Raw genomic sequence first — 72,089 nt, 5'->3', positions numbered from 1 at the left:
ACTGTTTCTCTCATTTATTCATTGCCTCGAGCTAAACGATTTATTTTAATGAAACAGCCTGCACTTGTTAATTCAATCAGTCGAGCTTCTCTCATTCATTCAGTGCTAGACGTTTAGCGCATCCATTCTAAGAAACAAACGGCAACTTTTAAATTAAATGAAACACACTGCATGGATAGCTTCACTCATTCATTCCGTGGTACGAGTTTGACGTTTTAATTCAATGAAGCAAACCACACTCATTCATTCAATTAAACACACTGCTCGTCTGCTTTCAATGAGTAGAGGAAGTCTCATTTATTCAATGCCTCGAGCTGAACTCATTGACTCAATGAAACAAACTGCACACATTCATTGAATCAAACAGATTGCGCGTGTAAATTTAATGAGTAGTTCTTCTCTCATTTATTCAATGTCTCCAGCTTAAGGTTTTCATTTAATGAAACAAGGTGAAACAAGTGAATCAGTCATTGACTCAATCTTCAATTATTGATTCAATGAATCAAACGGTATTCTTAGATTCAACGAGACAGATGTAACTAACTTATTTAGTGAATCATACTGCACACATTCATTGAAAGAAACATTTCGAACATGTTAACTCAAAGAGTAGAGCTTCTCTACTTTACTCAAAATGACAAGCTTAACTCCTTCGTTAAATGAAACAAACTGCAATCATTCAATCACTTCAATCATTGTTTCAATGAATCAAACGATATTCATTGATTCAATCAACGGGATATAACTCATTTATTTAATGATTCCAACTGCATTCATCCATTCAATGATTCAAACAGCACTCAGTCATTCCATGAAAAAACCTGCACATGATAATCGAATGCTTTTCCCATTCATTCAATGAAACAAGTTGCATGCTTTCTGTCGAATGAAACCAAGAGTTTGCATTCATTTAATCAAGCACCCTGCACTTGTTAATTCAATGAGTAGAGCTTCTCTCATTCTTTCAGTGCCACCAGTTTAGCGTATTGAATCCAAGAAACAAACGGCACTTATTCATTCAATGAAACACACTGCATGTCCAAAAGCAATGAGTAGAGCTTCAGTCATTCATTCAGTGGTACGAATTTGACGTATTAATTCAATGAAACAAACTGCACTCATTCATTCAATGAAACACATTGCATTTGTTAATTCAATGACTAGAGCTTCCGCCATTCATTGAATGCCTCGAGCTAAACGAAATCTTTCGAGAAACAAATTGCACACATTCATTGAATGAAACAGACTGCTGGTTTGCTTTCAATGGGTACAGGTATTCTCATGTATTCAATGCCTCGAGCTGAACGCATTGACACAATGAAACAAACTGCACACATTCATTCAATCAAACAGATTGAGCGTGTAAATTCAATGAGTAGTGGTTCTCTCGTTTATTCAATGTCTCGAGCTTAAGGATTTCATTTAATGCAACAAGCTGAAACAAATGAATCAGTCGTTGATTCAAACCTCAATCATTGATTCAATGAATCAAACGGTATTCTTAGATTCAATGAGACAGATGTAACTAACTTGTTAGTTACTCAAACTGCATACTTTCCTTAAAAGAAAGCCTGCTCGTGTTAACTCAAATAGTACAGCTTCTCTACTTTATTCAATATGGCAAGCTTTACTCCTTCATTCAATGAATCAAACTGCAATCATTCAATCATTGGATCAAACTTCAATAATAGATTCAATGTATCAAACGTTATTCATTGATTCAATGAATGCAACTTAACTAATTTATTTAGAATTCCCACTGCACGCATCCATTCAATGAATCAAACAGCCCTCAATCATTCATTGAAAGAATCTGCACATGCTAATCGAATCACTATTAAATTTTCCATTCATTTAATGAAGCAAGTTGCATGCTCTCTCTTACAGTAACCAACTGCATGCATTCGTTTACTCCAACAGACTGCACGTGTTAATTTAATGGGTACAGCTTCTTTCATTCATTCAACGTTTCAAGCTTAACTAGTACATTCAGTGCAACAAACTGGAGGTATTCATTCAATGAGTAGAGCTTCTCACATTGATTCATTACCACGCGTTTAAATCATCCATTGAACGAAACAGACTGCACACATTCATGGAATGAAACAACCTGCATGTGCAATTTGAATGAGTAGTGTTTCTCTCATTTATTCAGTGCCTCGAGCTAAACGATTTATTTTAATGAAACAGCTTGCACTTGTTAATTCAATCAGTCGAGCTTCTCTCATTCATTCAGCGCATTGATTCTAAGAAACAAACAGCAACTTTTAAATTAAATGAAACACACTGCATGGATAGCTTCACTCATTCATTCCGTGGTACGAGTTTGACGTTTTAATTCAATGAAGCAAACCACACTCATTCATTCAATTAAACAGACTGCTCGTCTGCTTTCAATGAGTAGAGGAAGTCTCATTTATTCAATGCCTCGAGCTGAACGCATTGACTCAATGAAACAAACTGCACACATTCATTCAATCAAACAGATTGCGCGTGTAAATTTAATGAGTAGTGTTTCTCTCGTGTATTCAATGTCTCCAGCTTAAGGTTTTCATTTAATGAAACAAGGTGAAACAAGTGAATCAGTCATTGACACAATCTTCAATGATTGATTCAATGAATCAAATGGTATTCTTAGATTCAATGAGACAGATGTAACTAACTTATTTAGTGAATCAAACTGCACACATTCATTGAAAGAAACATGTCGCACATGTTAACTCAAAGAGTAGAGCTTCTCTACTTTATTCAAAAAGACAAGCTTAACTCCTTCGTTAAATGAAACAAACTGCAATCATTCATTCACTTTATCAAACTTCAATCATTGTTTCAATGAATCAAACGTTATTCATTGATTCAATCAACGTGATATAACTCATTTATTTAATGATTCCAACTGCATTCATCCATTCAATGATTCAAACAGCACTCAGTCATTCCATGAAACAATCTGCACATGCTAATCGAATGCTTTTCCCATTCATTCAATGAAACAAGTTGCATGCTTTCTGTCAATGAAACCAAGAGTTTGCATTCATTTAATCAAGCAACCTGCACTTGTTAATTCAATGAGTAGAGCTTCTCTCATTCTTTCAGTGCCACCAGTTTAGCGTATTGAATCCAAGAAACAAACGGCATTTATTCATTCAATGAAACACACTGCATGTCTAAAAGCAATGAGTAGAGCTTCAGTCATTCATTCAGTGGTACGAATTTGACGAATTAATTCAATGAAACACACTGCACTCATTCATTCAATGAAACACATTGCATTTGTTAATTCAATGACTAGAGCTTCCGCCATTCATTGAATGCCTCGAGCTAAACGAAATCTTTCGAGAAACAAATTGCACACATTCATTGAATGAAACAGACTGCTGGTTTGCTTTCAATGAGTACAGGTATTCTCATGTATTCAATGCCTCGAGCTGAAGTATTGACACAATGAAACAAACTGCACATATTCATTCAATCAAACAGATTGAGCGTGTAAATTCAATGAGTAGTGCTTCTCTCGTTTATTCAATGTGTAGAGCTTAAGGATTTCATTTAATGCAACAAGCTGAAACAAATGAATCAGTCGTTGATTCAAACCTCAATCATTGATTCAATGAATCAAACGGTATTCTTAGATTCAATGAGACAGATGTAACTAACTTGTTAGTTACTCAAACTGCACACTTTCATTCAAAGAAAGACTACACGTGTTAACTCAAAGAGTACAACTTCTCTACTTTATTCAATATGACAAGCTTAACTCCTTCATTGAAAGAAACAAACTGCAATCATTCAATCATTGTATCAAACTTCAATAATAGATTCAATGAATCAAACGTTATTCATTGATTCAATGAATGAAACTTAACTAATTCATTTTGAATTCCCACTGCATTCATTCATTCAATGAATCAAACAGCCCTCAATCATTCATTGAAAGAATCTGCACATGCTAATCGATTCAGTATTGAATTTCCAATTCATTAAATGAAGCAAGTTGCATGCTCTCTCTTAAAGTAACCAACTGCATTGCAACCGTTTACTCAAACAACCTGCACGTGTTAATTCAATGGGTACAGCTTATTTCATTCATTCAACGTTTCAAGCTTAACTAATTCATTCAGTACAACAAACTGGAGGTATTCATTCAATGAGTAGAGCCTCTCACATTGATTCATACCACGCGTTTAAATCATCCATTGAACGAAACAGACTGCACACATTTATTGAATGAAACAAACTGCTTGTGCTATTTCAATGAGTACTGTTTCTCTCATTTGTTCAGTGCCTCGAGCTAAACGATTTATTTTAATGAAACAGCCTGCACTTGTTAATTCAATCAGTCGAGCTTCTCTCATTCATTCAGTGCTAGACGTTTAGCGCATTGATTATAAGAAACAAATGGCAACATTTAAATCAAATGAAACACACTGCATGTAAATCTTCACCCTTTCATTCCATGGTACGAGTTTGACGTTTTAATTCAATGAAGCAAACCACACTCATTCATTCAATTAAACAGACTGCTCGTCTGATTTCAATTAGTAGAGGAAGACTCATTTATTCAATGCCTCGAGCTGAACTCATTGACTCAATGAAACAAACTGCACATATTCATTCAATCAAACAGATTGCGCGTGTAAAATTAATGAGTAGTGCTTCTCTCATTTATTCAATGTCTCCAGCTTCAGATTTTCATTTAATGAAACAAGGTGAAACAAGTGAATCAGTCATTGACTCAATCTTCAATTATTGATTAAATGAATCAAACGGTATTCATAGATTCAATGACACAGATATAACTAACTTGTTTTGTGACTCAAACTGCACACTTTCATTCAAAGAAAGACTACACGTGTTAACTCAAAGAGTACAGCTTCTCTACTTTATTCAATATGACAAGCTTAACTCCTTCATTCAATGAAACAAACTGCAATCATTCAATCATTGTATCAAACTTCAATAATAGATTCAATGAATCAAACGTTATTCATTGATTCAATGAATGAAACTTAACTAATTTATTTTTTAAATTCCCACTGCATTCATCTATTCAATGAATCAAACATCCCTCAATCATTCATTGAAAGAATCTGCACATGCTAATCGATTCAGTATTGAATTTCCCATTCATTTAATGAAGCAAGTTGCATGCTCTCTCTTAAAGTAACCAACTGCATGCATCCGTTTACTCAAACAACCTGCACGTGTTAATTCAATGGGTACAGCTTCTTTTATTCATTCATCGTTTCAAGCTTATCTAATTCATTCAGTACAACGAACTGGTGGTATTCATTCAATGAGTAGAGCCTCTTACATTGATTCAATACCACGCGTTTAAATTATCCTTTGAACGAAACAGACTGCACACATTCATTGAATGAAACAAACTGCATGTGCTATTTGAATGAGTAGTGTTTCTCTCATTTTTTCAGTGCCTCGAGCTAAACGAGTTATTTTAATCAAACAGCCTGCACTTGTTAATTCAATCAGTCGAGCTTCTCTCATTCATTCAGTGCTAGACGTTTAGCACATTGATTCTAAGAAACAAACTGCAACTTTTAAATCAAATGAAACACACTGCACGTAAAGCTTCGCTCATTCATTCCATGGTACGAGTTTGAATTTTTAATTCAATGAAGCAAACCACACTCATTCATTCAATTAAACAGACTGGTCGTCTGATTTCAAAGAGTAGAGGAAGTCTCATTTATTCAATGCCTCGAGCTGAACTCATTGACTCAATGAAACCAAGTGCACACCTTCATTCAATCAAACAGATTGCGCGTGTAAATTCATTGAGTAGTGCTTCTCTCATTTATTCAATGTCTCCAGCTTAAGGTTTTCGTTTAATGAAACAAGGTGAAACAAGTGAATCAGTCATTGATTCAATCTTCAATTATTGATTCAATGAATCAAACGGTATTCTTAGATTCAGTGAGACAGATGTAACTAACTTGTTTAGTGACTCAAACTGCACACTTTCATTCAAAGAAAGACTACACGTGTTAACACAAAGAGTACAGCTTCTCTACTTTATTCAATATGACAATCTTAACTCCTTCATTCAATGAAACAAACTGCAATCATTCAATCATTGTATCAAACTTCAATAATAGATTCAATGAATCAAACGTTATTCATTGATTCAATGAATGAAACTTAACTAATTTATTTTTTAAATTCCCACTGCATTCATCTATTCAATGAATCAAACATCCCTCAATCATTCATTGAAAGAATCTGCACATGCTAATCGATTCAGTATTGAATTTCCCATTCATTTAATGAAGCAAGTTGCATGCTCTCTCTTAAAGTAACCAACTGCATGCATCCGTTTACTCAAACAACCTGCACGTGTTAATTCAATGGGTACAGCTTCTTTTATTCATTCATCGTTTCAAGCTTATCTAATTCATTCAGTACAACGAACTGGTGGTATTCATTCAATGAGTAGAGCCTCTTACATTGATTCAATACCACGCGTTTAAATTATCCTTTGAACGAAACAGACTGCACACATTCATTGAATGAAACAAACTGCATGTGCTATTTGAATGAGTAGTGTTTCTCTCATTTTTTCAGTGCCTCGAGCTAAACGAGTTATTTTAATCAAACAGCCTGCACTTGTTAATTCAATCAGTCGAGCTTCTCTCATTCATTCAGTGCTAGACGTTTAGCACATTGATTCTAAGAAACAAACTGCAACTTTTAAATCAAATGAAACACACTGCACGTAAAGCTTCGCTCATTCATTCCATGGTACGAGTTTGAATTTTTAATTCAATGAAGCAAACCACACTCATTCATTCAATTAAACAGACTGGTCGTCTGATTTCAAAGAGTAGAGGAAGTCTCATTTATTCAATGCCTCGAGCTGAACTCATTGACTCAATGAAACCAAGTGCACACCTTCATTCAATCAAACAGATTGCGCGTGTAAATTCATTGAGTAGTGCTTCTCTCATTTATTCAATGTCTCCAGCTTAAGGTTTTCGTTTAATGAAACAAGGTGAAACAAGTGAATCAGTCATTGATTCAATCTTCAATTATTGATTCAATGAATCAAACGGTATTCTTAGATTCAGTGAGACAGATGTAACTAACTTGTTTAGTGACTCAAACTGCACACTTTCATTCAAAAAAAGACTACACGTGTTAACACAAAGAGTACAGCTTCTCTACTTTATTCAATATGACAATCTTAACTCCTTCATTCAATGAAACAAACTGCAATCATTCAATCATTGCATCAAACTTCAATTATAGATTGAATGAAGGGCGGCACGGTGGCACAGTGGTTAGCACTGCTGCCTCACAGCGCCGAAGACCTGGGTTCAATTCCCGACTCAGGCAACTGACTGTGTGGAGTTTGCACATTCTCCCCGTATCTGCGTGGGTTTTCTCCGGGTGCTCCGGTTTCCTCCCACATTCCAAAGATGTGCAGGTCAGGTGAATTGGCCATGCTAAATTGCCCATAGTGTTAGGTAAGGGGTACGGGTGGGTTGCTCTTCGGCGGGGCGGTGTGGACTTGTTGGGCCGAAGGGCCTGTTTCCACACTGTAAGTAATCTAATCTAATCTAAAAAACATTATTCATTGATTCAATGAATGAAACTTAACTAATTTATTTTGAATTCCCACTGCATTCATCCATTCAATGAATCAAACAGCTCTCAATCATTCATTGAAAGAATCTGCACATGCTAATCGAATCAGTATTGAATTTCCCATTCATTTAATGAAGCAAGTTGCATGCTCTCTCTTAAAGAAACCAACTGCATGCATCCGGTTACTCAAACAACCTGCACGTGTTAATACAATGTTTACAGCCTCTTTCATTCATTCAACGTTTCAAGCTTAACTAATTCATTCAGTACAACAAACTGGAGGTATTCATTCAATAAGTAAAGCCTCTCACATTGATTCAATACCAGGCGTTTAAATCATACTTTGAACGAAACAGACTGCACACATTCATTGAATGAAACAAACTGCATGTGCAATTTGAATGAGTACTGTTTCTCTCATTTATTCAGTGCTTCGAGCTAAACGATTTATTTTAATGAAACAGCTTGCACTTGTTAATTCAATCAGTCGAACTTCTCTCATTCATTCAGTGCTAGACGTTTAGCGCAATGATTCTAAGAAACAAACGGCAACTTTTAATTCAAATGAAACACACTGCATGTAAAGCTTCACTCATTCATTTCATGGTACAATTTTGACGTTTTAATTCAATGAAGCAAACCACACTCTTTCATTCAATTAAACAGACTGCTCGTCTGCTTTCAATGAGTAGAGGAGGTCTCATTTATTCAATGACTCGAGCTGAACTCATTGACTCAATGAAACAAACTGCACACATTCATTCAATTAAAAAGATTGCGCGTGTAAATTTAATGAGTAGTGCTTCTCTCATGTATTCAATGTCTCCAGCTTAAGGTTTTCATTTTATCAAACAAGGTGAAACAAGTGAATCAGTCATTGACTCAATCTTCAATTATTGATTCAATGAGACAGATGTAACTAAATTATTTAGTGAATCACACTGCACACATTCATTGAAAGAAACATTTCGAACATGTTAACTCAAAGAGTAGAGCTTCTCTACTTTATACAATACGACAAGCTTAACTCCTTCGTTAAATGAAACAAACTGCAATCATTCAATCACTGTATCAAACTTCAATCATTGTTTCAATGAATCAAACGTTATTCATTGATTGAATCAACGGGATATAACTCATTTATTTAATGATTCCAACTGCATTCATCCATTCAATGATTCAAATAGCACTCAGTCATTCCATGAAAAAATCTGCACATGCTAATCGAATGTTTTTCGCATTCATTCAATGAAACAAGTTGCATGCTTTCTGTCAATGAATCCAAGAGTTTGCATTCATTTAATCAAGCAGCCTGCACTTGTTAATTCAATGAGTAGAGCTTCTCTCATTCTTTCAGTGCCACCAGTTTAGCGTATTGAACCCAAGAAACAAACGGCACTTATTCATTCAATGAAACACACTGCATGTCAAAAAGCAATGAGTAGAGCTTCAATCATTCATTCAGTGGTACGAATTTGACGTATTAATTCAATGAAACAAACTGCACTCATTCATTCAATGAAACACATTGCATTTGTTAATTCAATGACTAGAGCTTCCGCCATTCATTGAATGCCTCGAGCTAAACGAAATCTTTCGAGAAACAAATTGCACACATTCATTAAATGAAACAGACTGCTGGTTTGCTTTCAATGAGTACAGGTATTCTCATGTATTCAATGCCTCGAGCTGAACGCATTGACACAATGAAACAAACTGCACACATTCATTCAATCAAACAGATTGCGCGTGTTAATTTAATGAGTAGTTCTTCTCTCATTTATCGAATGTCTCCAGCTTAAGGTTTTCTTTTAATGAAACAAGGTGGAACTAGTGAATCAGTCATTGACTCAATCTTCAATTATTGATTCAATGAATCAAACGGTATTCTTAGATTCAATGAGACAGATGTAACTAACTTATTTAGTGAATCAAACTGCACACATTCATTGAAAGAAACATTTCGAACATGTTAACTCAAAGAGTAGAGCTTCTCTAATTTATTCAATACGACAAGCTTAACTCCTTCGTTAAATGAAACAAACTCAATCATTCAATCACTTTATCAAACTTCAATCATTGTTTCAATGAATCAAACGTTATTCATTTATTCAATCAACGGGATATAACTCATTTATTTAATGATTCCAACTGCATTCATCCATTCAATGATTCAAACAGCACTCAGTCATTCCATGACAAAATCTGCACATGCTAATCGAATGCTTTTCGCATTCATTCAATGAAACAAGTTGCATGCTTTCTGTCAATGAAACCAAGAGTTTGCTTTCATTTAATCAAGCAGCCTGCACTTGTTCTTTCAATGAGTAGAGCTTCTCTCATTCTTTCAGTGCAACCAGTTTAGCGAATTGAACCCAAGAAACAAACGGCACTTATTCATTCAATGAAACACACTGCATGTCCTTAAGCAATTAGTACAGCTTCAGTCATTCATTCAGTGGTACGAATTTGACGTATTAATTCAATGAAACAAACTGAACTCATTCATTCAATGAAACACATTGCATTTGTTAATTCAATGACTAGAGCTTCCGCCATTCATTGAATGCCTCGAGCTAAACGAAATCTTTCGAGAAACAAATTGCACACATTCATTGAATGAAACAGACTGCTGGTTTGCTTTCAATGAGTACAGGTATTCTCATGTATTCAATGCCTCGAGCTGCACGCATTGACACAATGAAAGAAACTACACACATTCATTCAATCAATCAGATTGAGCGTCTAAATTCAATGAGTAGTGCTTCTCTCGTTTATTCAATGTGTAGAGCTTAAGGATTTCATTTAATGCAACAAGATGAAACAAATGAATCAGTCGTTGATTCAAACATCAATCATTGATTCAATGAATCCAACGGTTTTCATAGATTCAATGAGACAGATGTAACTAACTTGTTAGTTACTCAAACAGCACAATTTCCTTCAAAGAATGCCTGCTCGTGTTAACTCAAAGAGTACAGCTTCTCAACTTTATTCAATATGACAAGCTTAACACCTTCATTCAATGAAACAAACTGCAATCATTCAATCATTGTATCAAACTTCAATAATAGATGCAATGAATCAAACGTTATTCATTGATTCAATGAATGAAACTTAACTATTTTATTTTGAATTCCCACTGCATTCATCCATTCAATGAATCAAACAACCCTCAATCATTCATTGAAAGAATCTGCACATGCTAATCGATTCAGTATTGAATTTCCCATTCATTTAATGAAGCAACTTGCGTGCTCTCTCTTAAAGTAACCAACTGCATGCATCCGTTTACTCAAACAACCTGCTCGTGTTAATACAATGTTTACAGCTTCTTTCCTTCATTCAACGTTTCACGCTTAACTATTTCATTCAGTACAATAAACTGGAGGTATTCATTCAATGAGTAGAGCCTCTCACATTGATTCAATACCACGCGTTGAAATCATCCATTCAACGAAACAGACTGCACACATTCATTGAATGAAACAAACTGCATGTGCAATTTGAATGAGTTCTGTTTCTCTCATTTTTACAGTGCCTCGAGCTAAACGATTAAATTTAATGAAACAGCCTGCACTTGTTAATTCAATCATTCGAGCTTCTCTCATTCATTCAGTGCTAGACGTTTAGCGCTTTGATTCTAAGGAACAAACGGCAACTTTTAAATTAAATGAAACACACTGCATGGATAGCTTCACTCATTCATTTCGTGGTACGAGTTTGACGTTTTAATTCAATGAAGCAAACCACACTCATTCATTCAATTAAGCTGACTGCTCGTCTGCTTTCAATGAGTAGAGGAAGTCTCATTTATTCAATGCCTCGAGCTGAACGCATTGACTCAATGAAACAAACTGCACACATTCACTCAATCAAACAGATGCGCGTGTAAATTTAATGAGTAGTTCTTGTGTCATTTATTCAATGTCTCCAGCTTAAGGTTTTCTTTTAATGAAACAAGGTGAAACAAGTGAATCAGTCATTGACTCAATCTTCAATTATTGATTCAATGAATCAAACGGTATTCTTAGATTCAATGAGACAGATGTAATTAACTTATTTATTGAATCAACCTGCACACATTCATTGAAAGAAACATTTCGAACATGTTAACTCAAAGAGTAGAGCTTCTCTACTTTTCTCAAAATAACAAGCTTAACTCCTTCGTTAAATGAAACAAACTGCAATCATTCAATCACTGTATCAAACTTCAATCATTGTTTCAATGAATCAAACGTTATTCATTGATTCAATCAACGGGATATAACTCATTTATTTAATGATTCCAACTGCATTCATCCATTCAATGATTCAAACAGAACTCAGTCATTCCATTAAAAAATCTGCACATGCTAATCGAATGCTTTTCCCATTCATTCAATGAAACAAGTTGCATGCTTTCTGTCAATGAAACCAAGAGTTTGCATTCATTTAATCAAGCAACCTGCACTTGTTAATTCAATGAGTAGAGCTTCTCTCATTCTTTCAGTGCCACCAGTTTAGCGTATTGAATCCTAGAAACAAACGGCACTTATTCGTTCAATGAAACACACTGCATGTCTAAAAGCAATGAGTAGAGCTTCAGTCATTCATTCAGTGGTACGAATTTGACGTTTTAATTCAATGAAACAAACTGCACTCATTCATTCAATGAAACACATTGCATTTGTTAATTCAATGTCTAGAGCTTCCGCCAATCATTGAATGCCTCGAGCTAAACCAATTCTTTCGAGAAACAAATTGTACACATTCATTGAATGAAACAGACTGCTGGTTTGCTTTCAATGAGTACAGGTATTCTCATGTATTCAATGCCTCGAGCTGAACGCATTGACACAATGAAACAAACTGCACACATTCATTCAATCAAACAAACAGATTGAGCCTGTAAATTCAATGAGTAGTGCATCTCTCGTTTATTCAATGTGTAGAGCTTAAGGGTTTCATTTAATGCAACAAGCTGAAACAAATGAATCAGTCCTTGATTCAAACCTCAATCATTGATTCAATGAATCAAACGATATTCTTAGATTCAATGAGACAGATAACTTGTTAGTTACTCAATCCGCACACTTTCCTTCAAAGAAAGCCTGCTCGTGTTAACTCAAAGAGTACAGCTTCTCTACTTTTTTCAATATGGCAAGCTTAACTCCTTCATTCAATGAATCAAACTGCAATCATTCAATCATTGTATCAAACTTCAATAATAGATTCAATGTATCAAACGTTATTCATTGATTCAATGAATGAAACTTAACTAATATATTTTGAATTCCCACTGCATTCATCCATTCAATGAATCAAACAGCCCTCAATCATTCATTGAAAAAACCTGCACATGCTAATCGAATCACTTGAATTTCCCATTCATTTAATGAAGCAAGTTGCATGCTCTCTCTTAAAGTAACCAACTGCATGCATTCGTTTACTCCTACAGACTGCTTGTGTTAATTCAATGTGTACAGCTTTTTTCATTCATTTAAAGTTTAAAGCTTACCTAATTCATTGAGTGCAACAAACTGGAGGTATTCATTCAATGAGTAGAGCTTCTCACATTGATTCAATACCACGAGTTTAAATCATCCATTGAACCAAACAGACTGCACGCATTCATTGATTGAAACAAACTGCATGTGCTATTTCAATGAGTACTGTTTCTCTCATTTATTCAGTGCCTCGAGCTAAACGCATTATTTTAATGGAACAGCCTGCACTTGTTAATTCAATCAGTCGAGCTTCTCTCATTCATTCAGTGCTAGACGTTTAGCACATTGATTCTAAGAAACAAATGGCAACTTTTAAATCAAATGAAACACACTGCATGTTAAGCTTCACTCATTCATTTCATGGTACGAATTTGACGTTTTAATTCAATGAAGCAAACCACATTCTTTCATTCAATTAAACAGACTGCTCGTCTGCTTTCAATGAGTAGAGGAAGTCTCATTTATTCAATGCCTCGAGCTGAACGCATTGACTCAATGAAACAAACTGCACACATTCATTCAATCAAACAGATTGCGCGTGTAAATTTAATGAGTAGTTCTTCTCTCATTTATTCAATGTCTCCAGCTTAAGGTTTTCATTTAACGAAACAAGGTGAAACAAGTGAATCAGTCATTGACTCAATCTTCAATTATTGATTCAATGAATCAAACGTTATTCTTAGATTCAATGAGACAGATGTAACTAACTTATTTAGTGAATCAAACTGCACACATTCATTGAAAGAGTCATACTGCACATGGTAACTCAAAGAGTAGAGCTTCTCTAATTTATCCAAAAAGAAAAGCTTAACTCCTTCGTTAAATGAAACAAACTGCAATCATTCAATCACTTCAATCATTGTTTCAATGAATCAAACGTTATTCATTGATTCAATCAACGGGATATAACTCATTTATTTAATGATTCCAACTGCATTCATCCATTCAATGATTCAAACAGCACTCAGTCATTCCATGAAAAAACCTGCACATGCTAATCGAATGCTTTTCCCATTCATTCAATGAAACAAGTTGCATGCTTTCTGTCAATGAAACCAAGAGTTTGCTTTCATTTAATCAAGCAGCCTGCACTTGTTAATTCAATGAGTAGAGCTTCTCTCATTCTTTCAGTGCCACCAGTTTAGCGTATTGAATCCAAGAAACAAACGGTACTTATTCATTCAATGAAACACACTGCATGTCCAAAAGCAATGAGTAGAGCTTCAGTCATTCATTCAGTGGTACGAATTTGACTTATTAATTCAATGAAACAAACTGCACTCATTCATTCAATGAAACACATTGCATTTGTTAATTCAATGACTAGAGCTTCCGCCATTCATTGAATGCCTCGAGCTAAACGAAATCTTTCGAGAAACAAATTGCACACATTCATTGAATGAAACAGACTGCTGGTTTGCTTTCAATGAATACAGGTATTCTCATGTATTCAATGCCTCGAGCTGAACGCATTGACACAATGAAACAAACTGCACACATTCATTCAATCAAACAGATTGCGCGTGTAAATTCAATGAGTAGTGCTTCTCTCGTTTATTCAATGTCTCGAGCTGAAAGATTTCATTTAATGCAACAAGCTGAAACAAATGAATCAGTCGTTGATTCAAACCACAATCATTGATTCAATGAATCAAACGGTATTCTTAGATTCAATGAAACAGATGTAACTAACCTCTTAGTTACTCAAACTGCATACTTTCCTTCAAAGAAAGCCTGCTCGTGTTAACTCAAAGAGTACAGCTTCTCTACTTTATTCAATATGGCAAGCTTAACTCCTTCATTAAATGAATCAAACTGCAATCATTCAATCATTGGATCAAACTTCAATAATAGATTCAATGTATCAAACGTTATTCATTGATTCAATGAATGAAACTTAACTAATTCATTTTGAATTCCCACTGCATGCATCCATTCAATGAATCAAACAGCCCTCAATCATTCATTGAAAGAATCTGCACATGCTAATCGGATCACTATTAAATTTTCCATTCATTTAATGAAGCAAGATGCATGCTCTCTCTTAAAGTAACCAACTGCATGCATTCGTTTACTCCAACAGACTGCACGTGTTAATTCAATGGGTACAGCTTCTTTCAATCATTCAACGTTTCAAGCTGAACTAGTTCATTCAGTGCAACAAACTGGAGGTATTCATTCAATGAGTAGAGCTTCTCACATTGATTCAATACCACGAGTTTAAATCATCCATTGAAGCAAACAGACTGCACGCATTCATTGATTGAAACAAACTGCATGTGCTATTTCAATGAGTACTGTTTCTCTCATTTATTCAGTGCCTCGAGCTAAACGATTTATTTTAAAGAAACAGCCTGCACTTGTTAATTGAATCAGTCGAGCTTCTCTCATTCATTCAGTGCTAGACGTTTAGCACATTGATTCTAAGAAACAAACGGCAACTTTTAAATCAAAGGAAACAAACTGCATGTAAAGCTTCACTCATTCATTGCATGGTACGAGTTTGACGTTTTAATTCAATGAAGCAAACCACACTCTTTCATTCAATTAAACAGACTGCTCGTCTGATTACAATGAGTAGAGGAAGTCTCATTTATTCAATGCCTCGAGCTGAACTCATTGACTCAATGAAACCAACTGCACACCTGCATTCAATCAAACACGTTGCGCGTGTAAATTTAATGAGTAGTGCTTCTCTCATTTATTCAATGTCTCCAGCTTAAGGTTTTCATTTAATGAAACAAGGTGAAACAAGTGAATCAGTCATTGACTCAATCTTCAATTATTTATTCAATGAATCAAACGGTATTCTTAGATTCAATGATACAGATGTAACTAACTTGTTTAGTGACTCAAAATGCACACTTTCATTCAAAGAAAGACTACACGTGTTAACTCAAAGAGTACAGCTTCTCTACTTTATTCAATATGCCAAGCTTAACTCCTTCATTCAATGAAACAAACTGCAATCATTCAATCATTGTATCAAAATTCAATAATACATTCAATGAATCAAACGTTATTCATTGATTCAATGAATGAAACTTAACAAATTTATTTTGAATTCCCACTGCATGCATCCATTCAATGAATCAAACAGCCCTCAATCATTCATTGAAAGAATCTGCACATGCTAATCGAATCACTATTGAATTTCCCATTCATTTAATGAAGCAAGTTGCATGCTCTCTCTTAAAGTAACCAACTGCATGCATCCGTTTACTCAAACAACCTGCACGTGTTAATACAATGGTTACAGCTTCTTTCATTCATTCAACGTTTCAAGCTTAACTAATTCATTCAGTACAACAAACTGGAGGTAGTCATTCAATGAGTAGAGCGTCTCACATTGATTCAATACCACGCGTTTAAATCATCCATTGAACGAAACAGACTGCACACATTCATTGAATGAAACAAACTGCATGTGCAATTTGAATGAGTACTGTTTCTCTCATTTATTCATTGCCTCGAGCTAAACGATTTATTTTAATGAAACAGCCTGCACTTGTTAATTCAATCAGTCGAGCATCTCTCATTCATTCAGTGCTAGACGTTTAGCGCATTGATTCTAAGAAACAAACTGCAACTTTTAAATTAAATGAAACACACTGCATGGATAGCTTCACTCATTCATTCCGTGGTACGAGTTTGACGTTTTAATTCAATGAAGCAAACCACACTCATTCATTCAATTAAACAGACTGCTCGTCTGCTTTCAATGTGTAGAGGAAGTCTCATTTATTCAATGCCTCGAGCTGAACGCATTGACTCAATGAAACAAACTGCACACGTTTTAATTCAATCAAACAGATTGCGCGTGTAAATTTAATGAGTAGTTCTTCTCTCATTTATTCAATGTCTCCCGCTTAAGGTTTTCATTTAATGAAACACGGTGAAACAAGTGAATCAGTCATTGACTCAATCTTCAATTATTGATTCAATGAATCAAACGTTATTCTTAGATTCAATGAGACAGATGTAACTAACTTATTTAGTGAATCAAACTGCACACATTCATTGAAAGAATCATACTGCAAATGTTAACTCAAAGAGTAGAGCTTCTCTACTTTATTCAAAAAGACAAGCTTAACTCCTTCGTTAAATGAAACAAACTGCAATCATTCAATCACTGTATCAAACTTCAATCATTGTTTCAATGAATCAAACGTTATTCATTGATTCAGTCAACGGGATATAACTCATTTATGTAATGATTCCAACTGCATTCATCCATTCAATGATTCAAACAGCACTCAGTCATTCCATGAAAAAACCTGCACATGATAATCGAATGCTTTTCGCATTCATTCAATGAAACAAGTAGCATGCTTTCTGTCAATGAAACCAAGAGTTTGCTTTCATTTAATCAAGCAGCCTGCACTTGTTAATTCAATGAGTAGAACTTCTCGCATTCTTTCAGTGCCACCAGTTTAGCGTATTGAATCCAAGAAACAAACGGCACTTATTCATTCAATGAAACACACTGCATGTCCAAAAGCAATGAGTAGAGATTCAGTCATTCATTCAGTGGTACGAATTTGACTTATTAATTCAATGTAACAAACTGCACTCATTCCTTCAATGAAACACATTGCATTTGTTAATTCAATGACTAGAGCTTCCGCCATTCATTGAATGCCTCGAGCTAAACGAAATCTTTCGAGAAACAAATTGCACACATTCATTGAATGAAACAGACTGCTGGTTTGCTTTCAATGAGTACAGGTATTCTCATGTATTCAATGCCTCGAGCTGAACGCATTGACACAATGAAACAAACTGCACACATCCATTAAATCAAACAGATTGCACGTGTAAATTCAATGAGTAGTGCTTCTCTCGTTTATTCAATGTCTCGAGCTTAAAGATTTCATTTAATGCAACAAGCTGAAACAAATGAATCAGTCGTTGATTCGAACCTCAATCACTGATTCAATGAATCAAACGGTATTCTTAGATTCAATGTAACACATGTAACTAACTTGTTAGTTACTCAAACTGCATACTTTCCTTCAAAGAAAGCCTGCATGTGTTAACTCAAAGAGTACAGCTTCTCTACTTTATTCAATATGGCAAGCTTAACTCCTTCATTCAATGAATCAAACTGCAATCATTCAATCATTGAACCATCTTCAATAACAGATTCAATGTATCATACGTTATTCATTGATTCAATGAATGAAACTTAACTAATTTATTTAGAATTCCCACTGCATGCATCCATTCAATGAATCAAACAGCTCTCAATCATTCATTGAAAGAATCTGCAGATGCTAATCGGATCACTATTAAATTTTCCATTCATTTAATGAAGCAAGTTGCATGCTCTCTCTTAAAGTAACCAACTGCATGCATTCGTTTACTCCAACAGACTGCACGTGTTAATTCAATGGGTACAGCTTCTTTCAATCATTCAACTTTTCAAACTTCACTAGTTCATTCAGTGCAACAAACTGGAGGTATTCATTCAATGAGTTGAGCTTCTCACATTGATTCAATACCACGCGTTTAAATCATCCATTGAACCAAACAGACTGCACACATTCATTGAATGAAACAAACTGCATGTGCAATTTGAATGAGTACTGTTTCTCTCATTTATTCATTGCCTCGAGCTAAACGATTTATTTTAATGAAACAGCCTGCACTTGTTAATTCAATCAGTCGAGCTTCTCTCATTCATTCAGTGCTAGACGTTTAGCGCATCGATTCTAAGAACCAAACTGCAACTTTTAAATTAAATGAAACACACTGCATGGATAGCTTCACTCATTCATTCCGTGGTACGAGTTTGACGTTTTAATTCAATGAAGCAAACCACACTCTTTCATTCAATTAAACAGACTGCTCGTCTGCTTTCAATGAGTAGAGGAAGTCTCATTAATTCAATGCCTCGAGCTGAACGCATTGACTCAATGAAACAAACTGCACACATTCATTCAATCAAACAGATTGCGCGTGTAAATTTAATGAGTAGTTCTTCTCTCATTTATTCAATGTCTTCAGCTTAAGGTTTTCATTTAAAGAAACAAGGTGAAACAAGTGAATCAGTCATTGACTCAATCTTCAATTATTGATTCAATGAATCAAACGTTATTCTTAGATTCAATGAGACAGATGTAACTAACTTATTTAGTGAATCACACTGCACACATTCATTGAAAGAATCATACTGCACATGTTAACTCAAACAGTAAAGCTTATCTACTTTATTCAAAAAGACAAGCTTAACTCCTTCGTTAAATGAAACAAACTGCAATCATTCAATCACTGTATCAAACTTCAATCATTGTTTCAATGAATCAAACGTTATTCATTGATTCAATCAACGGGATATAACTTATTTATTTAATGATTCCAACTGCATTCATCCATTCAATGATTCAAACAGCACTCAGTCATTCCATGAAAAAACCTGCACATGATAACCGAATGCTTTTCGCATTCATTCAATGAAACAAGTTGTATGCTTTCTGTCAATGAAACCAAGAGTTTGCTTTCATTTAATCAAGCAGCCTGCACTTGTTAATTCAATGAGTAGAGCTTCTCTCATTCTTTCAGTGCCACCAGTTTAGAGTATTGAATCCAAGAAACAAACGGCACTTATTCATTCAATGAAACACACTGCATGTCCAAAAGCAATGAGTAGACCTTCAGTCATTCATTCAGTGGTACGAATTTGACTTATTAATTCAATGAAACAAACTGCACTCATTCATTCAATGAAACACATTGCATTTGTTAATTCAATGACTAGAGCTTCCGCCATTCATTGAATGCCTCGAGCTAAACGAAATCTTTCGAGAAACAAATTGCACACATTCATTGAATGAAACAGACTGCTGGTTTGCTTTCAATGAGTACAGGTATTCTCATGTATTCAATGCCTCGAGCTGAACGCATTGACACAATGAAACAAACTGCACACATTCATTAAATCAAACAGATTGCACGTGTAAATTTAATGAGTAGTGCTTCTCTCGTTTATTCAATGTGTAGAGCTTAAGGATTTCATTTAATGCAACAAGCTGAAACAAATGAATCAGTCGTTGATTCAAACCTCAATCATTGATTCAATGAATCAAACGGTATTCTTAGATTGAATGAGACAGATGTAACTAACTTGTTATTTACTCAAACTGCACACTTTCCTTCAAAGAAAGCCTGCTCGTGTTAACTCAAAGAGTACAGCTTCTCTACTTTATTCAATATGGCAAACTTAACTCCTTCATTCAATGAAACAAACTGCAATCATTCAATCATTGTATCAAACTTCAATAATGGATTCAATGTATCAAACGTTATTCATTGATCCAATGAATGAAACTTAACAAATTTATTTTGAATTCCCACTGCATTCATCCATTCAATGAATCAAACAGTCCTCAATCATTCATTGAAAGAATCTGCACATGCTAATCGAATCACTATTGAATTTCCCATTCATTTAATGAAGGAAGTTGCATGCTCTCTCTTAAAGTAACCAACTGCATGCATCCGTTTACTCTAACAGACTGCAAGTGTTAATTCAATGGGTACAGCTTCTTTCATTCATTCAACGTTTCAAGCTTAACTAATTCATTCAGTGCAACAAACTGGAGGTATTCATTGAATGAGTAGAGCTTCTTACATTGATTCAATACCACGCGTTTAAATCATCCATTGAACGAAACAGACTGCACACATTCATTGAATGAAACAAACTGCATGTGCAATTTGAATGAGTACTGTTTCTCTCATTTATTCATTGCCTCGAGCTAAACGATTTATTTTAATGAAACAGCCTGCACTTGTTAATTCAATCAGTCGAGCTTCTCTCATTCATTCAGTGCTAGACGTTTAGCGCATCGATTCTAAGAAACAAACGGCAACTTTTAAATTAAATGAAACACACTGCATGGATAGCTTCATTCAATCATTCCGTGGTACGAGTTTGACGTTTTAATTCAATGAAGCAAACCACACTCATTCATTCAATTAAACAGACTGCTCGTCTGCTTTCAATGAGTAGAGGAAGTCTCATTAATTCAATGCCTCGAGCTGAACGCATTGACTCAATGAAACAAACTGCACACATTCATTCAATCAAACAGATTGCGCGTGTAAATTTAATGAGTAGATCTTCTCTCATTTATTCAATGTCTCCAGCTTAAGGTTTTCATTTAATGAAACAAGGTGAAACAAGTGAATCAGTCATTGACTCAATCTTCAATTATTGATTCAATGAATCAAACGTTATTCTTAGATTCAATGAGACAGATGTAACTAACTTATTTAGTGAATCACACTGCACACATTCATTGAAAGCATCATAATGCACATGTTAACTCAAAGAGTAGAGCTTCTCTCATTCTTTCAATGCCACCAGTTTAGTGTATTGAATCCAAGAACCAAACGGCACTTATTCATTCAATGAGACACACTGCATGTCCAAATGCAATGAGTAGAGCTTCAGTCATTCATTCAGTGGTACGAATTTGACTTATTAATTCAATGAAACAAGCTGCACTCATTCATTCAATCAAACAGATTGAGCGTGTAAATTCAATGAGTAAAGCTTCTCTCGTTTATTCAATGTTTAGAGATTAAGGATTTCATTTAATGCAACAAGCTGAAACAAATGAATCAGTCGTTGATTCAAACCTCAATCATTGATTCAATGAATTCAACGGTATTCTTAGATTCAATGAGACAGATGTAACTAACTTGTTAATTACTCAAACTGCATACTTTCCTTCAAAGAAAGCCTGCTCGTGTTAACTCAAAGAGTACAGCTTCTCTACTTTATTCAATATGGCAAGCTTAACTCCTTCATTCAATGAATCAAACTGCAATCATTCAATCATTGGATCAAACTTCAATAATAGATTCAATGTATCAAACGTTATTCATTGATTCAATGAATGAAACTTAACTAATTCATTTTGAATTCCCACTGCATTCATCCATTCAATGAATCAAACAGCCCTCAATCATTCATTGAAAGAACCTGCACATGCTAATCGAATCACTATTAAATTTTCCATTCATTTAATGAAGCAAGTTGCATGCTGTCTCTTAAAGTAACCAACTGCATGCATTCGTTTACTCCAACAGACTGCACGTGTTAATTCAATGGGTACAGCTTCTTTCATTCATTCAACGTTTCAAGCGTAACTAGTTCATTCAGTGCAACAAACTGGAGGTATTCATTCAATGAGTAGAGCTTCTCACATTGATTCAATACCACGAGTTTAAATCATCCATTGAACCAAACAGACTGCACGCATTCATTGATTGAAACAAACTGCATGTGCTATTTCAATGAGTACTGTTTCTCTCATTTATTCAGTGCCTCGAGCTAAACGATTTATTTTAAAGAAACAGCCTGCACTTGTTAATTGAATCAGTCGAGCTTCTCTCATTCATTCAGTGCTAGACGTTTAGCACATTGATTCTAAGAAACAAACTGCAACTTTTAAATCAAATGAAACACACTGCATGTAAAGCTTCACTCATTCATTGCATGGTACGAGTTTGACGTTTTAATTCAATGAAGCAAAGCACACTCTTTCATTCAATTAAACAGACTGCTCGTCTGATTTCAATGAGTAGAGGAAGTCTCATTTATTCAATGCCTCGAGCTGAACTCATTGACTCAATGAAACCAACTGCACACCTTCATTCAATCAAACAGATTGCGCGTGTAAATTTAATGAGTAATGCTTTTCTCTCATTTATTCAATGTCTCCAGCTTAAGATTTTCATTTAATGAAACAAGGTGAAACAAGTGAATCAATCATTGATTCAATCTTCAATTATTGATTCATTGAATCAAACGGTATTCTTATATTCAATGATACAGATGTAACTAACTTGTTTAGTGACTCAAAATGCACACTTTCATTCAAAGAAAGTCTACACGTGTTTACTCAAAGAGTACAGCTTCTCTACATCATTCAATATGACAATCTTAACTCCTTCATTCAATGAAACAAACTGCAATCATTCAATTATTGTATCAAACTTCAATAATAGATTCAATGAACCAAACATTATTCATTGATTCAATGAATGAAACTTAACTAATTTATTTTGAATTCCCACTGCATTCATCCATTCAATGAATCGAACAGCCCTCAATCATTCATTGAAAGAATCTGCACATGCTAATCGAATCACTATTGAATTTCCCATTCATTTAATGAAGCAAGTTGCATGCTCTCTCTTAAAGTAACCAACTGCATGCATCCGTTTACTCAAACAACCTGCACGTGTTAATACAATGTTTACAGCTTCTTTCATTCATTCAACGTTTCAAGCTTAACTAATTCATTCAGTACAACAAACTGGAGGTATTCATTCAATGAGTAGAGCGTCTCACATTGATTCAATACCACGCGTTTAAATCATCCATTGAACGAAACAGACTGCACACATTCATTGAATGAAACAAACTGCATGTGCAATTTGAATGAGTACTGTTTCTCTCATTTATTCATTGCCTCGAGCTAAACGATTTATTTTAATGAAACAGCCTGCACTTGTTAATTCAATCAGTCGAGCTTCTCTCATTCATTCAGTGCTAGACGTTTAGCGCATCCATTCTAAGAAACAAACGGCAACTTTTAAATTAAATGAAACACACTGCATGGATAGCTTCACTCATTCATTCCGTGGTACGAGTTTGACGTTTTAATTCAATGAAGCAAACCACACTCATTCATTCAATTAAACACACTGCTCGTCTGCTTTCAATGAGTAGAGGAAGTCTCATTTATTCAATGCCTCGAGCTGAACTCATTGACTCAATGAAACAAACTGCACACATTCATTGAATCAAACAGATTGCGCGTGTAAATTTAATGAGTAGTTCTTCTATCATTTATTCAATGTCTCCAGCTTAAGGTTTTCATTTAATGAAACAAGGTGAAACAAGTGAATCAGTCATTGACTCAATCTTCAATTATTGATTCAATGAATCAAACGGTATTCTTAGATTCAACGAGACAGATGTAACTAACTTATTTAGTGAATCACACTGCACACATTCATTGAAAGAAACATTTCGAACATGTTAACTCAAAGAGTACAGCTTCTCTACTTTACTCAAAATGACAAGCTTAACTCCTTCGTTAAATGAAACAAACTGCAATCATTCAATCACTTCAATCATTGTTTCAATGAATCAAACGTTATTCATTGATTCAATCAACGGGATATAACTCATTTATTTAATGATTCCAACTGCATTCATCCATTCAATGATTCAAACAGCACTCAGTCATTCCATGAAAAAACCTGCACATGATAATCGAATGCTTTTCCCATTCATTCAATGAAACAAGTTGCATGCTTTCTGTCAATGAAACCAAGAGTTTGCTTTCATTTAATCAAGCAGCCTGCACTTGTTAATTCAATGAGTAGAGCTTCTCTCATTCTTTCAGTGCCACCAGTTTAGAGTATTGAATCCAAGAAACAAACGGCACTTATTCATTCAATGAAACACACTGCATGTCCAAAAGCAATGAGTAGAGCTTCAGTCATTCATTCAGTGGTACGAATTCGACTTATTAATTCAATGAAACAAACTGCACTCATTCATTCAATGAAACACATTGCATTTGTTAATTCAATGACTAGAGCTTCCGCCATTCATTGAATGCCTCGAGCTAAACGAAATCTTTCGAGAAACAAATTGCACACATTCATTGAATGAAACAGACTGCTGGTTTGCTTTCAAAGAGTACAGGTATTCTCATGTATTCAATGCCTCGAGCTGAACGCATTGACTCAATGAAACAAACTGCACACATTCATTCAAATCAAACAGATTGAGCGTGTAAATTCAATGAGTAGTGCTTCTCTCGTTTATTAAATGTGTAGAGCTTAAGGATTTCATTTAATGCAACAAGCTTAAACAAATGAATCAGTCGTTGATTCAAACCTCAATGAATCCAACGGTATTCTTAGATTCAATGAGACAGATGTAACTAACTTGTTAGTTACTCAAACTGCACACTTTCATTCAAAGATAGACTACACGTGTTAACACAAAGAGTACAGCTTCACTAATTTATTCAATATGACAAGATTAACTCCTTCATTCAATGAAACAAACTGCAATCATTTAATCATTGTATCAAACTTCAATAATAGAATCAATGAATCAAACGTTATTAATTGATTCAATGAATAAAACTCAACTAATTTGTTTTGAATTCCTACTGCATTCATCAATTCAATGAATCAAACAGCCCTCAATCATTCATTGAAAGAATCTGCACTTGCTAATCGAATCAGTATTGAATTTCCCGTTCATTTAATGAAGCAAGTTGCATGCTCTCTCTTAAAGTAACCAACTGCATTCAACCGTTTACTCAAACAACCTACACGTGTTAATTCAATGGGTACAGCTTCTTTCATTCATTCAACGTTTCAAGCTTAACTAATTCATTCAGTACAACAAACTGGAGGTATTCATTCAATGAGTAGAGCCTCTCACATTGATTCAATACCACGCGTTTAAATCATCCATTGAAGGAAACAGACTGCACACATTCATTGAATGAAACAAACTGCATGAGCTATTTCAATGAGTACTGTTTCTCTCAATTGTTCAGTGCCTCGAGCTAAATGATTTATTTTAATGAAACAGCCAGCACTTGTTAATTCAATCTATCGAGCATCTCTCATTCATTCAGTGCTAGACGTTTAGCGCATTGATTCTAAGAGACAAACGGCAACTTTCAAATCAAATGAAACACACTGCATGTAAAGCTTCACTCATTCATTTCATGGTACGAGTTTGACGTTTTAATTCAATGAAGCAAACCACACTCCTTCATTCAATTAAACAGACTGCTCGTCTGCTTTCAATGAGCAGAGGAAGTCTCATGTATTCAATGTCTCGAGCTGAACTCATTGACTCAATGAAACAAACTGCACACCTTCATTCAATCAAACAGATTGCGCGTGTAAATTTAATGAGTAGTGCTTTTCTCTCATTTATTCAATGTCTCCAGCTTAAGATTTTCATTTAATGAAACAAGGTGAAACAAGTGAATCAGTCATTGATTCAATATTCAATTATTGATTCAATGAATCAAACGGTATTCTTAGATTCAATGAGACAGATGTAACTAACTTGTTTAGTGACTCAAAATGCACACTTTCATTCAAAGAAAGTCTACACGTGTTAACTCAAAGAGTACAGCTTCTCTACTTTATTCAATATGACAATCTTAACTCCTTCATTCAATGAAACAAACTGCAATCATTCAATTATTGTATCAAACTTCAATAATAGATTCAATGAACCAAACATTATTCATTGATTCAATGAATGAAACTTAACTAATTTATTTTGAATTCCCACTGCATTCATCCATTCAATGAATCGAACAGCCCTCAATCATTCATTGAAAGAATCTGCACATGCTAATCGAATCACTATTGAATTTCCCATTCATTTAATGAAGCAAGTTGCATGCTCTCTCTTAAATTAACCAACTGCATGCATCCGTTTACTCAAACAACCTGCACGTGTTAATACAATGTTTACAGCTTCTTTCATTCATTCAACGTTTCAAGCTTAACTAATTCATTCAGTACAACAAACTGGAGGTATTCATTCAATGAGTAGAGCGTCTCACATTGATTCAATACCACGCGTTTAAATCATCCATTGAACGAAACAGACTGCACACATTCATTGAATGAAGCAAACTGCATGTGCAATTTGAATGAGTACTGTTTCTCTCATTTATTCATTGCCTCGAGCTAAACGATTTATTTTAATGAAACAGCCTGCACTTGTTAATTCAATCAGTCGAGCTTCTCTCATTCATTCAGTGCTAGACGTTTAGCGCATTGATTCCAAGAAACAAATGGCAAATTTTAAATTAAATGAAACACACTGCATGGATAGCTTCACTCATTCATTCCGTGGTACGAGTTTGACGTTTTAATTCAATGAAGCAAACCACACTCATTCATTCAATTAAACACACTGCTCGTCTGCTTTCAATGAGTAGAGGAAGTCTCATTAATTCAATGCCTCGAGCTGAACGCATTGACTCAATGAAACAAACTGCACACATTCATTCAATCAAACAGATTGCGCGTGTAAATTTAATGAGTAGTTCTTCTCTCATTTATTCAATGTCTCCAGCTTAAGGTTTTCTTTTAATGAAACAACGTGAAACAAGTGAATAAGTCATTGACTCAATCTTCAATTATTAATTCAATGAATCAAACGGTATTCTTAGATTCAACGAGACAGATGTAACTAACTTATTTAGTGAATCACACTGCACACATTCATTGAAAGAAACATTTCGAACATGTTAACTCAAAGAGTAGAGCTTCTCTACTTTACTCAAAATGTCAAGCTTAACTCCTTCGTTAAATGAAACAAACTGCAATCATTCAATCACTGTATCAAACTTCAATCATTGTTTCAATGAATCAAACGTTATTCATTGATTCAATCAACGGGATATTACTCATTTATTTAATGGTTCCAACTGCATTCATCCATTCAATGATTCAATCAGCACTAAGTCATTCCATGAAAAAATCTGCACATGATAATCGAATGCTTTTCCCATTCATTCAATGAAACAATTTTCATGCTTTCTGTCGAATGAAACCAAGAGTTTACTTTCATTTAATCAAGCAGCCTGCACTTGTTAATTCAATGAGTAGAGCTTCTCTCATTCTTTCAGTGCCACCAGTTTAGTGTATTGAATCCAAGAAACAAACGGCACTTATACATTCAATGAAACACACTGCATGTCCAAAAGCAATGAGTAAAGCTTCAGTCATTCATTCAGTGGTACGAATTTGACGTATTAATTCAATGAAACACACTGCAGTCATTCATTCAATGAAACACATTGCATTTGTTAATGCAATGCCTAGAGCTTCCACCATTCATTGAATGCCTCGAGCTAAACGAAATCTTTCGAGAAACAAATTGCACACATTCATTGAATGAAACAGACTGCTGGTTTGCTTTCAATGAGTACAGGTATTCTCATGTATTCAATGCCTCGAGCTGAACGCATTGACACAATGAAACAAACTGCACAAATTCATTCAAATCAAACAGATTGAGCGTGTAAATTCAATGAGTAGTGCTTCTCTCGTTTATTAAATGTGTAGAGCTTAAGGATTTCATTTAATGCAACAAGCTGAAACAAATGAATCAGTCGTTGATTCAAACCTCAATCATTGATTCAATGAATCAAACGGTATTCTTAGATTCAATGAGACAATTGTAACTAACTTGTTAGTTACTCAAACTGCACACTTTCATTCAAAGAAAGACTACACGTGTTAACACAAAGAGTACAGCTTCACTAATTTATACAATATGACAAGATTAACTCCTTCATTCAATGAAACAAACTGCAATCATTCAATCATTGTATCAAACTTCAATAATAGATTCAATGAATCAAACGTTATTCATTGATTCAATGAATGGAACTTAACTAATTTATTTTGAATTCCTACTGCATTCATCCATTCAATGAATCAAACAGCCCTCAATCATTCATTGAAAGAATCTGCACATGCTAATCGAATCAGTATTGAATTAACCGTTCATTTAATGAAGCAAGTTGCATGCTCTCTCTTAAAGTAACCAACTGCATGCATTCGTTTACTCCAACAGACTGCACGAATTAATTCAATGGGTACAGCTTCTTTCATTCATTCAACGTTTCAAGCTTAACTAATTCATTCAGTGCAACAAACTGGAGGTATTCATTCAATGAGTAGAGCTTCTCACATTGATTCATTACCACGAGTTTAAATCATCGATTGAACCTTTCAGACTGCACGCATTCATTGATTGAAACAAACTGCATGTGCTATTTCAATGAGTAGTGTTTCTATCATTTATTCAGTGCCTCGAGCTAAACGATTTATTTTAATGAAACAGCCTGCACTTGTTAATTCAATCAGTCGAGCTTCTCTCATTCATTCAGTGCTAGACGTTTAGCGCATTGATTCTAAGAAACAAACGGCAACTTTTAAATCAAATGAAACACACTGCATGTAAAGCTTCACTCATTCATTCCATGGTACGAGTTTGACGTTTTAAGTCAATGAAGCAAACCACACTCTTTCATTCAATTAAACAGACTGCTCGTCTGCTTTCAATGAGTAGAGGAAGTCTCATTTATTCAATGCTTCCAGCTGAACTCATTTACTCAATGAAACAAACTGCACACTTTCATTCAATCAAACAGATTGCGCGTGTAAATTTAATGAGTAGTGCTTCTCTCATATATTCAATGTCTCCAGCTTAAGGTTTTCATTTAATCAAACAAGGTGAAGCAAGTGAATCAGTCATTGACTCAATGTTCAATTATTGATTTAATGAATCAAACGGTATTCTTAGATTCAATGAGACAGATGTAACTAACTTATTTAGTGAATCAAACTGCACACATTCATTGAAAGAAACATACTGCACATGTTAACTCAAAGAGTAGGGCTTCTCTACTTTATTCAATACAACAAGCTTAACTGCTTCGTTAAATGAAACAAACTGCAATCATTCAATCACTGTATCAAACTTCAATCATTGTTTCAATGAATCAAACGTTATTCATTGATTCAATCAACGGGATATAACTCATTTATTTAATGATTCCAACTGCATTCATCCATTCAATGATTCAAACAGCACTCAGTCATTCCATGAAAAAATCTGCACATGATAATCGAATGCTTTTCCCATTCATTCAATGAAACAATTTGCATGCTTTCTGTCGAATGAAACCAAGAGTTTACTTTCATTTAATCAAGCAGCCTGCACTTATTAATTCAATGAGTAGAGCTTCTCTCATTCTTTCAGTGCCGCCAGTTTAGCGTATTGAATCCAAGAAACAAACGGCCCTTATTCATTCAATGAAACACACTGCATGTCCAAAAGCAATGAGTAGAGCTTCAGTCATTCATTCAGTGGTAGGAATTTGACGTATTAATTCAATGAAACACACTGCACTCAATCATTCAATGAAACACATTGCATTTGTTAATTCAATGACTAGAGCTTCCGCCATTCATTGAATGCCTCAAGCTAAACGAAATCTTTCGAGAAACAAATTGCACACATACATTGAATGAAACAGACTGCTAGTTTGCTTTCAAAGAGTACAGGTATTCTCATGTATTCAATGCCTCGAGCTGAACGCATTGACTCAACGAAACAAACTGCACACATTCATTCAAATCATACAGATTGAGCGTGTAAATTCAATGAGTAGTGCTTCTCTCGTTTATTAAATGTGTAGAGCTTAAGGATTTCATTTAATGCAACAAGCTGAAACAAACGAATCAGTCGCTGATTCAATCCTCAATCATTGATTCAATGAATCAAACGATATTCTTAGATTCAATGAGACAGATGTAACTAACTTGTTAGTTACTCAAACTACACACTTTCATTCAAAGAAAGACAACACGTGTTAACACAAAGAGTACAGCTTCACTAATTTATTCAATATGACAAGATTAACTCCTTCATTCATTGAAACAAACTGCAATCATTTAATCATTGTATCAAACTTCAATAATAGATTCAATGAATCAAACATTATTCATTGATTCAATGAATGAAACTTAACTAATTTATTTTGAATTCCTACTGCATTCATCCATTCAATGAATCAAACAGCCCTCAATTATTCAATGAAAGAATCTGCACATGTTAATCGAATCAGTATTGAATTTCCCGTTCATTTAATGAAGCAAGTTGCATGCTCTCTCTTAAAGTAACCAACTGCATGCAACTGTTTACTCGAACGACCTACACGTGTTAATTCAATGGGTACAGCTTCTTTCATTCATTCAACGTTTCAAGCTTAACTAATTCATTCAGTACATCAAAGTGGAGGTATTCATTCAATGAGTCGAGCCTCTCACATTGATTCAATACCACGCGTTTAAATCATCCATTGAAGGAAACAGACAACACACATTCATTGAATGAAACAAACTGCATGTGCTATTTCAATGAGTACTGTTTCTCTCATTTGTTCAGTGCCTCGAGCTAAACGATTTATTTTAATGAAACAGTCTGCACTTGTTAATTCAATCTGTCGAGCATCTCTCATTCATTCAGTGCTAGACGTTTAGCACGTTGATTCTAAGAGACAAACGGCAACGTTTAAATCAAATGAAACACACTGCATGTAGAGCTTCACTCATTCATTTCATGGTACGAGTTTGACGTTTTAATTCAATGAAGCAAACCACACTCTTTCATTCAATTAAACAGACTGCTCGTCTGCTTTCAATGAGTAGAGGAAGTCTCATTTATTCAATGCCTCGAGCTGAACTCATTTACTCAATGAAACAAACTGCACACATTCATTCAATCAAACAGATTGCGCGTGTAAATTTAATGAGTAGTGCTTCTCTCATGTATTCAATGTCTCCAGCTTAAGGTTTTCATTTAATCAAACAAGGTGAAACAAGTGAATCAGTCATTGACTCAATGTTCAATTATTGATTTAATGAATCAAACGGTATTGTTAGATTCAATGAGACAGATGTAACTAACTTAATTAGTGAATCAAACTGCACACATTCATTGAAAGAAACATACTGCACATGTTAACTCAAAGAGTAGAGCTTCTCTACTTTATTCAATACAACAAGCTTAACTGCTTCGTTAAATGAAACAAACTGCAATCATTCAATCACTGTATCAAACTTCAATCATTGTTTCAATGAATCAAACGTTATTCATTTATTCAATCAACGGGATATAACTCATTTATTTAATGATTCCAACTGCATTCATCCATTCAATGATTCAAACAGCACTCAGTCATTCCATGAAAAAATCTGCACATGATAATCGAATGCTTTTCCCATTCATTCAATGAAACAATTTGCATGCTTTCTGTCGAATGAAACCAAGAGTTTACTTTCATTTAATCAAGCAGCCTGCACTTGTTAATTCAGTGAGTAGAGCTTCTCTCATTCTTTCAGTGCCACCAGTTTAGCATATTGAATCCAAAAAAACAAACGGCACTTATTCATTCAATGAAACACACTGCATGTCCGAAAGCAATGAGTAGAGCTTCAGTCATTCATTCAGTGGTACGAATTTGACGTATTAATTCAATGAAACACACTGCACTCATTCATTCAATGAAACACATTGCATTTGTTAATTCAATGACTAGAGCTTCCGCCATTCATTGAATGCCTCGAGCTAAACGAAATCTTTCGAGAAACAAATTGCACACATTCATTGAATGAAACAGACTGCTGGTTTGCTTTCAATGAGTACAGGTATTCTCATGTATTCAATGCCTCGAGCTGAACGCATTGACTCAATGAAACAAACTGCACAATTCATTCAAATCAAACAGATTGAGCGTGTAAATTCAATGAGTAGTGCTTCTCTCGTTTATTGAATGTGTAGAGCTTAAGGATTTCATTTAATGCAACAAGCTGAAACAAATGAATCATTCGTTGATTCAAACCTCAATCATTGATTCAATGAATCAAACGGTAACTAACTTGTTAGTTACTCAAACTGCACACTTTCCTTCAAAGAAAGCCTGCTCGTGTTAACTCAAAGAGTACAGCTTCTCTACTTTATTCAATATGGCAAGCTTAACAACTTCATTCAATGAAACAAACTGCAATCATTCAATCATTGTATCGAACTTCAATAATAGATTCATTGTATCAAACGTTATTCATTGATTCAATGAATGAAACTTAACTAATTTATTTTGAATTCCCACTGCATGCATCCATTCAATGAAACAAACAGCCCTCAATCATTCATTGAAAGAATCTGCACATGCTTTTCGAATCAGTATTGAATTTGCCATTCATTTAATGAAGCAAGTTGCATGCTCTCTCTTAAAGTAACCAACTGCATGCATTCGTTTGCTCCAACAGACTGCACATGTTAATTTAATGGGTACAGCTTCTTTCATTCATTCAACGTTTCAAGCTTAACTAATTCATTCAGTGCAGCAAACTGGAGGTATTCATTCACTGAGTAGAGCTTCTCACATTGATTCAATACCACGAGTTTAAATCATCGATTGAACCTTTCAGACTGCACGCATTCATTGATTGAAACAAACTGCATGTGCTATTTCAATGAGTACAGTTTCTCTCATTTATTCAGTGCCTCGAGCTAAACAATTTATTTTAATGAAACAGCCTGCACTTGTTAATTCAATCAGTCGAGCTTCTCTCATTCATTCAGTGCTAGACGTTTAGCACATTGATTCAAAGAAACAAACGGCAAATTTTAAATCAAATGAAACACACTGCATGTAAAGCTTCACTCATTCATTCCATGGTACGAGTTTGACGTTTTAATTCAATGATGCAAACCACATTTTTTCATTCAATTAAACAGACTGCTCGTCTGCTTTCAATGAGTAGAGGAAGTCTCATTTATTCAATGCCTCGAGCTGAACTCATTGACTCAATGAAATCAACTGCACACCTTCATTCAATCAAACAGATTGCGCGTGTAAATTTAATGAGTAGCGCTTCTCTCATTTATTCAATGTCTCCAGCTTAAGATTTTCATTTAATGAAACAAGGTGAAACAAGTGAATCAGTCATTGATTCAATCTTCAATTATTGATTCAATGAATCACACGGTATTCTTAGATTCAATGAAACAGATGTAACTAACTTGTTGGTTACTCAAACTGCACACTCTCATTCAAAGAAAGACTACACGTGTTAACTCAAAGAGTACAGCTTCTCTACTTTATTCAATATGACAAGCTTAACTCCTTCATTCAATGAAACAAACTGCAATCATTCAATCATTGTATCAAACTTCAATAATAGATTCAATGAATCAAACGTTATTCATTGATTCAATGAATGAAACTTAACTAATTTATTTTGAATTCCCACTGCATTCATCCATTCAATGAATCAAACAGCCCTCAATCATTCATTGAAAGAATCTGCACATGCTAATCGAATCCCTATTGAATTTCCCATTCATTTAATGAAGCAAGTTGCATGCTCTCTCTTAAAGTAACCAACTGCATGCATCCGTTTACTCAAACAACCTGCACGTTTTAACACAATGTTTACAGCTTCTTTCATTCATTCAACGTTTCAAGCTTAACTAATTCATTCAGTACAACAAGCTGGAGGTATTTATTCAATGAGTAGAGCCTCTCACATTGATCAATACCACGCGTTTAAATCATCCATTGAACGAAACAGACTGCACACATTCATTGAATGAAACAAACTGCATGTGCAATTTGAATGAGTACTGTTTCTCTCATTTATTAATTGCCTCGAGCTAAACGATTTATTTTAATGAAACAGCCTGCACTTGTTAATTCAATCAGTCGAGCTTCTCTCATTCATTCAGTGCTAGACGTTTAGCGCATTGATTCTAAGAAACAAACGGCAACTTTTAAATTAAATGAAACACACTGCATGGATAGCTTCACTCATTCATTCCGTGGTACGATTTTGACGTTTTAATTCAATGAAGCAAACCACACTCCTTCATTCAATTAAACAGACTGCTCGTCTGCTTTCAATGAGCAGAGGAAGTCTCATGTATTCAATGCCTCAAGCTGAACGCATTGACTCAATGAAACAAACTGCACACATTCATTCAATCAAACAGATTGCGCGTTTAAATTTAATGAGTAGTTCTTCTCTCATTTATTCAATGTCTCCAGCTTAAGGTTTTCATTTAATGAAACAAGGTGAAACAAGTGAATAAGTCATTGACTCAATCTTCAATTATTGATTCAATGAATCAAACGATATTCTTAGATTCAATGAAACAGATGTAACTAACTTATTTAGTGAATCACACTGCACACATTCATTGAAAGAAACATTTCGAACATGTTAACTCAAAGAGTAGATCTTCTCTACTTTATTCAATACGACAAGTTTAACTCCTTCGTTAAATGAAACAAACTTCAATCATTCAATCACTGTATCAAACTTCAATCATTGTTTCAATGAATCAAACGTTATTCATTGATTCAATCAACGGGATATAACTCCTTTATTTAATGATTCCAACTGCATTCATCCATTCAATGATTCAAACAGCACTCAGTCATTCCCATTCATTCAATGAAACAATTTGCATGCTTTCTGTCGAATGAAACCAAGAGTTTACTTTCATTTAATCAAGCAGCCTGCACTTGTTAATTCAATGAGTAGAGCTTCTCTCATTCTTTCAGTGCCACCAGTTTAGCGTATTGAATCCAAGAAACAAACGGCACTTATTCATTCAATGAAACACACTGCATGTCCAAAAGCAATGAGTAGAGCTTCAGTCATTCATTCAGTGGTACGGATTTGACGTATTAATTCATTGAAACAAACTGCACTCATTCAGTCAATGAAACACATTGCATTTGTTAATTCAATGACTAGAGCTTCCACCATTCATTGAATGCCTCGAGCTAAACGAAATCTAACGAGAAACAAATTGCACATATTCATTGAATGAAACAGACTGCTGGTTTGCTTTCAATGAGTACAGGTATTCAATGTCTCCAGCTTAAGGTTTTCATTTAATGAAACAAGGTGAAACAAGTGAATAAGTCATTGACTCAATCTTCAATTATTGATTCAATGAATCAAACGGTATTCTTAGACTCAACGAGACAGATGTAACTAACTTGTTAGTTACTCAAACTGCACACTTTCATTCAAAGAAAGACTACACGTGGTAACACAAAGAGTACAGCTTCACTACTTTATTCAATATGACAAGATTGACTCCTTCATTCAAGGAAACAAACTGCAATCATTTAATCATTGTATCATACTTCAATAATAGATTAAATGAATCAAACCTTATTCATTGATTCAATGAATGAAACTTAACTAATTTATTTTGAATTCCCACTGCATTCATCCATTCAATGAATCAAACAGCCCTCAATCATTCGTTGAAAGAATTTGCACATGCTAATCGAATCAGTATTGAATTTCCCGTTCATTTAATGAAGCAAGTTGCATGCTCTCTCTTAAAGTAACCAACTGCATGCAACCGTTTACTCAAACAACCTGCACGTCTTAATATAATGTTTACAGCTTCTTTCATTCATTCAACGTTTCACGCTTAACTAATTCATTCAGTACAACAAACTGGAGGTATTCATTCAATGAGTAGAGCCTCTCACATTGATTCAATACCACGCGTTTAAATCATCCTTTGAACGAAACAGACTGCACACATTCATTGAATGAAACAAACTGCATGTGCAATTTGAATGAGTACTGTTTCTCTCATTTATTCATTGTCTCGAGCTAAACGATTGATTTTAATGAAACAGCCTGCACTTGTTAATTCAATCAGTCGAGCTTCTATCATTCATTCAGTGCTAGACGTTTAGCGCATCGATTCTAAGAAACAAACGGCAACTTTTAAATTAAATGAAACACACTGCATGGATAGCTTCACTCATTCATTCCGTGGTACGAGTTTGACGTTTTAATTCAATGAAGCAAACCACACTCATTCATTCAATTAAACAGACTGCTCGTCTGCTTTCAATGAGTAGAGGAAGTCTCATTTATTCAATGCCTCGAGCTGAACTCATTGACTCAATGAAACAAACTGCACACATTCATTGAATCAAACAGATTGCGCGTGTAAATTGAATGAGTAGTGCTTCTCTCCTTTATTCAATGTCTCCAGCTTAATGTTTTCATTTAATGAAACAAGGTGAAACAAGTGAATCAGTCATTGACTCAATCTTCAATTATTGATTCAATGAATCTAACGGTATTCTTAGATACAATGAGACAGATGTAACTAACTTATTTAGTGAATCAAACTGCACACATTCATTGAAAGAAACATACTGCACATGTTAAGTCAAAGAGTAGAGCTTCTCTACTTTATTCAATACGACAAGCTTAACTCCTTCGTTAAATGAAACAAACTGCAATCATTCTATCACTGTATCAAACTTCAATCATTGTTTGAATGAATTAAACGTTATTCATTTATTCAATCAACGGGATATAACTCATTTATTTAATGATTCCAACTGCATTCATCCATTCAATGATTCAAACAGCACTCAGTCATTCCAAGACAAAATCTGCACATGCTAATCGAATGCTTTTCCCATTCATTCATTGAAACAAGTTGCATGCTTTCTGTCAATGAAACCAAGAGTTTGCATTCATTTAATCAAGCAGCCTGCACTTGTTAATTCAGTGAGTAGAGCTTCTCTCATTCTTTCAGTGCCACCAGTTTAGCGTATTGAATCCAAGAAACAAACGGCACTTATTCATTCAATGAAACACACTGCATGTCCAAAAGCAATGAGTAGAGCTTCAGTCATTCGTTCAGTGGTACGAATTTGACGTATTAATTCAATAAAACAAACTGCACTCATTCATTCAATGAAACACATTGCATTTGTTAATTCAATGACTAGAGCTTCCGCCATTCATTGAATGCCTCGAGCTAAACGGAATCTTTCGAGAAACAAATTGCGCACATTCATTGAATGAAACAGACTGCTGGTTTGCTTTCAATGAGTACAGGTATTCTCATGTATTCAATGCCTCGAGCTGAACGCATTGACACAATGAAACAAACTGCACACATTCATTCAATCAAACAGATTGAGCGTGTAAATTTAATGAGTAGTGGTTCTCTCGTTTATTCAATGTCTCGAGCTTAAGGATTTCATTTAATGCAACAAGCTGAAACAAATGAATCAGTCGTTGATTCAAACCTCAATCATTGATTCAATGAATCAAACGGTATTCTTAGATTCAATGAGACAGATGTAACTAACTTGTTAGTTACTCAAACTGCATACTTTCCTTCAAAGAAAGCCTGCTCGTGTTAACTCAAAGAGTACAGCTTCTCTACTTTATTCAATATGGCAAGCTTAACTCCTTCATTCAATGAATCAAACTGCAATCATTCAATCATTGGATCAAACTTCAATAATAGATTCAATGTATCAAACGTTATTCATTCATTCAATGAATGAAACTTAACTAATTTATTTTGAATTCCCACTGCATGCATCCATTCAATGAATCAAACAGCCCTGCATCATTCATTGAAAGAATCTGCACATTCTAATCGAATCACTATTAAATTTTCCATTCATTTAATGAAGCAAGTTGCATGCTCTCTCTTATAGTAACCAACTGCATGCATTCGTTTACTCCAACAGACTGCACGTGTTAATTTAATGGGTACAGCTTCTTTCATTCATTCAACGTTTCAAGCTTAACTAGTTCATACAGTGCAACAAACTGGAGGTATTCATTCAATGAGTAGAGCTTCTCACATTGATTCAATACCACGAGTTTAAATCATCCATTTTAGCAAACACACTGCACGCATTCATTGATTGAAACAAACTGCATGTCCTATTTCAATGAGTACTGTTTATCTCATTTATTCAGTGCCTCGAGCTAAACGATTTATTTTAAAGAAACAGCCTGCACTTGTTAATTGAATCAGTCGAGCTTCTCTCATTCATTCAGTGCTAGACGTTTAGCGCATTGATTGTAAGAAACAAACGGCAACTTTTAAATCAAATGAAACACACTGCATTTAAAGCTTCACTCATTCATTGCATGGTACGAGTTTGACGTTTTAATTCAATGAAGCAAAGCACACTCTTTCATTCAATTAAACAGACTGCTCGTCTGATTTCAATGAGTAGAGGAAGTCTCTTTTATTCAATGCCTCGAGCTGAACTCATTGACTCAATGAAACCAACTGCACACATTCAATCAATCAAACAGATTGCGCGTGTAAATTTAATGAGTAGAGCTTCTCACATTGATTCAATACCACGAGTTTAAATCGTCCATTGACGCAAACACACTGCACGCATTCATTGATTGAAACAAACTGCATGTGCTATTTCAATGAGTACTGTTTCTCTCATTTATTCAGTGCCTCGAGCTAAACGATTTATTTTAAAGAAACAGCCTGCACTTGTTAATTGAATCAGTCGAGCTTCTCTCATTCATTCTGTGCTAAACGTTTAGCACATTGATTCTAAGAAACAAACGGCAACTTTTAAATCAAATGAAACACACTGCATGTAAAGCTTCACTCATTCATTGCATGGTACGAGTTTGACTTTTTAATTCAATGAAGCAAACCACACTCTTTCATTCAATTAAACAAACTGCTCGTCTGATTTCAATGAGTAGAGGAAGTCTCATTTATTCAATGCCTCGAGCTGAACTCATTGACTCAATGAAACCAACTGCACACCTTCAATCAATCAAACAGATTGCGCGTGTAAATTTAATGAGTAGAGCTTCTCACATTGATTCAATACCACGAGTTTAAATCGTCCATTGACGCAAACACACTGCACGCATTCATTGATTGAAACAAACTGCATGTGCTATTTCAATGAGTACTGTTTCTCTCATTTATTCAGTGCCTCGAGCCATACGATTTATTTTAAAGAAACAGCCTGCACTTGTTAATTGAATCAGTCGAGCTTCTCTCATTCATTCTGTGCTAGACGTTTAGCACATTGATTCTAAGAAACAAACGGCAACTTTTAAATCAAATGAAACACACTGCATGTAAAGCTTCACTCATTCATTGCATGGTACGAGGTTGACGTTTTCATTCAATGAAGCAAACCACACTCTTTCATTCAATTAAACAAACTGCTCGTCTGATTTCAATGAGTAGAGGAAGTCTCATTTATTCAATGCCTCGAGCTGAACTCATTGACTCAATGAAACCAACTGCACACCTTCATTCAATCAAACAGATTGCACGTCTAAATTTAATGAGTAGTGCTTCTCTCATTTATTCAATGTCTCCAGCTTAAGGTTTTCATTTAATGAAACAAGGTGAAACAAGTGAATCAGTCATTGATTCAATCTTCAATTATTGATTCAATAAATCAAACGGTATTCTTAGATTCAATGATACAGATGTAACTAACTTGTTTAGTGACACAAAATGCACACTTTCATTCAAAGAAAGACTACACGTGTTAACTCAAAGAGTACAGCTTCTCTACTTTATTCAATATGACAACGTTAACACCTTCATTCAATGAAACAAACTGCAATCATTCAATCATTGTATCAAACTTCAATAATAGATTCAATGAACCAAACATTATTCATTGATTCAATAAATGAAACTTAACTAATTTATTTTGAATTCCCACTGCATTCATCCATTCAATGAATCGAACAGCCCTCAATCATTCATTGAAAGAATCTGCACATGCTAATCGAATCACTAATGAATTTCCCATTCATTTAATGAAGCAAGTTGCATGCTCTCTCTTAAAGTAACCAACTGCATGCATTCGTTTACTCCAACAGACTGCACGTGTTAATTCAATAGGTACAGCTTCTTTCATTCATTCATCGTTTCAAACTTAACTAATTCATTCAGTGCAACAAACTGGAGGTATTCATTCAATGAGTAGAGCTTCTCACATTGATTCAATACCACGAGTTTAAATCATCGATTGAACCTTTCAGACTGCACGCATTCATTGATTGAAACAAACTGAATGCGCTATTTCAATGAGTACTGTTTCTCTCATTTATTCAGTGCCTCGAGCTAAACGATTTATTTTAAAGAAACAGCACTTGTTAATTCAATCAGTCGAGCTTCTCTCATTCATTCAGTGCTAGACGTTTAGCACATTGATTCTAAGAAACAAACGGCAACTTTTAAATCAAATGAAACACACTGCATGTAAAGCTTCACTCATTCATTGCATGGTACGAGTTTGACGTTTTAATTCAATGAAGCAAACCACACTCTTTCATTCAATTAAACAAACTGCTCGTCTGATTTCAATGAGTAGAGGAAGTCTCATTTATTCAATGCCTCGAGCTGAACTCATTGACTCAATGAAACCAACTGCACACCTTCATTCAATCAAACAGATTGCGCGTCTAAATTTAATGAGTAGCGCTTCTCTCATTTATTCAATGTCTCCAGCATAAGATTTTCATTTAATCAAACAAGGTGAAACAAGTGAATCACTCATTGATTCAATCTTCAATTATTGATTCAACGAATCACACGGTATTCTTAGATTCAATGATACAGATGTAACTAACTTGTTGGTTACTCAAACTGCACACTCTCATTCAAAGAAAGACTACACGTGTTAACTCAAAAAGTACAGCTTCTCTACTTTATTCAATATGACAAGCTTAACTCCTTCATTCAATGAAACAAACTGCAATCATTCAATCATTTTACCAAACTTCAATAATAGATTCAATGAATCAAACGTTATTCATTGATTCAATGAATGAAACTTAACTAATTTATTTTGAATTCCCACTGCATTCATCCATTTAATGAATCAAACAGCCCTCAATCATTCGTTGAAAGAATCTGCACATGCTAATCGAATCAGTATTGAATTTCCCATTCATTTAATGAAGCAAGTTGCATGCTCTCTCTTAAAGTAACCAACTGCATTCATCCGTTTACTCAAACAACCTGCACGCGTTAATATAATGTTTACAGCTTCTTTCATTCATTCAACGTTTCACGCTTAACTAATTCATTCAGTACAACAAACTGGAGGTATTCATTCAATGAGTAGAGCCTCTCACATTGATTCAATACCACGCGTTTAAATCATCCTTTGAACGAAACAGACTGCACACATTCATTGAATGAAACAAACTGCATGTGCAATTTGAATGAATACTGTTTCTCTCATTTATTCATTGTCTCGAGCTAAACGATTTATTTTAATGAAACAGCCTGCACTTGTTAATTCAATCAGTCGAGCTTCTCTCATTCACTCAGTGCTAGACGTTTAGCGCAACGATTCTAAGAAACAAACGGCAACTTTTAAATTAAATGAAACACACTGCATGGATAGCTTCACTCATTCGTTTCATGGTACGAGTTTGACGTTTTAATTCAATGAAGCAAAGCACACTCTTTCATTCAATTAAACAGACTGCTCGTCTGCTTTCAATGAGCAGAGGAAGTCTCATTTATTCAATGCCTCGAGCTGAACTCATTTACTCAATGAAACCAACTGCACACCTTCATTCAATCAAACAGATTGCGCGTGTAAATTTATTGAGTAGTGCTTCTCTCCTTTATTCAATGTCTCCAGCTTAATGTTTTCATTTAATGAAACAAGGTGAAACAAGTGAATCAGTCATTGACTCAATCTTCAATTATTGATTCAATGAATCAAACGGTATTCTTAGATTCAACGAGACAGATGTAACTAACTTATTTAGTGAATCAAACTGCACACATTCATTGAAAGAAGCATACTGCACATGTTAACTCAAAGCGTAGAGCTTCTCTACTTTACTCAAAATGACAAGCTTAACTCCTTCGTTAAATGAAACAAACTGCAATCATTCAATCACTGTATCAAACTTCAATCATTGTTTCAATGAATCAAACGTTAATCATTGATTCAATCAACGGGATATAACTCATTTATTTAATGATTCCAACTGCATTCATCCATTCAATGATTCAAACAGCACTCAGTCATTCCATGAAAAAATCTGCACATGATAATCGAATGCTTTTCCCATTCATTCAATGAAAAAACTTGCATGCTTTCTGTCGAATGAAACCAAGAGTTTGCTTTCATTTAATCAAGCAGCCTGCACTTGTTAATTCAGTGAGTAGAGCTTCTCTCATTCTTTCAGTGCCACCAGTTTAGCGTATTGAATCCAAGAAACAAACGGCACTTATTCATTCAATGAAACACAGTGCATGTCCAAAAGCAATGAGTAGAGCTTCAGTCATTCATTCAGTGGTACGAATTTGACGTATTAATTCAATGAAACACACTGCACTCATTCATTCAATGAAACACATTGCATTTGTTAATTCAATGACTAGAGCTTCCACCATTCATTGAATGCCTCGAGCTAAACGAAATCTTTCGAGAATCAAATTGCACACATTCATTGAATGAAACAGACTGCTGGTTTGCTTTCAATGAGTACAGGTATTCTCATGTATTCAATGCCTCGAGCTGAACGCATTGACTCAATGAAACAAACTGCACACATTCATTCAAATCAAACAGATTGAGCGTGTAAATTCAATGAGTAGTTCTTCTTGTGCGAGATACGTGGCTGTCCAGCCCCATCTACGGCACTTTTTATTTCCCTTCCCAGGAACAAAGACACGGATGAGTCTGTCCAAAACTTTTCATTCAACTTTGCAAAGTCGGGTGCTGTTCCTAAAGGTACACACACACAAGCATAGTAATCTCCACACATTATATACATGTATATGTGGGCTGGGTTTACTACTGCTGCCTTGACCAACGAGTGCTCGGATTCCCCACTGTTTTCCTTATTTGGGTTCTGGTGCCTGCGATTCTTTTATCATTCACTTGGCCAATCAGTGTTTGAGCTTCCCATTCTTCCCTTATATGGATGATGTTGTACAACTGTGGTTAAGGGCGGCCTCTCAACTATCGAGGAAAGCTGTTACAACTGTTTCATTCATATAAACGTGGGGGAGTTCCGGCAACAGTTTCGAGTGTCTGCTTGTGTTTACTATGAGGTAGAAAAGACTAAAAGGCAGCTAACTGTCTACCCTCTACATGCTTGTGTTTACTATGAGTTAGAAAAGACTAAAAGGCAGCTAACCGTTTAAAAATTACACTACCCCCTACAAATCCCCCGTGTCTTTTCTTACGGCCTGTAATTTTTCAACCGTAAGTTTCTTCTCCAGGGCATTTAATAACTCCCGAGCTTGTTCATCAAACTGCCCTTCTCTAATACTACCCCCGCCCAAGAGGGATTCACGTTGTTCCATCTCGAGATTTATTCGTTCAACCTGCCAATAGTAAGGGCGGTTTCGATCAGTCGTTGAGTTAATCCCCGGACACAGGGAATAACGCAACACCCAAGGGCAGTCAGTACCCCTGCCACCACTATACATGAGACGAGAAAGGGAACAACCACCCCCGTCCATTTACCGAACCAAGCTTCCAACCAGTCCGTGAGGCCAGAGTCGATGCCCGAGTTTTCGGCCAGTTCGTCCGCCAATGAGGTGAGTCCATCCAGGGTGCGGGTGATGGACCCATCAGGGGCTGTGTTGTTGGGGATGAAAGTGCAGCACTGAGTGCCAATCATGACACAAACACCCCCCGTCTCTGCCAACATCATGTCTAAGGCCAACCTATTTTCCCACGCCATCCTACTAGTGGCGTCTAGTTGTTCTGCTATTCCTTTCACTGCATCCCGGGTATAATTAATGAACCTCTGCTGATTGTAGTAAATATAATTAATCCAATCCACGTTCTTATTGATGGTCACCCACCAGAACAGTGACGACTCAAAACCCGCCGCTATCTGGTTCCTAGCCTTGTATTCGTCAGGAACACCTCTGGGGACCCCTATGGCATCTAAATATATGTTATCATCGAAAGAGGTCTCCAAAGCTCTCTCAGTTCTTCCACTAGAACGGGGTCGCTCTTGTTTTTCGAATACCAGGGTGAATGGGATGGCCAATTGAATGATCGCACAAGTGCCCGTCCATTTTTGGGGCAGGGTCGGTCGCAGAACCCTCCCACCACAGTACCACCAGAGGTCTGCCCTAGGTACATGAATGTGGGAGTAATTCCCGCCCCCGGTAGTTTCATTGACCAGCCGGATTGATCCGCTGCACTTGTCAAATGTCCCCACATCGTCGTCCCACTGTAGTCCCGTCCGAGAGACGCAGGCCTGGTGCGTACCCGTTACCCCTGAGAATGATGGCGGGCGGGGCGCCCCCTCAGACCTGACGGGGGGAAACTTCAAACTCAAGGGTCGACAAGTGGGGTCGTTCCAGGCCTCTCGGTCCTGGTACAGCCTTATCTTGCAGTCCATGGCTCGTGGGTGTTTCTCCCATCCCAGCGGGAATGGGACCACCTGAGGGTTAGGGCGGGCACTCGTGCATGCGTAGCAATCACTCTTTTTCATGCTCCTCACAGTATATTTGACCCATTCCATCCAGGCATTCGCCTCCCCATATCCCGTTTCTATTTCAAAGGTCTTTTCCAAATCCGTCGTCTCAATTATTCTAATCTTTTCCTGCTTATCAGTGGTGGATGAGCCCCCAGACTCAGCTTCAATGACCGTGATATACGTGCAGCACAGCTGCATCCCCCTCCATCCTGCCTGGCCCCCAACTCTAATACCCAGTATTGTTCTATTAAGTCTCGCCTCGTTCTTTTCCAAGTTCTTTATGGTCAGATAAAGTGGATTGCACTGATTCTGCCCACAATCTCGTCCAGGGGTGATGGGATCACGGACAACTGACACCATAGCCTGGACCCCGGGGGCTGGAAGCCTACTTAGGCCTTCCCTACCATACAATTGTAATACTAACGTCTGACCCTGGAATCCCCTTTCTCTCTCTAGATTCTGCTTAGTTTGATTCAGTTGACTTTTAGTCCTACAGGGCACCAACTCACATAGGTCTAAGCTAAGTGTCTGTGTTGATTGGTTGGCAAGCACGGAGATGGTGAACCACTGACGGTCCTCTGCTTGTTTTAACCAGAGGCCAAATTGGGTTACACGCACACTATGACCCAGCCCAAGGACAATGGCATAGCAAGTTAACAATACGATTGACCGCATTTTGTCGCGACACCCGTAGCCCGAGGGCACAGTTCCTTTAGACTCGCCAAAGTCCGATTAGTTCGTTCTCAGAGTCTCTGTTCCTTAGATGCCTTTGTCAGAGAGGTTCGTTCGTCCTCCGTCGGTTGTGGCACTGGTCCCTTGACTCGAGTGTAATGTGTCCAGCCCTTTTCGGCCGTACGTACAGCCGTTTCGGTCGTCAAAAGTACCAGGAAGGGACCGTCCCAAGTTGGTTCGAGGGTACGCTGCTTCCAGCTTTTAATCTGGACCCACTGACCCGGCTTGACGGTGTGCACCGCAAACTCGAGGGGCGGCGTCTGTGCCAAAAGTCCCTGTTGGCGTAAACGAGATAGAGCAGACCCCAGAGCCACCACATATTTTTGCACAAACATATCCCAAGACTCAAATACAGGAGGTTCCCCCTTCGGCCCATGGAACGGGAGGCCAAATAACATTTCGAAAGGGGAGACGCCCAAATCCCGCCTTGGCTGGGTGCGAATTTGCAACAGGGCAAGGGGTAGGCATTTGGTCCAAGGCAGGCCGATTTCACTAGTGAGCTTGGTTAGCTGCTTTTTGATGGTCTGGTTCATTCTTTCGACCTTGCCCGAGGAGGAGGGTTGCCGGGGGTGTGCAAATCCCAGTCAATCCCCATTGCTTGCACTACATTCTGGAGGACGGTCGAGGTGAAGTGGCTCCCCTGGTCAGAGTCAATAGCGCGGGGTAGCCCAAATCGTGGGATGATTTGCTCGAGTAGAATCTTGCTAACCTGAGTTGCCGTTGCCGTGGTAGTGGGGAAAGCTTCCACCCATCCTGTCAGGTGATCTACTACTACTAATAGATACTTAAGGCGACCTATGGGGGGGAGCTCAGTGTAATCTACATGGATATACTCAAACGGCCTATAGGCTGGACTCCTACCCCCTTGTCTTGCATGCTGCCGCAGCCCCCTTTTGTTAATCTTTCGACACGTTATGCAATCTCCTGTGACCTGCTTGGCTACCGTGTACAGACCAGGGTGAGCATATCGGCGCAGGAAGGCATCACACAGTGCCTGGGCGCCCCAGTGACCCCCTTGGTGTAAACGGGCAATAATGTCCCGCGTCAACGGTCGATTTAGTAGCTGGCGTCCATCGGGTAAGGTCCACTTGCCTTCCCTATCCTTTGTACCCCCCCAGAGACGCAAGAAGAGTTTCTTCTTTGTCAGTAAACGTGGGCACTTCGGTAATTTCGGATATCTGTGGAATCCTTACCAGGCAGTTTATTACTTCCTTCCCCATCCCAGCCAATTTTGCCTGTTCATCTGCCAATTGATTCCCCAGGGTCTCTATTTTATCGTCTTTCTGGTGTCCTTTCACATGTACTACAGCAATCTCTTGTGGCAGCAACAAATCCTCCAAGATCATGGCTACTAGTTCCTCGTGGACCAACTCCTTTCCTCTACTATTTATCATTCCCCTTTCTTTCCAGATCTTCCCAAAGGTGTGTACTACCCCAAAGGCATACTTAGAGTCAGTGTAGATTGTCCCGGCTATTCCCTTTAAATTCCTCAGAGCCCGGTGCAAGGCGTACAATTCGCACGTTTGTGCGGACCAGGCATTCGGTAGCCGTCCACTTTCCACTAATTCCCAACCAGTCTCACTAATGTCTGCATAACCGTTGTGTCTCTTCCCATCTATCACTCGAGAGGACCCATCAATGTACCACCGCCTTCCTGCATGTAAGGGGGTATCCCTCAGATCTTCCCTCACTTTACTCTGGTACTCTATTATGTCTGAACAGCAGTGTTCCAGTTCCTCCTCCCCTTCCCCTTTCCAAAGAAAGTCCGCCGGGTTCTGGCAGCCCCCGACTTCTATTCGGAGGTCTTCTCGGTCTAACAATATGGCTTCATATTTCAGAATTATCGAGTCAGTCAGCCACCTCCCGGCCTTCTGATTCAGGATAGTTCTAACCTGGTGGGGAGTAGTGACTGTCAAGGGGGCCCCAAAAGTCAACTTCCTGCTTTCCTCTACCAGCTTTGCCGTGGCTGCCACCGCTTGGACACACTCCGGCCACCCTCGGGAGACTGGATCCAGAATTTTTGACAGGAAAGCCACGGGCTTCCTTTTACCCCCCCAGTCCTGGGTCAATACTCCAAGAGCGGTTCCCTTTCTGGAGTTCACAAAGAGGCGAAATGTCTTACTAAAATCCGGCAAGCTTAAAACAGGTGGGGCCATCAATTTTCCTTTTAGGATTTCAATTAACTTTTTCTCCTCCTCCTCCCATTTTATTCTGTTGGGTGCCTCCTCAATGAGTTTTAGGTACAAGTCTTTAGTAAGGGGGGCATAGTCGTCTATCCATAACCGACAATAGCCTAAGAGTCCCAAGAATTTCCGCAACTCCCTCTTGGTCGTTGGGAGGCCTAGTTCGATTATTGCCCGCACTCTTTCCGGACTTATTCGTTTCTGTCCCTGGCTTATCAAGTGTCCTAGGTACTTAACCTCTTTCTCGACATATTGGAGCTTCTTCTGACTCACTCTTAAACCCTTCTCAGCTAGGTAATTTAACAGGGCATTAGTCCCAAGTAGGACGTCCTCCTCCGCCGGTCCGGATAAAAGGAGATCGTCCACGTATTGTATAAGCTTAAGGGCCGGGGACAAGGTTAGTCCCTCCAATAATTGTTCCAGAATCTGCCCGAACAGAGTCGGGGACTCAGTGAATCCTTGGGGGAGTACGGTCCAATTGTACTGTTGTTTTCTGCCAGTATCAGGATCCTCCCATTCAAAAGCAAAAAGATCCCTACTGTCCTTGTCCAGGGGACACGCCCAGAAGGCATCCTTTAAGTCTATAACACTAAACCAGCCGTGGTCCGGGGGGATTCGCCCCAGAATAGTGTATGGGTTCGGTACCACAGGGTGCCGTACTTGGACAACTTTATTTACTTCCCTTAGGTCTTGGACCATTCGGTAGCTCCCATCCGACTTCCAGACCGGCAGGATGGGGGAATTGTATCGTGACATACAGGGCTCTACCAATCCATCTTTAATTAGGTCTTCCATAACTGTCTTCAGGCCCTGCCTCCCTTCCCAAGAGATGGGGTATTGGCGCACTCTGACGTCGGGGCTCTGGGGCTTTAATTTTACCTCCACAGGTCGAATTGCGAGTCCCCCCCGGTTCCCTTTGGCGACCCAAACCCTAGGGTCTATCTCTGTCAATCGGGACTCACTAAGGTATGACATGGTAACGGCTAATTCTTCCTCTTCTCCCACTTCTATTCGCAATCCGAACCGGACTATCAAATCCCGTCACAACAACCCATAGGGAAGATGGGGGAGGTAAAGGAGTTTCACCTGGAGTTCCTCCTCCTCCAGCCGCAAGGGTTGTGGTTCGAATATTTTCGCATTAAAAACCCCACCCTTAACTCCAGAAATGTTTAATGTTTTAGCTTGGAAGCCAACCCCCCCTCGGATGGAGGGGAATTGAGGACCTGCCGGCGCCTGTGTCAACTAAGAAGGTAACATCTTGTCTAAATGGGCCCACCTGTAAATTTACCAGGGGTTCTTGGTAGGCCCGTGTTCCGATCCTCCCCTGACTTCCCTAATCCATTTGTTCACACTCCATTTCATACATCCCTTCTCTTTCCCTTTTAAACTCGGGACAATCCCTTTTGAAGTGTCCCAGTTTCCTGCAATGGTAACATCCGGCCTTCTGAGGGCGCTCAATTCCATAAGATCCTCCTCTCTCACTTCTGCCCCGTCTCGCTTCTCTCCCTCTCCAACTTTTCTTCGACGTTCCCCTTTCCACCCCATAAACTCCCTCCCCCATTCCAGTGGACTTACAAGCTTCCCGTACGGCTGCCACCATCATTTTTGTCTTATGTTTCTCCCTTATTACATCCCTCTGAACGTACACCTTCTGTGCTTCCCGTAATAATTCTGCAACATCCTTTTCAGCCCAATCCTCCACTTTCTGTAATTTCTTGTGAATGTCAGGCCATGACTTAGTCACAAAGTGCACCTTAAGCATGCTCTTGCCTATTTCCCCATCGGGGTCTAAACCTGAATACTTTCGCATGGACTCCCGCAAACGGTCTAAAAACTCACTCGGGGATTCATCCTTTTTCTGTCCAACTTCAAATGCTTTTGCTAAATTCCGCTGTTTGGGCACGCAGGTTTGGATCCCCCTGATTATAAGGCTTCTGAGGTCTGTCATATTGGCCCTTCCCCCCGCGTCGTTATGATCCCACCGGGGGTCCTCTAAGGGGTACTTCTGCTCTCCACGCTGAGGGCCGTCCTGATGCTCCCAATCCCAAATAGCCATTGCACTATTCCGGATCATAACAATTTCATCGTAATTAAATAGTATTCTCATCATGGCCTGAGTTCAGCCCATGTGTATATACTGGGCCCCAGAAATTGGTCCAGTTGTATTCCCACACTGACAGGGTCGTCCAGTAGACGGGGTAGTTCATTACGGAGTTGCCGGATATCCCCAGAATTTAAAGGTTGTACTACGAACCCGGTCCGTTCATTCCCAAACGGCACCTCTCGTAAGGGGTTCAGCTGTTCAATATTGTCACTCCTCCCAGCTCTCAATCCCTCTTCTCGACCTCTCCGCATCTCGAGTCGGACTGATTTCCTTGTGCCTGGGCTGAGTTCTGTGCCCCCTCCTGTGCCCCCCCCCAGCAGTCCCTTCCTCACTGGTCGTAGCCTGCTGGGACTCGGAATTATCCGTCGCAGGAGGGAGGTCCGCGCTGGACACCTGGTCGTGCGCGGGTGGTATATACGGGGGCGGGGAAGACGGTGGCAAACCGTCGGTGAGGATGTCCCAAGACTTCTGGGGCTTCCTCGGGTCTGTTTGGGGAATCAGAGGATAGAGACGCGTTGGACTATCGCCGTCTCCCGCCAACCAGGCGGCGGCATATTTGCTCTCCTCTGGGTCAAACGGTTGTTTTCTGTTAACATATACATTTAGGATTTGACACACCCAGTCTTCATCAGACCCATACTCGGGCCAAACTACCGAGGGGGCGCGGATAGGTTCTTTGGTCCATATAAAACAACAATATTTTATCATGGTCTCTTTCTTTAAGTCCTTCGTTCTACTACTGTCCGCCCATAGACTTAACTTCCGACCTAATGGACTATCGGGGGGGTATTTCTTTCCCATTTGCAGTCTTCCCTGACTTTTCCTTAGTAAATCTAGAAGTCTGATTTCCCATGGTTTATCGTCGGTCCTGGTCTTAAACGCCCAAAGCGTTTTCACAGATGACCGTCAAAACCACAATTTCCCGTGGTTTATCTTCAGTCCTGGTCTTAAACGCCCAAAGCGTTTTCACAGATGACCGTCAAAACCACGCGGCCAACAAGGAAGAACAAAAGAATCTCTTACCTTGATCCGTGCACGGAGTTGTCTGGCCTTTCTAAATGTGTGTACCCCCGTGTATAGTCACTAACCGGTCGTCCCAGCACTCGTCCGTGTGTTCCTTTTCCAGGATTCAAAATTATTTTTAAATGAGCCGGGTCACATCGTCTCTTGTCCGACGGCCAACGGACCAAGCCGATCAGTGAGAAGTATAAATATATACTAGACGCATCTTTGTTGTAATCAGGCTTGATCCGTGAGCCGAAGAGACTGCCCCCCCCGGCAATAATTATTTCATCCCGGAGGAGCCCCCAATTGTGCGAGATACGTGGCTGTCCAGCCCCATTTACGGCACTTTTTATTTCCCTTCCCAGGAACAAAGACACGGACGAGTCTGTCCAAAACTTTTCATTCAACTTTGCAAAGTCGGGTGCTGTTCCCAAAGGTACACACACACAAGCATAGTAATCTCCACACATTATATACATGTATATGTGGGCTGGGTTTACTACTGCTGCCTTGACCAACGAGTGCTCGGATTCCCCACTGTTTTCCTTATTTGGGTTCTGGTGCCTGCGATTCTTTTATCATTCACTTGGCCAATCAGTGTTTGAGCTTCCCATTCTTCCCTTATATGGATGATGTTGTACAACTGTGGTTAAGGGCGGCCTCTCAACTATCGAGGAAAGCTGTTACAACTGTTTCATTCATATAAACGTGGGGGAGGTCCGGCAACAGTTTCGAGTGTCTGCTTGTGTTTACTATGAGGTAGAAAAGACTAAAAGGCAGCTAACCGTCTACCCTCTACATGCTTGTGTTTACTATGAGGTAGAAAAGACTAAAAGGCAGCTAACCGTTTAAAAATTACACTACCCCCTACATTCTCTCTTTTATTAAATGTGTAGAGCCTAAGGATTTCATTTAATGCAACAAGCTGAAACAAATGAATCAGTCGTTGATTCAAACCTCAATCATTGATTCAATAAATCAAACGGTATTCTTAGATTCAATGAAACAGATGTAACTAACTTGTTAGTTACTCAAACTGCACACTTTCATTCAAAGAAAGACTACACGTGTTAACACAAAGAGTACAGCTTCACTACTTTATTCAACATGACAAGATTAACTCCTTCATTCAATGAAACAAACTGCAATCATTTAATCATTGTATCAAACTTCAATAATAGATTCAATGAATCAAACGTTATTCATTGATTCAATGAATGAAACTTAACTAATTTATTTTGAATTCCTACTGCATTCATCCATTCAATGAATCAAACAGCCCTCAATCATTCATTGAAAGAATCTGCACATGGTAATCGAATCAGTATTGAATTTCCCGTTCATTTAATGAAGCAAGTTGCATGCTCTCTCTTAAAGTAACCAACTGCATGCAACCGTTTACTCAAACAACCTGCACGTGTTAATTCAATGGGTACAGCTTCTTTCATTCATTCAACGTTTCAAGCTTAACTAATTCATTCAGTACAACAAACTGGAGGTATTCATTCAATGAGTAGAGCCTCTCACATTGATTCAATACCACGCGTTTAAATCATCCATTGAAGGAAACAGACTGCACACATTCATTGAATGAAACAAACTGCATGTGCTATTTCAATGAGTACTGTTTCTCTCATTTGTTCAGTGCCTGGAGCTAAACGATTTATTTTAATGAAACAGCCTGCACTTGTTAATTCAATCTGTCGAGCATCTCTCATTCATTCAGTGCTAGACGTTTAGCGCATTGATTCTAAGAGACAAATGGCAACTTTTAAATCAAATGAAACACACTGCATGTAAAGCTTCACTCATTCATTTCATGGTACGAGTTTGACGTTTTAATTCAATGAAGCAAACCACACTCTTTCATTCAATTAAACAGACTGCTCGTCTGCTTTCAATGAGTAGAGGAAGTCTCATTTATTCAATGTCTCGAGCTGATCTCATTTACTCAATGAAACAAACTGCACACATTCATTCAATCAAACAGATTGCGCGTGTAAATTTAATGAGTAGTGCTTCTGTCATGTATTCGATGTCTCCAGCTTATGGTTTTCATTTAATCAAACAAGGTGAAACAAGTGAATCAGTCATTGACTCAATGTTCAATTATTGATTCAATGTTTCAAACGGTATTCTTAGATTCAATGAGACAGATGTAACTAACTTATTTAGTGAATCAAACTGCACACATTCATTGAAAGAAACATTTCGCACATGTTAACTCAAAGAGTAGAGCTTCTCTACTTTATTCAATACAACAAGCTTAACTCCTTCGTTAAATGAAACAAACTGCAATCATTCAATCACTGTATCAAACTTCAATCATTGTTTCAATGAATCAAACGTTATTCATTTATTCAATCAACGGTATATAACTCATTTATTTAATGATTCCAACTGCATTCATCCATTCAATGATTCAAACAGCACTCAGTCATTCCATGAAAAAATCTGCACATGATAAACGAATGCTTTTCCCATTCATTCAATGAAACAAGTTGCATGCTTTCTGTCAATGAAACCAAGAGTTTGCATTCATTTAATCAAGCAGCCTGCACTTGTTAATTCAATGAGTAGAGCTTCTCTCATTCTTTCAGTGCCACCAGTTTAGCCTATTGAATCCAAGAAACAAACAGCACTTATTCATTCAATGAAACACACTGCATGTCCAAAAGCAATGAGTAGAGCTTCAGTCATTCATTCAGTGGTACGAATTTGACGTATTAATTCAATGAATAAAAACTGCACTCATTCATTCAATGAAACACATTGCATTTGTTAATTCAATGACTAGAGCTTCCGCCATTCATTGAATACCCCGAGCTAAACGAATTCTTTCGAGAAACAAATTGCACACATTCATTGAATGAAACAGACTGCTGGTTTGCTTTCAATGAGTACAGGTATTCTCATGTATTCAATGCCTCGAGCTGAACGCATTGACACAATGAAACAAACTGCACACATACATTCAATCAAACAGATTGCGCGTGTAAATTCAATGAGTAGTGCTTCTCTCGTTTATTCAATGTGTAGAGCTTAAGGATTTCATTTAATGCAACAAGCTGAAACAAATGAATCAGTCGTTGATTCAAACCTCAATCATTGATTCAATGAATCAAACGGTATTCTTAGATTCAATGAGACAGATGTAACTAACTTGTTAGTTACTCAAACTGCACACTTTCCTTCAAAGAAAGCCTGCTCGTGTTAACTCAAAGAGTACAGCTTCTGTACTTTATTCAATATAGCAAGCTTAACTCCTTCATTCAATGAAACAAACTGCAATCATTCAATCATTGTATCAAACTTCAATAATAGCTTCAATGTATCAAACGTTATTCATTGATTCAATGAATGAAACTTAACTAATATATTTTGAATTCCCACTGCATGCATCCATTCAATGAATCAAACAGCCCACAATCATTCATTGAAAGAATCTGCACATGCTAATCGAATCACTATTGAATTTCCCATTCATTTAATGAAGCAAGTTGCATGCTCTCTCTTAAAGTAACCAACTGCATGCATTCGTTTACGCCAACAGACTGCACGTGTTAATTCAATGGGTACAGCTTCTTTCATTCATTCAACGTTTCAAGCTTAACTAATTCATTCAGTGCAACGAACTGGAGGTATTCATTCAATGAGTAGAGCTTCTCACATTGATTCAATACCACGAGTTTAAATCATCCATTGAAGCAAACAGACTGCACGCATTCATTGATAAATCGTTTAGCTCGAGGCACTGAATAAATGAGAGAAACAGTACTCATTGAAATAGCACATGCAGTTTGTTTCAAAGAAACAGCCTGCACTTGTTAATTGAATCAGTCCAGCTTCTCTCATTCATTCAGTGCTAGACGTTTAGCACATTGATTCTAAGAAACAAACGGCAAATTTTAAATCAAATTAAACACACTGCATGTAAAGCTTCACTCATACATTGCATGGTACGAGTTTGACGTTTTAATTCAATGTAGCAAACCACACACTTTCATTCAATTAAACAGACTGCTCGTCTGATTTCAATGAGTAGAAGAAGTCTCATTTATTCAATACCTCGAGCTGAACTCATTGACTCAATGAAACCAACTGCACACCTTCATTCAATCAAACAGATTGCGCGTGTAAATTTAATGAGTAGTGCTTCTCTCATTTATTCAATGTCTCCAGCTTAAGGTTTTCATTTAATGAAACAAGGTAAAACAAGTGAATCAGTCATTGATTCAATCTTCAATTATTGATTCAATGAATCAAACGGAATTCTTAGATTCAATGAGACAGATGTAACTAACTTGTTAGTTACTGAAACTGCACACTTTCCTTCAAAGAAAGCCTGCTTGTGTTAACTCAAAGAGTACAGCTTCTCTACTTTATTCAATATTACAATCTTAACTCCTTCATTCAATGAAACAAACTGCAATCATTCAATCATTGCATCAAACTTCAATAATAGATTCAAGGAATCAAACGTTATTCATTGATTCAATGAATGAAACGTAACTAATTTATTTTGAGTTCCCACTGCATTCATCCATTCAATGAATCAAACAGCCCTCAATCATTCATTGAAAGAATCTGTACATGCTAATCGAATCACTATTGAATTTCCCATTCATTCAATGAAGCAAGTTGCATGCTCTCTCTTAAAGTAACCAACTGCATGCATTCGTTTACTGAAACAGACTGCACGTGTTAATTCAATGGGTACAGCTTCTTTCATTCATTCAACGTTTCAAGCTTAACTAATTCATTCAGTGCAACAAACTGGAGGTATTCATTCAATGAGTAGAGCCTCTCACATTGATTCAATACCAGGAGTTTAAATCATCCTTTGAACGAAACAGACTGCACACATTCATTGAATGAAACAAACTGCATGTGCAATTTGAATGGGTACTGTTTCTTTCATGTATTCAGTGCCTCGAGCTAAACGATTTATTTTAATGAAACAACCTGCACTTGTTAATTCAATCAGTCGAGCTTCTCTCATTCATTCACTGCTAGACGTTTAGCGCATTGATTCTAAGAAACAAACTGCAATTTTAAATTAAATGAAACACACTGCATGGATAGCTTCACTCATACATTCCGTGGTACGAGTTTGACGTTTTAATTCAATGAAGCACACCACACTCATTCATTTAATTAAACAGACTGCTCGTCTGCTCTCAATGAGTAGAGGAAGTCTCATTTATTCAATGCCTCGAGCTGAACGCATTGACTCAATGAAACAAACTGCACACATTCATTCAATCAAACAGATTGCGCGTGCAAATTTAATGAGTAGTTCTTCTCTCATTTATTCAATGTCTCCAGCTTAAGGTTTTCATTTAATCAAACAAGGTTAAATAAGTGAATCAGTCATTGATTCAATCTTCAATTATTGATTCAATGAATCAAACGGTATTTTTAAATTCAATGAGACAGATGTAACTAAGTTATTTAGTGAATCAAACTGCACACATTCATTGAAAGAAACAATCTGCACATGTTAACTCAAAGAGTAGAGCTTCTCTACTTTATTCAATACAAGCTTAACTCCTTCGTTAAATGAAACAAACTGCAATCATTCAATCACTGTATCAAACTTCAATCATTGTTTCAATGAATCAAACGTTATTCATTGATTCAATCAACAGGATATAACTCATTTATTTAATGATTCCAACTACATTCATCCATTCTATGATTCAAACAGCACTCAGTCATTCCATGAAAAAATCTGCACATGCTAATCGAATGCTTTTCCCATTCATTCAATGAAACAAGTTGCATGCTTTCTGTCAATGAAACCAAGAGTTTGCATTCATTTAATCAATCAGCCTGCACTTGTTAATTCAATGAGTACAGCTTCTCTCATTCTTTCAGTGCCACCAGTTTAGCGTATTGAACCCAAGAAACAAACGGCACTTATTCATTCAATGAAACACACTGCATGTCCTTAAGCAATTAGTAGATCTTCAGTCATTCATTCAGTGGTACGAATTTGACGTATTAATTCAATGAAACAAACTGCACTCATTCATTCAATGAAACACATTGCATTTGTTAATTCAATGACTAGAGCTTCCGCCATTCATTGAATGCCTCGAGCTAAACGAAATCTTTCGAAAAACAAATTGCACACATCCATTAAATGAAACAGACTGCTGGTTTGCTTTCAATGAGTACAGGTATTCTCATGTATTCAATGCCTCGAGCTGAACGCATTGATACAATGAAACAAACTGCACACATTCATTCAATCAAACAGAGTGAGCGGGTAAATTCTATGAGTAGTGCTTCTCTCGTGTATTCAATGTGTAGAGCTTAAGGATTTCATTTAATGCAACAAGCTGAAACAAATGAATCAGTCGTTGACTCAAACCTCAATCATTGATTCAATGAATCAAACGGTATTCTTAGATTCAATGAGACAGATGTAACTAACTTATTTAGTGAATCAAACTGCACACATTCATTGAAAGAAACATTTCGCACATGTTAACTCAAAGAGTAGAGCTTCTCTACTTTATTCAATACAACAAGCTTAACTCCTTCGTTAAATGAAACAAACTGCATTCATTCAATCACTGTATCAAACTTCAATCATTGTTTTCAATGAATCAAACGTTATTCATTGATTCAATCAATGGGATATAACCCATTTATTTAATGATTTCAACTGCATTCATCCATTCAATGATTCAAACAGCACTCAGTCATTCCATGAAAAAATCTGCACATGATAATCGAAGGCTTTTCCCATTCATTCAATGAAACAAGTTGCATGTTATTTCTTAAAGTAACCAACTGCATGCATCCGTTTACTCAAACATCCTGCACGTGTTAATTCGATGGGTACAGCTTCTTTCATTCATTCAACGTTTCAAGCTTAACTAATTCATTCAGTACAACAAACAGGAGGTATTCATTCAATGACTAGAGCCTCTCACATTGATTAAATACCAGGCGTTTAAATCATCCATTTCATTTCATTTATTTCATCCGTTTCTCTCATTTATTCAGTGCCTCGATCTAAACGAGTTATTTTAATGAAACAGCCCGCACTTGTTAATTCAATCAGTCGAGCTTATCTCATTCATTCAGTGCTAGACGTTTAGCGCATTGATTCTAAGAGAGAAATGGCAACATTTAAATTAAAGGAAAAACACTGGAAGGATAGCTTCACTCATTCATTCCGTGCTACGATTTCGACGTTTTAATTCAATGAAGCAAACCACACTCATTCATTCAATTAAACAGACTGCTCCTCTGCTTCCAATGAACAGAGGAAGTCTCATTTATTCAATGCCTCGAGCTGAACTCATTGACTCAATGAAACAAACTGCACACCTTCATTCAATCAAACAGATTGCGCGTGTAAATTTAATGAGTAGTGCTTCTCTCATTTATTCAATGTCTCCAGCTTAAGTTTTTCATTTAATGAAACAAGGTGAAACAAGTGAATCAGTCATTGATTCAATCTTCAATTATTGATTCAATGAATCAAACGGTATTCTTAGATTCAATGAAACAGATGTAACTAACTTGTTAGTTACTCAAACTGCACACTTTGATTCAAAGAAAGACTGCACGTGTTAACTCAAAGAGTACAGCTTCTCTACTTTATTCAATATGACAAGCTTAACTCCTTCATTCAATGATACAAACTGCAATCATTCAATCATTGTATCATACTTCAATAATAGATTCAATGAATCAAATGATAATCATTGATTCAGTGAATGAAACTTAACTAAATTATTTTGAATTCCCACTGCATTCATCTATTCAATGAATCAAACAGCCCTCAATCATTCATTGAAAGAATCTGCACATGCTAATCGATACAGTATTGAATTTCCCATTCATTTAATGAAGCAAGTTGCATGCTCTCTCTTAAAGTAACCAACTGCATGCATCCGTTTACTCAAACACCCTGCACGTGTTAATACAATGCTTACAGCTTCTTTCATTCATTCAACGTTTCAAGCTTAACTAATTCATTCAGTACAACAAATTGGAGGTATTCATTCAATGAGTAGAGCATCTCACATTGATTCAATACCACGCGTTTAAATCATCCATTGAACGAAACAGACTGCACCCATTCATTGAATGAAACAAACTGCATGTGCTATTTCAATGAGTAGTGTTTCTCTCATTTATTCAGTGCCTCGAGCTAAACGATTTATTTTACTGAAACAGCCTGCCCTTGTTAATTCAATCAGTCGATCTTCTCTCATTCATTCAGTGCTAGACGTTTAGCGCGTTGATTCTAAGACACAAATGGCAACTTTTAAATTAAAGGAAACACACTGCAAGGATAGCTTCACTTATTCATTCCGTGCTACGATTTGGACGTTTTAATTCAATGAAGCAAACCACACTCATTCATTCAATTAAACAGACTGCTCGTCTGCTTTCAATGAGCAGAGGAAGTCTAATTTATTCAATGATTCGAGCTGAACGCATTGACTCAATGAAACAAAATGCACACATTCATTCAATCAAACAGATTGCACGTGTTAATTTAATGAGTAGTGCTTCTCTCATTTATTCAATGTCTCCAGCTTAAGATTTTCATTTAATGAAACAAGGTGAAACAAGTGAATCAGTCATTGATTCAATCTTCAATTATTGATTCAATGAATCAAACGGTATTCTTAGATTCAATGAAACAGATGTAACTAATTGGAGGTATTCATTCAATGAGTAGAGCATCTCACATTGATTCAATTCCACACGTTTAAATCATCCTTTGATAAACAGACTGCACACATTCATTGAATGAAACAAACTGCATGTGCTATTTCAATGAGTACTGTTTCTCTCATTTATTCAGTGCCTCGAGCTAAACGAGTTATTTTAATAAAACAGCCTGCACTTGTTAATTCAATCAGTCTAGCGTCTCTCATTCATTCAGTGCTAGACGTTTAGCGCATTGATTCTAAGAAACAAACGGCTACTTTTAAATCAAATGAAACACACTGCATGTAAAGCTTCACTCATTCATTCCATGGTACGAGTTTGACGTTTTAATTCAATGAAGCAAACCACACTCATGCATTCAATTAAACAGACTGCTCGTCTGATTTCAATGAGCAGAGGAAGTCTCATTTATTCAATGCCTCGAGCTGAAAGCATTGACTCAATGAAACAAACTGCACACATTCATTCAATCAAACAGATTGCGCGGGTAAATTTAATGAATAGTGCTTCTCTCATTTATTCAATGTCTCGAGCTTAAGGTTGTCATTTAATGAAACAAGGTGAAACAAGTGAATCAGTCATTGATTCAAACTTCAATTATTGATTCAATGACTCAAACGGTATTCTTAGATTCAATGAAACAGATGTAACTAACTTGTTAGTTACTCAAACTGCACACTTTCATTCAAAGAAAGACTACACGTGTTAACTCAAAGAGTACAGCTTCTCTACTTTATTCAATATGACAAGCTTAACTCCTTCATTCAATGAAACAAACTGCAATCATTCAATCATTGTATTAAACTTCAATAATAGATTCAATGAATCAAACGTTATTCATTGATTCAATGAATGAAACTTAACTAATTTATTTTGAATTCCCACTGCATTCATCCATTCAATGAATCAAACAGCCCTCAATCATTCATTGAAAGAATCTGCACATGCTTTTCGAATCAGTATTGAATTTCCCATTCATTTAATGAAGCAAGTTGCATGCTCTCTCTTAAAGTAACCAACTGCATGCATTCGTTTCCTGAAACAGACTGAATGTATTAATTCAATGGGTACAGCTTCTTTCATTCAATCAACGTTTCAAGCTTACCTAATTTGTGGGCGACACGGTGGCACAGTGGTTAACACTGCTGCCTCGCAGCGCCGGAGACCCGGGTTCAATTCCCGCCTCAGGCGTGTGGAGTTTGCACGTTCTCCCCGTGTCTGCGTGGGTTTCCTCCGGGTGCTCCGGTTTCCTCCCACAGACCGAAGATGCGCAGGTCAGGTGAATTGGCCATGCTAAATGGCCCGAAGTGTTAGGTAAGGGGTAGATGTAGATGTAGATGTAGGGGTATGGGTGGGTTACGCTTCGGCGGGGCGGTGTGTACTTGTTGGGCCGGATGGCCTGTTTCCACACTGTAAATAATCTAATCTAATCTAATTCATTCAGTGGAACAAACTGGAAGTATTGATTCAATGAGTAGAGCCTCTCACATTGATTCAATACCACGCGTTTAAATCATCCATTGAACCAAACAGACTGCACCCATTCATTGAATGAAACAAACTGCATGTGCTATTTCAATGAGTAGTCTTTCTCTCATTTATTCAGTGCCTCGAACTAAACGTTTTATTTTAATGAAACAGCCTACACTTGTTCAATCTCTCATTCATTCAGTGCCAGAAGTTTAGCGCATTGATTCTAAAAACAAACGGCAACTTTTAAAATAAATGAAACACACTTCACTCATTCATTCCGTGGTGCGAGTTTGACGTTTTAATTCAATGAAGCAAACCACACTCTTTCATTCGCTTAAACAGACTGCTCGTCTGATTTCACTGAGTATAGGAAGTTTCATTCATTCAATGCTTCGAGCTGAAAGCATTGACTCAATGAAACAAACTGCACACATTCATTCAATCAAACAGATTGCGCGGGTAAATTTAATGAATAGTGCTTCTCTCATTTATTCAATGTCTCGAGCTTAAGGTTGTCATTTAATGAAACAAGGTGAAACAAGTGAATCAGTCATTGATTCAATCTTCAATTATTGATTCAATGACTCAAACGGTATTCTTAGATTCAATGAAACCGATGTAACTAACTTGTTAGTTACTCAAACTGCACACTTTCATTCAAAGAAAGACTACACGTGTTAACTCAAAGAGTACAGCTTCTCTACTTTATTCAATATGACAAGCTTAACTCCTTCATTCAATGAAACAAACTGCAATCATTCAATCATTGTATCAAACTTCAATAATAGATTCAATGAATCAAACGTTATTCATTGATTCAATGAATGAAACTTAACTAATTTATTTTGAATTCCCACTGCATTCATCCATTCAATGAATCAAACAGCCCTCAATCATTCATTGAAAGAATCTGCACATGCTTTTCGAATCAGTATTGAATTTCCCATTCATTTAATGAAGCAAGTTCCATGCTCTCTCTTAAAGTAACCAACTGCATGCATTGGTTTACTGAAACAGACTGAATGTATTAATTCAATGGGTACAGCTTCTTTCATTCATTCAACGTTTCAAGCTTACCTAATTTGTGGGCGACACGGTGGCACAGTGGTTAACACTGCTGCCTCGCAGCGCCGGAGACCCGGGTTCAATTTCCGCCTCAGGCGTGTGGAGTTTGCACGTTCTCCCCGTGTCTGCGTGGGTTTCCTCCGGGTGCTCCGGTTTCCTCCCACAGACCAAAGATGTGCAGGTCAGGTGAATTGGCCATGCTAAATTGCCCGTAGTGTTAGGTAAGGGGTAGATGTAGATGTAGATGTAGGGGTATGGGTGGGTTACGCTTCGGCGGGGCGGTGTGGACTTGTTGGACCGGATGGCCTGTTTCCACACTGTAAGTTATCTAATCTAATCTAATTCATTCAGTGCAACAAACTGGAAGTATTGATTCAATGAGTAGAGCCTCTCACATTGATTCAATACCACGTGTTTAAATCATCCATTGAACCAAACAGACTGCACCCATTCATTGAATGAAACAAACTGCATGTGCTATTTCAATGAGTAGTGTTTCTCTCATTTATTCAGTGCCTCGAACTAAACGTTTTATTTTAATGAAACAGCCTACACTTGTTCAATCTCTCATTCATTCAGTGCCAGAAGTTTAGCGCATTGATTCTAAAAACAAACGGCAACTTTTAAAATAAATGAAACACACTTCACTCATTCATTCCGTGGTGCGAGTTTGACGTTTTAATTCAATGAAGCAAACCACACTCTTTCATTCGCTTAAACAGACTGCTCGTCCGATTTCAATGAGTAGAGGAAGTCTCATTCATTCAATGCCTCCAGCTGAAAGCATTGACTCAATGAAACAAACTGCACACATTCATTCAATCAAATTGATTGCGCGGGTAAATTTAATGAATAGTGCTTCTCTCCTCTATTCAATGTCTCGAGCATAAGGTTGTCATTTAATGCAACAAGCTAAAACAAATGAATCAGTCGTTGGTTCAAACCTCAATCATTGATTCAATGAATCAAACGGTATTCATTGATTCAATGAGACAGATATAACTAACTTATTTAGTGAATTAAACTGCACTCATTCATTGAAAGAAACATACTGCACATGTTAACTCAAAGAGTAGAGCTTCTCTACTTATTCAATATGACAAGCGTAACTCCTTCGTTTAATGAAACAAACTGCAATCATTCAATCCCTGTATCAAACTTCAATCATTGTTTCAATAAATCAAACCTTATTCATTGATTCAATGAATGGGATTTAACTCATTTATTTAATGATTCCAACTGCATTCATCCATTCAAACAGCATTCAGTCATTCCAAGAAAAAATCTGCACATGCTAATCGAATGCTTTTCCCATTCATTCAATGAAACAAGTTGCATGCTTTCTGTCAATGAAACCAAGTGTTTGCATTCATTTAATCAAACAGCCCGAAAATGTTAATTCAATGAGTAGAGCTTCTCTCATTCTTGCAGTGCCACCAGTTTAGCTTATTGAAGCCAAGAAACAAACGGCACTTATTCATTCAATGAAACACACTGCATGTCCAAAAGCAATGAGTAAAGCTTCCGTCATTCATTCAGGGGTACGAATTTGACGTATTAAAACAATGAAACAAACTGCACTCATTCATTCAAAGAAACACATTGCGTTTGTTTATTCAATGACTAGAGCTTTCGCCATTCATTGAATGCCTCGAGCTACACGAATTCTTTCGAGAAACAAATTGCACACATTCATTGAATGAAACAGACTGCTGGTTTGCTGTTAATGAGTACAGGTATTCTCATGTATTCAATGCCTCGAGCTGAACGCATTGACACAATGAAACAAACTGCACACATTCATTCAATCAAACAGAATGCGCGTGTAAATTCAATGAGTAGTGCTTCTCTCGTTTATTCAATGTCTCGAGCTTAAGGATTTTATTTAATGCAAAAAGCTGAAACAAATGAATCAGTCGTTGATTCAAACCTCAATCATTGATTCAATGAATCAAACGGTATTCTTAGATTCAATGAGACAGATGTAACTAACTTGTTTAGTTACTCAAACTGCACACTTTCCTTCAAAGGAAGCCTGCACGTGTTTACTCAAAGAGTACAGCTTCTTTACTTTATTCAATATGACAATCTTAACTCCTTCATTCAATGAAACAAACTGGAATCATTCAATCATTGTATCAAACTTCAATGATAGATTGAATGAATCAAACGTTATACATTGATTCAAAGAATGAAAATTAACTAATTTATTTTAATTTCCCACTGCATTCATCCATTCAATGAATCAAACAGCCGTCAATCATTCATTGAAAGAATCTGCACATGCTTTTCGAATCAGTGTTGAATTTCCCATTTATTATTGGAAGCAAGTTGCATGCTCTCTCTTAAAGTAACCAACTGCATGCAACCGTTTACTCAAACAACCTGCACGTGTTAATTCAATGGGTACAGCTTCTTTCATTCATTCAACGTTGCAAGCATAACTAATTCATTCAGTACAACAAACTGGAGGTATTCATTCAATGAGTAGAGCATCTCACATTGATTCAATACCACGCGTTCAAATCATCCTTTGAACGAAACAGACTGCACACATTCATTGAATGAAACAAACTGCATGTGCTATTTGAATGAGTAGTCTTTCTCTCATTTATTCAGTGCCTCGAGCTAAACGAGTTATTTTAATGAAACAGCCTGCACTAGTTAATTCAATCAGTCGAGCTTTTCTCATTCATTCAGTGCTAGATATTTAGCGCATTGATTCTAAGAAACAAACTGCAATCATTCAATCATTGTATCAAACTTCAATAATAGATTCAATGAATCAAACGTTATTCATTGATTCAATGAATGAAACTTAACTAATTTATTTTGAATTCCCACTGCATTCATCCATTCAATGAATCAAACAGCCCTCAATCATTCATTGAAAGAATCTGCACATGCTTTTCGAATCAGTATTGAATTTCCCATTCATTTAATGAAGCAAGTTGCATGCTCTCTCTTAAAGTAACCAACTGCATGCATTCGTTTCCTGAAACAGACTGAATGTATTAATTCAATGGGTACAGCTTCTTTCATTCAATCAACGTTTCAAGCTTACCTAATTTGTGGGCGACACGGTGGCACAGTGGTTAACACTGCTGCCTCGCAGCGCCGGAGACCCGGGTTCAATTCCCGCCTCAGGCGTGTGGAGTTTGCACGTTCTCCCCGTGTCTGCGTGGGTTTCCTCCGGGTGCTCCGGTTTCCTCCCACAGACCGAAGATGCGCAGGTCAGGTGAATTGGCCATGCTAAATGGCCCGAAGTGTTAGGTAAGGGGTAGATGTAGATGTAGATGTAGGGGTATGGGTGGGTTACGCTTCGGCGGGGCGGTGTGTACTTGTTGGGCCGGATGGCCTGTTTCCACACTGTAAATAATCTAATCTAATCTAATTCATTCAGTGGAACAAACTGGAAGTATTGATTCAATGAGTAGAGCCTCTCACATTGATTCAATACCACGCGTTTAAATCATCCATTGAACCAAACAGACTGCACCCATTCATTGAATGAAACAAACTGCATGTGCTATTTCAATGAGTAGTCTTTCTCTCATTTATTCAGTGCCTCGAACTAAACGTTTTATTTTAATGAAACAGCCTACACTTGTTCAATCTCTCATTCATTCAGTGCCAGAAGTTTAGCGCATTGATTCTAAAAACAAACGGCAACTTTTAAAATAAATGAAACACACTTCACTCATTCATTCCGTGGTGCGAGTTTGACGTTTTAATTCAATGAAGCAAACCACACTCTTTCATTCGCTTAAACAGACTGCTCGTCTGATTTCAATGAGTAGAGGAAGTCTCATTCATTCAATGCCTCCAGCTGAAAGCATTGACTCAATGAAACAAACTGCACACATTCATTCAATCAAACAGATTGCGCGGGTAAATTTAATGAATAGTGCTTCTCTCATTTATTCAATGTCTCGAGCTTAAGGTTGTCATTTAATGAAACAAGGTGAAACAAGTGAATCAGTCATTGATTCAATCTTCAATTATTGATTCAATGACTCAAACGGTATTCTTAGATTCAATGAAACAGATGTAACTAACTTGTTAGTTACTCAAACTGCACACTTTCATTCAAAGAAAGACTACACGTGTTAACTCAAAGAGTACAGCTTCTCTACTTTATTCAATATGACAAGCTTAACTCCTTCATTCAATGAAACAAACTGCAATCATTCAATCATTGTATCAAACTTCAATAATAGATTCAATGAATCAAACGTTATTCATTGATTCAATGAATGAAACTTAACTAATTTATTTTGAATTCCCACTGCATTCATCCATTCAATGAATCAAACAGCCCTCAATCATTCATTGAAAGAATCTGCACATGCTTTTCGAATCAGTATTGAATTTCCCATTCATTTAATGAAGCAAGTTCCATGCTCTCTCTTAAAGTAACCAACTGCATGCATTGGTTTACTGAAACAGACTGAATGTATTAATTCAATGGGTACAGCTTCTTTCATTCATTCAACGTTTCAAGCTTACCTAATTTGTGGGCGACACGGTGGCACAGTGGTTAACACTGCTGCCTCGCAGCGCCGGAGACCCGGGTTCAATTTCCGCCTCAGGCGTGTGGAGTTTGCACGTTCTCCCCGTGTCTGCGTGGGTTTCCTCCGGGTGCTCCGGTTTCCTCCCACAGACCAAAGATGTGCAGGTCAGGTGAATTGGCCATGCTAAATTGCCCGTAGTGTTAGGTAAGGGGTAGATGTAGATGTAGATGTAGGGGTATGGGTGGGTTACGCTTCGGCGGGGCGGTGTGGACTTGTTGGACCGGATGGCCTGTTTCCACACTGTAAGTTATCTAATCTAATCTAATTCATTCAGTGCAACAAACTGGAAGTATTGATTCAATGAGTAGAGCCTCTCACATTGATTCAATACCACGTGTTTAAATCATCCATTGAACCAAACAGACTGCACCCATTCATTGAATGAAACAAACTGCATGTGCTATTTCAATGAGTAGTGTTTCTCTCATTTATTCAGTGCCTCGAACTAAACGTTTTATTTTAATGAAACAGCCTACACTTGTTCAATCTCTCATTCATTCAGTGCCAGAAGTTTAGCGCATTGATTCTAAAAACAAACGGCAACTTTTAAAATAAATGAAACACACTTCACTCATTCATTCCGTGGTGCGAGTTTGACGTTTTAATTCAATGAAGCAAACCACACTCTTTCATTCGCTTAAACAGACTGCTCGTCCGATTTCAATGAGTAGAGGAAGTCTCATTCATTCAATGCCTCCAGCTGAAAGCATTGACTCAATGAAACAAACTGCACACATTCATTCAATCAAATTGATTGCGCGGGTAAATTTAATGAATAGTGCTTCTCTCCTTTATTCAATGTCTCGAGCATAAGGTTGTCATTTAATGCAACAAGCTAAAACAAATGAATCAGTCGTTGGTTCAAACCTCAATCATTGATTCAATGAATCAAACGGTATTCATTGATTCAATGAGACAGATATAACTAACTTATTTAGTGAATTAAACTGCACTCATTCATTGAAAGAAACATACTGCACATGTTAACTCAAAGAGTAGAGCTTCTCTACTTATTCAATATGACAAGCGTAACTCCTTCGTTTAATGAAACAAACTGCAATCATTCAATCCCTGTATCAAACTTCAATCATTGTTTCAATAAATCAAACCTTATTCATTGATTCAATGAATGGGATTTAACTCATTTATTTAATGATTCCAACTGCATTCATCCATTCAAACAGCATTCAGTCATTCCAAGAAAAAATCTGCACATGCTAATCGAATGCTTTTCCCATTCATTCAATGAAACAAGTTGCATGCTTTCTGTCAATGAAACCAAGTGTTTGCATTCATTTAATCAAACAGCCCGAAAATGTTAATTCAATGAGTAGAGCTTCTCTCATTCTTGCAGTGCCACCAGTTTAGCTTATTGAAGCCAAGAAACAAACGGCACTTATTCATTCAATGAAACACACTGCATGTCCAAAAGCAATGAGTAAAGCTTCCGTCATTCATTCAGGGGTACGAATTTGACGTATTAAAACAATGAAACAAACTGCACTCATTCATTCAAAGAAACACATTGCGTTTGTTTATTCAATGACTAGAGCTTTCGCCATTCATTGAATGCCTCGAGCTACACGAATTCTTTCGAGAAACAAATTGCACACATTCATTGAATGAAACAGACTGCTGGTTTGCTGTTAATGAGTACAGGTATTCTCATGTATTCAATGCCTCGAGCTGAACGCATTGACACAATGAAACAAACTGCACACATTCATTCAATCAAACAGAATGCGCGTGTAAATTCAATGAGTAGTGCTTCTCTCGTTTATTCAATGTCTCGAGCTTAAGGATTTTATTTAATGCAACAAGCTGAAACAAATGAATCAGTCGTTGATTCAAACCTCAATCATTGATTCAATGAATCAAACGGTATTCTTAGATGTAACTAACTTGTTTAGTTACTCAAACTGCACACTTTCCTTCAAAGGAAGCCTGCACGTGTTTACTCAAAGAGTACAGCTTCTTTACTTTATTCAATATGACAATCTTAACTCCTTCATTCAATGAAACAAACTGGAATCATTCAATCATTGTATCAAACTTCAATGATAGATTGAATGAATCAAACGTTATACATTGATTCAAAGAATGAAACTTAACTAATTTATTTTAATTTCCCACTGCATTCATCCATTCAATGAATCAAACAGCCGTCAATCATTCATTGAAAGAATCTGCACATGCTTTTCGAATCAGTGTTGAATTTCCCATTTATTATTGGAAGCAAGTTGCATGCTCTCTCTTAAAGTAACCAACTGCATGCAACCGTTTACTCAAACAACCTGCACGTGTTAATTCAATGGGTACAGCTTCTTTCATTCATTCAACGTTTCAAGCATAACTAATTCATTCAGTACAACAAACTGGAGGTATTCATTCAATGAGTAGAGCATCTCACATTGATTCAATACCACGCGTTCAAATCATCCTTTGAACGAAACAGACTGCACACATTCATTGAATGAAACAAACTGCATGTGCTATTTCAATGAGTAGTCTTTCTCTCATTTATTCAGTGCCTCGAGCTAAACGAGTTATTTTAATGAAACGGCCTGCACTAGTTAATTCAATCAGTCGAGCTTTTCTCATTCATTCAGTGCTAGATATTTAGCGCATTGATTCTAAGAAACAAACTGCAACTTTTAAATCAAATGAAACACACTGCATGGATAGTTTCACTCATTCGTTCCATGGTTCGAGTTTGACGTTTTAATTCAATGAAGCAAACCACACTCATTCATTCAATTAAACAGACTGCTCGTCTGATTTCAATGAGTAGGGGAAGTCTCATTTATTCAATGCTTCGAGCTGAAATCATTGACTCAATGAAACAAACTGCACACATTCATTCAATCAAACAGATTGCGCATGTAAATTTAATGAGTAGTGCTTCTCTCATTTATTCAATGTCTCCAGCTTAAGATTTTCATTTAATGAAACAAGGTGAAACAAGTGAATCAGTCATTGATTCAATCTTCAATTATTGATTCAAGGAATCAAACGGTATTCTTAGATTCAATGAAACAGATGTAACTAACTTGTTAGTTACTCAAACTGCACACTTTCATTCAAAGAAAGACTACACCTGTTAACTCAAAGAGTACAGCTTCTCTACTTTATTCAATATGACAAGCTTAACTCCTTCATTCAATGAAACAAACTGCAATCATTCAATCATTGTATCAAACTTCAATAATAGATTCAATGAATCAAACGTTATTCATTGATTCATAGAACATAGAACATAGAATATAGAACATAGAACATTACAGCACAGTACAGACCCTTCGGCCCTCGATGTTGCGCCGATCAAAGCACTCCTAACCTACACTAAGCCACTATCCTGCATATTCCAATCCCATAAAGAGGGAGAGTCCACTACTGCTACTGGCAGGGCATTCCATGAACTGACGACTCGCTGAATGAAGAACCTACCCCTAACATCAGTCCTATATCTACCCCCCCCCTTAATTTAAAGCTATGCCCCCTTGTAATAGCTGACTCTATACGTGGAAAAAGGTTCTCACTGTCAACCCGATCTAACCCCCTAATCATCTTGTACATCTCTATCAAATCACTCCTAAACATTCTTTTCTCCAATGAAAACAACCCCAAGTGCCTCAGCCTTTCCTCATAGGATTTTCCTACCATACCAGGCAACATCCTGGTAAACTTCCTCTGCACCCGTTCCAGTGCCTCCACATCCTTCCTATAGTATGGCGACCAAAACTGCACACAATATTCCAGATGCGGCCGCACCAGAGTCTTATACAACTGCAGCATGACCTCAGGACTCCGGAACTCAATTACTCTACCAATAAAAGCCAGTACGCCATATGCCTTCTTCACTGCACTATTTACCTGGGTGGCAACTTTCAGAGATCTGTGTACATGGACACCAAGATCCCTCTGCTCTTCCACACTACCAAGTAGTCTACCATTAGCCCAGTAATCCATCTTTTTATTACTCTTACCAAAGTGAATCACTTCACACTTAGCTACATTGAATTCCATTTGCCACCTTTCTGCCCAGCTCTGCAGCTTCTCTATATCCCGCTGTAACCTGCCATATCCGTCCTCACTGTCTCCAACTCCTCCGACTTTCGTATCATCCGCAAACTTGCTCACCCAACCTTCTAACCCTTCCTCCAGGTCATTTATAAAAATGACAAACAGCAATGGTCCCAAAACAGATCCTTGCGGAACACCGCTAGTGACGGCACTCCAAGATGAACCTTTGCCATCAACTACCACCCTCTGTCTTCTTCCAGAGAGCCAATTCCTAATCCAAACCTCCAACTCACCTTCAATGCCATATCTCTGTAGTTTCTGCAGTAGCCTACCATGGGGGAACTTATCAAACGCCTTACTAAAATCCATATATACCACATCTACCGCTTTCCCCTCATCTACCTCCTTAGTCACCTTCTCAAAGAATTCAATAAGGTTTGTGAGGCACGACCTGCCCTTCACAAAACCATGCTGACTATCCTTGATCACATCACTCTTATCCAGATGTGCATAAATCCTATCCCTTACAATTCTCTCTAAGACTTTGCCCACAACAGAAGTGAGACTCACTGGCCTATAGTTACTAGGATTATCCCTACTCCCCTTCTTGAACAAGGGAACCACGTTTGCTAGCCTCCAGTCCTCTGGCACTACTCGTGTCGACAAAGCGGACACAAAAATCAAGGCCAATGGCTCTGCAATCTCCTCCCTTGCTTCCCAGAGAATCCTAGGATAAATACCATCAGGCCCAGGGGACTTATCTATTTTCACCCTTGCCAGAATTTCCAACACCTCTTCTCTACATATCTCAAAGCCATCCATTCTACTTATTCGTGCCTCAGTATTTATATCGACAACAATGTCCTGTTCCTGAGTGAATACTGACGAAAAGTATTCATTCAGCGCCTCCCCAATCTCTTCAGCCTCCACACGCAACTTCCCATTACTATCCTTGATTGGACCTATTCCTTCCCTAGTCATTCTTTTATTCCTAACATACCCATAGAAAGCCTTAGGGTTTTCCCTAATCCTACCAACTAAGGACCTTTCATGTCCCCTCCTTGCTGCTCTTAGCTCTCTCTTCAGGTCCTTCCGGGCTACCTTATAACTCTCAATTGCCACTATTGAACCTTCACGCCTCATCTTTACAAAGGCCGCCCTCTTCCGTTTAACAAGGGATTCCAACTCC

The sequence above is a fragment of the Chiloscyllium punctatum genome, chromosome Y, assembly GCF_047496795.1.
Source record: "Chiloscyllium punctatum isolate Juve2018m chromosome Y, sChiPun1.3, whole genome shotgun sequence".
Classification (NCBI taxonomy): Eukaryota; Metazoa; Chordata; class Chondrichthyes; order Orectolobiformes; family Hemiscylliidae; genus Chiloscyllium; species Chiloscyllium punctatum.
The sequence above is the reverse complement of the archived record's forward strand: the minus strand, read 5'-3'. Positions refer to the sequence as shown.